Consider the following 72,089-nt stretch of genomic DNA (forward strand, 5'->3'; position numbering starts at 1 on the left):
GGAGAGAGTCTAATCTTTAAAAAAGCTCTTCATTTAGTTTTTATTTAACTGTCAAAAAAGACCTTCTGCGAAAGAGTGATTGTGGGAAAAAGAAATTAAATATCTAAAACAAAAGTAGACCACAAATAAAAGCGCGAACAAGCAAAAAGAAGCTGCTTACATACCACAACACACTCCAAATGGAGGAGACCCTCATTATTTCACAGTAAAGCTTACCCTGATCTCTAATTTTTGAGATCGCCAAATCTGTTGCCCATTTGCGTTGGAACGTCATGCAAGTTGTCCATCATTTTAATAACAGGCTTTCTCAGGCTGCAGTCCGCACACAGTCAGTGTCTGCAGAATTAACACCCCATCAGTGGCTTCTTGTCTGTCTCAGGCTTGTGAATCTTAGAGATGGCCATCATGGCTTTGCCAGATATAAAGTTACACAACCTGCATAAACATTTTATATATTCTCTGTGTTATTCTTTCTTCTGAGAGAGAAAGAAAGGGAGAGACACAGAGAGAGAGAGAGAGAAAGCAAGACTGGAGTTCAGTGAAGGATAGGAGAGCTCCTTTGCTTCTCTGACCACATCCACTGGGATTAGCCTTATCGCCCATTACCGGCACACTCAGGCCAGGCAAGCAATCCGGCAAAAAAACGGTCAGCCTCTGCGCTCTGCGATCACACTCGGGCTGTAGCGCATGACAAGATCATACAAGACAGCTTGTCGTCAACAAACCATTTCCCCGCTCGGGCGGATAATCTTTCCGTACAAAAACAAACAAATAAATAAAAAATCCGCAAGTCAGGCAGAAGAACCTTGAGAGTCAAACATGTTTTAACTCAGTGAATCGTGGCATACTTGTGTTAAAAATACAACGCAAAAGAAGGAAAGAAAAGAAAGGAAAAAAACTGATATTTCAGACTGATTCTGTTCACCATGACTTGGTATGGCTGAAAATTCCAGCTGTGTCAAATTAAGCAGGGAACTGGCTGGTAGAAAGCCCTGCGGTCTCATCTTGAAGCCTGGAGGATATCTTTAAGGGCATACAAAGGGGAGCTATCGAATCACGCTGGTTATTGAGGATACATCAGGATTCCAGGGGATAGTGCAGGCTATTACATCATTGATATAGGAGTAACATGACCTGAGAAGAACCATTTGCTCGATGTAGAGGTTTTTTCTACCCACAATATCACATAAATCATTGTCCTAATGTGCTATTATGTATAAAAACTTGCTTTGTTTGTCGAAGTCAAGGACAGGCAGTAAATTGTGTGGATTGAATGGCTACAACTTACTCCGTTTTCATGTGCACTTTCTTAGTGCGGGCTCTTATAAACACATTAAACTAGGCCAGCTCATTTAATCAAAACTTATGTATACCTTAAGCAGTGATATGTCATTTTCTTCACCAGGAGGATAATTCATAGTGACTATATATTACCTTTACAAGGAAAGCTGTCACCCACAGTTCTGTGCAGACCAATGAAACCCCCTGTTAAAATGCCGTCAAATTTACTTTGTCTCTTAAAAAAAAGTAAAAAAAAAAAAAAGGAAACTTTACCGTTTTAGGTCATTTAGTTTTAGCGGCACTGCATGCATTGTATTGCAATGGATTTTTTTTCCCACCCTTGTATGAAAGGAATCTTTTAAATCTACTTTCAGATCGAGTGAGGCACATTTTCACCTCTCCCAACTGGCAGCGCCAACAAAGATCCATTTCACAGTGTCACTACTGCCTCAATAAAAATGGATCCTACTGTTCACCCAACGTGGGGTATAATGGAATTAATAACATCAAGGGCGCATTGGGGGGAATTCCCATGTGTCTGCGATTTTTACAGTTCTACAGTGGAATATTAAGAGATGGAGTGAGATGATGGTCCATCTGTGGGGGGATTATAATGTTACCATTTTGAAGGGGTGAATGAATTTGCATTAGATGGCAAAACAGATGTAAGAATAAGAAATGTGTGTTTTTCATGTATATTGGTAGGCAGTGTGTACTTGCAGTTTGCAATTCAGCAATAAAGAAATCTACAGTGAACAAAAGTAACAGTGTACTCCTCACAGTCCCACAGGTACTGTACAGGCATTTTAAGGTTAAGGACAATTAAAGGTACCCAAATACAAATACATTAAATGCACAAACACTCACATGCACAGATACATGTCTATGATGTGTGTTCTCATTTTTACGTTGAATACACTTTTGCTGAATGAGAATTTAATGATAGATACTGTTTTTCACTCTCGAATGACTGCATTCTGTTTCCTCCAAATTTTGGCATGTATGTGACTTACAGCAGCTTTAATTACTCCAATGTTTATTATACTGTCTATAAAGAAATTTAGAGCATCATATTTCCTCAGTATTGCTGGGAACTAGCTGCAATTATAGGTACAGCTATCTGTTTACTTGATGAATTCTGTTTCTTCTGCCTAGTTTGATAAATAAGGAAAGAAGTCAAACCCTACTTTATATACGGTAATTAAAGTGAAAAATATAGTCACGATGCAAATCCTTAATTGGACTCCAAGAGAGATATTGAGAATTTCTCTTTAATAATAGGAGATGACTGGGGACAGAAAAACAAAGCGTGCTGAAATGTGGATTTAGAAGTTCAATTAATCATAAAACCGAAAACAACCAATTTAGCATGGCTCATTCAGGGAATCTCAAGGCCCAGGTAATGTTCTTTTAATCATCTAGCGGCAATATTAGCCTTCCTGCATCATAAGGTTGAGATAAAAAGAGACATCACACACTCTGAGGGTAATGCCTCTCGGAAATGTTGCAGAGTAGCGCTTTTAATAAGACAATATTAATGACATGCAGGTATATCAAACTCACCATTTTCAAAGGCTGCTTCATTAGTATAACTGTACATGCACATGCAAAGTGTGAACTGGGAGATGACACAATTATTTATGTACCAACAGACTGATTCGAAGGGATGAGAATAATTTACCAAAAAAAATCCTCACAGGCACAATTCATGGCTGTTTAACAAGAAAAAAAAACATTTTACTCTAAATCTTACCATCGTGTAAGGACAAATACAGATAATCGCACGTGTGAGTTAGATGCTGTGGTGTTTGCTTGAGCGCATACGTGGGCAATTGCTCTGCCTTCTCTGTCAAACATAAAAGTTTTCCAGTGTTGACTCACTCATTAAGCAAGATTCCACACCATCTGTGAAGTGGCGTGAACACACCTGCTTCATTTTAGGCCTGTAATGGCTTTTCACAATGTGCACAGGAGCTTGGAGATTTAAACTAGCAAAGGGAAGGGGGATGTAATCTACTTGTCAGTCAGAGGGGTTCATTAACTGAATATGCAGTACCCTCTCTCCCGTACGGATAATTATAGATAATGTTAAATGATAGAAGGTGGCAGCAAAATCCTCATACTGGCAAGAGAATGCATGGGGGTCACGATATCTTTACCTCTTAGTTTTTCTGACCACTTTGGTTCTGTTTGTTTTTGCATCACTCAGACCCAGAATGTGACTCTGCTTCAACAGTCCTGTGGTCAGTCAGAAGTGGCAAGCAGGCCTTGTCCTCTCCCAGACACGTCTGTTTCTTTGAGGGAGTGACAGCTTCGGCCGACATGTCCTGCTGAGGCCTTCTGAAACCAGAGACGCTTGAAGTGAAGCCTGTTACGTCAGATCCCCCCCCCCCCCCAAAAGCCCTTTCAGGTCTGAGATTCCAAACATCTCCTGTCGCATAAAGACATTTTGGACAGTCTGGTCAGAAGGCAGTCCACCCCCGGACCACCCCGGGACGGTCAGGGACCCCTGCATACACCTGCCATAAAACATAAAAGCTACAGTCCCATCTCCAGCTTTGAAGTGTTCAAAGCGAGGCTTGCTGACCTTTGGTGCAACTTCAGCGCAACACATGTTTGCACCATGTATAAACCGGCCTCTCTATGAACAACAAGGGATTGTTTACCTACATGTGTGAGATGTGAGGGGGCCGTGCATGGCTGCAGAGCAGAGTCCTACCATTCCCACCAATGAGACCATCCCCTTTGGTGGGAAAAGACAGAGGGGGCCGCCAGACATCTCTTTAAACCCAGAATCCCCTCTGACCCAAGTGCTGTCCACTTTAAGTCATCCACTCAACCACAGCCACCCTCTCTGAGATGCATGTTCTTTTTTTTTGCCTTCAAAAAAAAAAACCATCCAACAGGGACTGGAAGCATGCACATTGGACTTCCTTCTATCTGATCTGAGCTATTTGGATGTGATACAAAAAAAAAAAAATTATTTATACTGAAATTAAAGGGTATGCACACGTTGCAATAATGTGTAAAATTTTTTGAAGGTGCCTTAATGGTTATGCATAATTGTTTTGTGTGCAACATTAGATTACTTTGATTTGAGATGCCTTTGTTGTAAAGACCAGTTGTTTCAATTCTTTAAACAGTTTGTCATGACCCTGAGGAACATACTGATGAATCAACATATACCTATCCTTTGTAATCAAATGCAACTGTATGATTAGGATCATATTAATTTAGGAGACCCCAGCTAGAGTGTGCTGTTGGTTGCACCAGTACAATAATGTTTCAGAACATTAACTCCATCGGATGGCAATAACTGATTTATGACAAGTGAAATTATTAGGTAGTACTGATTGGGGGTATTTTTAGGTTTATAAAAGGAAACAGTAGGTTTTCCAGTATACTAAAGGGAAATACCGATGGACCTAATATGTTTTGTGTATTTTGTAGATAATAATCAAACTAAAAAGTATGAAAACAGAAAATGAGTATCGGGATAGAATACGTCATTGAACTGGGAATTTTCCATTTTTTGTTAGAACTTCAGACACTAAACATAGTCAAATGTTGTTGTAAGTGTGAGTTCATTATTTCTGTCAGGTTCAGTACAGTCAGCATCACAAAGGTGTCACTATTTACCAGATTAATGATTGTGACTATACAGTAAAATTGAAACAATGTGCTTATATAGAGACAGCTTTAGAGTGAATACTTTTCTTACTTTTCTTACAATGTTGCTTTTAATGGACATAAATGAAGGTTTTCACTGCATGAAATACTTGTTTTCACATTTGACCGTATGCGTACACTGTAGTACATAAGCACCAGGAAAAAAAGGATGGTTTTTAAAAAATATACAAATGTATACATTTATACCTTTATACATATTGTTTTGCTACTGTTGTCTCTGCTGACAGCTGGTTAAGTTGGCCTCATCTAACTTTAGAGTGGGAAAATGAGTATGTTCTACAGACTGAGATCAACTCAGGTCAATAGCCCAGACAAATGCTGACTGGGGAGAGACTGATAAAACGTAAGGTATCTGAACTCTGACATTTGGAGTATTCAATTGCACAATTCTGAAAGCATATGATTTCTCAGAGGATTCCATCAGTGCAATAATGCATTTAAGTACTCACCACAGTGCTTTTTGCCCATAACTTTGAGACATTGTCACAGTGTCTTGTACAAAAAATGAAATGCACACTGTCTTCTTGTACTTATCCAAAGTTAAGGAAAGAAAAGCATGTTGGCCAGATTGAATTGCCATAATTGATGTCCTCAATATCTGCTATCATGGTAGGTAGGCCTCTCAAATCCTGATGGACTTAATCAATCATGAGGATATCTAGGAACTACAGGGTCACATTCTTTCCAGTAACATGTAACTTTACATAAAACTTTTTACCATTGCCTGTTCCCTTAATTTTACATACACTGTATGGAACGGAACCTTGCAATTTATTTCATTAATTTATCTTTGCATTTTATGTAACATCTCGAAAACTTTTTTTTCTAATATGTTATTTCAAAATGGTTGGGGGGAAACTGTGACGAATATCAATGGAAAGCACAACAGGTAAATGCCTGGCGTCACTAAGGCTATTATTCACTCATAATGACTTCATTCATTCGTCTGTCTTAACGGAATTGATGACCTTAACAGAAGTAGTTCAAGAAATTTAAACCTGTAGGTCATTCAGTAACCATGTGCCTGAATATGGGATTAAGGACGTTATTGTATACTTGGCTGTCTTTCTTAAGTATTCATAAGAGGTGTTATTTTATATAATATGGTAATACTAGTAAGAATGTGAATAATCATAGCAAATTAAATATTGCATAACTCCTATACTATATAATAGACAGGGAAAATCTAGATGGTATTCGTTTTGTAAATTTACGCATTTCCAAAATATGCGACCGATTTATGCGATCGACCCGTTTGTTTTTGGGGGGCGTAGCCAAAGCCATTACTCAGGCAAAGTTCTAAGGTAAATTTATCGAACTTTGCCTGAGTAATGGCTTTGGCTACGCCCCCCAAAAACAAACGGGTGGACACAAGCATTTTCTGACATGTATTTACCACAAACACCGTTAAAATGTATTTTATTCATTCATCGTGGACGCTAAATAAGACATCAAATAACGTTAATATGACTCGCAGAACTCTACATGTAGTCTTGAGTTAACCATTTATTTATTTCCAAGTATCACAATGTAGGCGAAGGCTATGCAGTCTATTCTGTAACAGAATAACTCCAGTTTCCAGTTCCACTATTTTACTTCCTTTTTAATTGTTCTTGCACTCATTCTTACACTCTTTTTTATTATTTTAATTCTTTTCAGCTTCTTTTTGCAAAGCATGTGAAGGCAGCTCTGTGAATACGAGGGGAAAAAAATGTCCAGTCTGCTCCCTTTTCAGTGGAACGAAATAAAAAGGGGGAGGCTGTACCGGCAATGTTACCCACGCATGCAGAACGCCCCAATCTGTTTCTGTGCATTGGATTGGCGTGGGGGCAGCGGAGAGGTTGCGGTCAGTCTAATCCACTACAATAGGGGGCTGGACAGCTGCGCTGTCCCTACAAAACGTTCATTCGTCTGTCTTTTCTGTTTACTTACAGCTCTTCTGGTGCACTCATACGATACAGCCCGTCTATTTTCTACGTGTTCATCAAGCCTGCCCAATTAGCGTTTGGAGCACATGAAAGCAATGAGCACCTTATGGTTGTAGTAATGTTTTAATGTCTGTGTTTCTCTACCTAAACAATATATTAGCGATAGCAAAAGGGAAGGCCCACTTAAGTCAACACCTCTCGTTTGGAGACTATCATAAAATCATCCCGACCTTCATATAAGTCAAAAGTAAGATGTAAGAGTTAGTATAAAGCCCCCCCCCCCCCCCCCGCAAAAAAAAAAAAAACATGACACGCACCCATTCAGTAATGCTATATTTTTCCATTGAGAACATGTGCATGCAATTTTATTCTTTACTTTTTCAATTTTGTCACGTCTCCTGAAATAACACATTCTGACGCTTTTAACCCTGCATTATGGATTTCCTTGGAAACGGAATTGTGCTAACATATAAAATCTTGCCAAGTACTTAAAAGTCAGCATCGTCCATCTTTGATTCTCAGACGCAACTACGCTCCCAGGAGCGTAGCCTTTGATCTCTTTGATTTTTTTTTTTTACACCAGATCTGTTATGCACTAAAATTCCTTGGTTTTCCATAGAAACGTGGCCTTTCCTTTGGGATATTGATGTTTTCTACTTCGTAGGGGTTATGATATGGTAAATCAAAGTTGAAAAGACATGGACAATGCTAGTATTCATGGTTCGTTTTTGTGTTTTGTTTGGTTTTGTCTTGTTTTTCAAAAGCCTCATTTCTCAAATGAATGAAAATATTGTTTATTCTGTTGCTGTCCTCGCTCTAGTCAGTGGCCTCTCAACGTTTATACTCTTTGTTAAAGCAGCAGGTTGTGCTACCATGGCATTCTACTGTATGGTGCTCACCCGAAAACAATGAATCTGATGGCCTGAAAGCGGACCGTTTTTCCCTTTCTTACTGCCCCCCCCCCCCCCCCCCCCCCCCATCGACGCTCTCCCCTCCAACCCCACTACAATCCAACACACACACACTCAGTCACACATACATACTCTCAGTATCGTTCTCTCTCTCTCTCTCTCTCTCACAGACACACACACACATACACACACTCTCTCCCCCCCTTCTTTCAGTATGCTGACATTTCCGATGGACCATGCTTTTTCTGTATTGTGATCTTGTCACTTCAACAATATACATCTTCGCGTCGCCAATGTTGCAGGCCTTTGATCTAAGAATCAAAAGAACAAAGTTATGGAAAAGCGGCTTTGCGCATAATAGGCTTTTAGGTTTTGTCAAATATTGAGAAGTGTGAAAAGCTAGATAATTGATGATTAATATTAGTCTTTAGCAGGACCCATGGCAAATGCTGAGTTCCCAGCAAAGTTTTCTTTCTGTATTTGCATGTTTTATTGACACACACACACACTCACACACATTATTATATACATTATATATATAGGCTTTAACTTACATTAAAAGACACTGAAAAGGGCAAATTGATTCGTCATATTACACATTTTTATTTCTTCATTGGTATGTTCGAAATATAATTGCCTAACAATGTGATACTGAATGTGCTGTGATGACTCAAATATGAAAGCTAAACAAATGTTTTCACGTGTCTTAGTGTTCAGTGTTACTGACGCTATCAATGGGTTCTCTCTATTCCTCTTGCTCTCTCTCTCTCTCGTCCACTGTCTGGAACATTTCAGAGTGTATGTTATGAGACGAACATTGTCTACTAGCCGCAATGAAGTACACTTTGCTCTTCGAGCAAAGTAATTGACGGACAAAAAAAACCTATCACAGTGACTGTCCACGTCAGGGTAGCCTATATAGTTTCAGAAACGAAAAAAAAGTAACTTTTCAAAGCTCTTATGAAAATTAAGTGAAAACTGCGTTACTGTATTGAATTATGATTTCGGATAACTGTACATGTGATTTCGGATAGTCACTTATTTTGTTGAAATATATCTGATTGTAGAATTGAGCAATATATTAACATAGTAACGTGTTTGTAAAATATTAAAAGTTTGTTGGTTAACGGTTACCAAACCATGTCGCTAATAACAAATCACAAGTGGACAGGCCGTTTCAAGTTGGTCTTTCAAGCATGAAAATGAATTCATTCAACAACAAATTTGATGTATTAGACAAGTCTATGTCATTGCTGCATTGTTAAATTGAGAAGAAACTTGGAGTGAGGTGCTTACAAGCAACGAATGTACATCCAGATCATGATTTTAGCTGATTTTTTTTTTTGGTACATGAGGAAGATGGCTAGCTTGCCTGCGTGACTATATATGTTTTCAGTCTGAGATTGCTAGATTGCTTGAAATCTTTGAATTTGTACATATATTTTTATTAATAATAATAATAATAATAATAATAATTACATTGGTTGCAGTGGGTATAGATAGTACCAAGTTTTATGTTTTTTTTTCTTTTTTGACACGCTCGTAAAAGTATCCCTCAACAGTACAGAACAGCTTACTTGTTTTCCAAAACTTCAGTACATTGTAGTACTTTTCCTACTTGTAGCCTACCAATTTCATTTTTAATTCGTTCTTTTAAGGTGTTTATGAGAAGAACCTGTGGTTGGCGAAAGGTTTATTGAACATACAGCCTCCTCACGTGCCACTCCATAAACACAGCCGTTGGTTAACCACTGTCAATCTAATCTCACCGCCCATATACGGAAATACGTTTATAGAGTATGGCATAGTTCAGTCAGTCAGTGCTATACACTCTGTTCAAGAGTTCAAGATTTAGTAGAGTACAAAGTTTTGTCTGCCCTCAACTGTCTTCTAAAGTTGCGTTACTCCACGTTCATTCTTTTACATAGTAATTTTATCTTCTTAAGTTTTCATATATGTGCGAAAAGCTACAGCGAAGACAGAAAACTGTCATCAACCTCTAAATCCTCGTTTCAGATTGAGCATCGAAATAGAGAAGTCAATATTGCAGCGTGCCATTAGTGGAGGTGGACTTTCTTGGATGTGGTGTTTCTGACCTGTTACGCTCGATTGACGTTAAAAGTTCAACAACTACTGAAAGTAGTTCAGTGGCTTCAGAAGACAATTCATTCAGTCTCAAACACTACTTTATAGTAGTAACTTCATGCCCAATTATCTCTCTGTGCGGTTTCGAAATACTCAAGTGTTCCTCCTCATCAAAATTCACCAAAAGACTCACCTCCTCAATTGCTGTCTCATTCATTAGTTGAGATATACGTATAACAGCAGCAGTGATCTAAGCAGTAACAGTTGCAGTACGTGGTAAAAGACCAACTAAGCCATCTTTTATCTCTCCTACCTCCTCATTCGAAGTTATTTTGTTCGTATTCGAGTGCACTGTCTTAATATTTAATGAAAACAGCAAGCAGCCACACAAACATTTACAAACACCTATAAGCTATTCAAATCCTTAGCACTCTGTGTGACTCCGAACATCCATCTGTTGAATAGGAAGTGTCACACTGGTGCATGTCTCCTATAAAGGCCGATTGTGTTTTAGACAAACATTGGAGAAAACATAAAGGCAAAGGTCAAGTCCTTTTCAGTTCAAGTGTGTGCTGATTCACCTACTAGTTGACGGGGCAGTACTTTGTTAAGCGTAGCAGTGATACAGCCTCTGCTCTACATCACAAGATAATTTTACCGGAGACATTGCAAAGACATGAATTCGTGTTAAATGTGCTGTTTCTCGCAAAGGGGAAAGGTAGCAACACCGAATGAGTTCCAGCTCTATAAAGATGTGAAAAGTGCAAGGAAATTAAAACTCGCCATGTCGTTTTACTTCCTGTGGAAACCCCTTCAGCAGATTATGCTCGCTGGAGGAAGATAACATTTCCACAGCTAGCCCGTAATATTTTGACCGCTGCAAGGCACTTTTCTGATCCCCTACGATAGTTAATGAAATTTTAAACTGGAATAAAACCTACAATAACAGCTTGATAACAGTTATGCACAATTAATGTACAGGAACTGGGGGATTGTTGTTGTTGTTTTTATTTATTTATTTATAGCCATAGTTACTCCGTTAGCCTTCAGATCAATTATAATCGGGAAAGAGTGGCGGATGAGAAGAACAAGTAACATTAATTGCGCTGCAGGTATAACGAGCAGGTCTAATCTAGCTTCCTTCTCTTTCTGTTGGGTTTTTGTTGTCTTAATGAATGACAGGTACCGCTGTCTCAGGCTTTCTCAGTCACACGTGCAAAAATAGGCCTTTCACTGCTTGTAGCCTTTGGACCCTGACTGGGTCAGAGAAACAATTGATCTAAAGAATTGGTAATTGTGTTTAGAAATTAGTCCTGCATCTTGCAATGGAATCAGTGTAAATAAGTACTGAAACGTATGTAATCTCCGTATTCCACAAGAGCAACTCTGCAGACGACAATATACACAACTGTATAGTTGAACAATACATGCATAATATGTTAAAATGTGTAACTTACCATATTAGTGTTTCTTTCAGCAATGCATACGGAATCTTTTTCAGAATATCATTTTGTTTTGAAACAATTTAAAGAAATGCTCACATTTTAACCAACAGTTAACACTAAATCAGACTACATAAAAGAAAACAAATCCCAGACGTTTCCGCGTTCCTTGTCTGTTGAGTTTCCTCAGCTACACAAAAGAGTATCAGCCGCATTATGAAAAATAGCCTAAGCCTAAAGAATGTCACAGTGGTCGGCGTATTATTTTAGTCTTTCTTTATAAGAAGGAAAAAAAATCTTATTGAAACTTTCCTTTTGATGAATTAACTTGTGGACAACGGGGATAAGCCTTGGCAGAAATCAGTCAGCTTTCACAAAGACAGTCTGCAAATCAAAAATATGAAAGAGTAGTCGTCGAATATCATGCCCAAATGCTAGTTTTGTTCAAAAACCATTAATTATATAATATGACAAAGACAGGAATGTTTTAATAATGAAAACGTAGCACGAAATTAGTTTGAACTGTAGCATGCTGTGAGTTTTTTCAAAAATCTATCACCATCACACATGATAACACTTTGATATGTCATGATATGCGCCTACTCTCTTTTTTGGAGCAGTGATAAACTTAACCGTTGAAATATTTAGGATTTTTAGGTTTATAAAGACAGTCATAATGTAAGATAACACCAAAATCGGTTCACATTTATATTTAACCTTTAAGAGCACAAATCATTGTAGACGATTATCAGAGTATTAATACCAGCATGTCAACGAGGAAAAAGAAATAATGATGCCATTTTACGAGCCATTTTGAAATACAGCTTTGGGCACATATTTCGTTTATGTTTTGGAAACGGTTCGTGCATTACCGATCAACTATCTCATGACCTTGTAACTATGTACATTTTGCGTGTGGCAGAAATAAAACTTTGTGTATATAACAAACTTACAGTGACATGAGACGTAAGATGTAGAATAAAATATCCCCAAAAACGTTAGTTTCTTTGCATACCTATATGATGGTAAAAAGGAAAGTGTAAAAGGAGTTCTAGCATAATATACATCTTCATTTTTTGAGCGCTGCTGTCACGGGATCGTGCTGTTTGCACTTGCAATGGTATTAGACCAGAATGATTGACAAAAATAATAATCATGGTGTGGTTTTTTTCATTTGACTATTATGTATTTGCATGTGAAATTGGACATGAGGAGAATATCTTCTGTTTTTTAGGGATTTGGTAATCGATGCTTTCATTAGGACAGTAAACGCTACTTGAGGGTATTTTCAATCTACCCACAAAGCGAAAATAAATTGTATTAGTTGAAAAAAAATAACCTTTGACATAACGTATAGTTTTTTTTTTAAGATTTATTCAGGGTATGGAACTGTTAGGGGAAGTGATAATGCACGAGTCTTTAATTCTAAAAACTAAAAAGCTGTTGACTAAATACACAAATAATATTACACCTGCATATTCGTTATTGACTTTATAGATCTTCCCACTTCTGCTCTGTGGTTAGATTAAGGAGATTGGCTTGTTGGTCATCCTTTTCTGTATCTGCTGCTTCAAATAGTAACAGAAAACGCATCTACAGACGCAGATCAAAAATCTACCCGCTAAATAATCGTCCCACATTGAGGTTTCTGCGAAATGGCAATGTATGTGATTGAATATGAACATATAATTTATTGTTGTGTTTATCGTTCTTGAACAATATTATGCGTTTGGCAGGCAGTAAAGCTAACGAAAAATGTAGGGCAAGGAAGTGAAACCCTGACTAATTTACTCATATTGTTTATCCAAAATTTAGTACAGTCCGCAAAGCGACAAGACTGAATAGCGTTCAAAGCTTTCTGGAGCGGATGTGAACTCTTGTTCATTGGCGCTGTAGTCTCTGGTGATTAATGTTGTTCTCCCTCGCACACTGACACATCCCCTTAAGGTCCTTAACAGCAAGCAGGTGGCTTTTGACTTTTCAGTCACAGTCTAGCCTCGAAAAAAACTGGAGGCCATCCTATTACCCATAACATTCTACCATACATGTATAAAGAGATAATTCATAGGTTTACTGGACAGCAGGAATAAAATGTAATAAGAAAAATACGAACAAAAGGAAACATATAATAATAATAATAATAATAATAATAATAATAATAATAATAATACACGTAATCTATTGGGCTACTATACTGTATAGCATGCTATGCATGCGTCTTTTTAAGTTTCCAAGAGCTTCTAGAAAGCATTTCATTTATTTCAGAATGCATGGAGTGATTTATTTCAACGTGCACCTGTAGCAGGTGCCTTTGTATCTGTGCCAGACAAGTGACCGCAACAGTCGAGAACAAATCTAATGGAGCCTGATAGGCGGTGATAGAAAGACTGCCATTAAACTTAACAAAGACGCGTCTGAAGACAGGAAGAAGTCGATGTGTTCATTAATGTGATCTCTAAGGACCAGCGAACATTTCATTAATTTGTAATTCATGATTGTTTGACAAATATTGCGAAGTATGTAAATATGAGAGTCATAATGTCTTTTCTGCGGGAGATGGAGAAATGACCCAAAGTCTGTCTTGCTGCTAGACTGAACACACGAATTATATGTCCTATCAAACTGTGCTTTCGCGATGCACGACATATTTTGCAGATGACATGTGAAATAGTGCAGATAAACCAATGGCTTAAAACGTAATACTGGTGAAATGTATTTGCATTTTTGAACATTTTGCATCTCAGTATAATTTATGATGACAGATTGGAACATCTCTGTGTCATATGACATTTGCAAATATTCACATAATACATGAGGACTATATCGTTGTGCGGACAGGAACTATTTATTGGGTTGGCTATCATTCGTTCTCTTCAAAAAAGCTAAGGTGTTCATTGCACAGAGTAACTGTAGCCGTTTTAATAGCAAAAACGACACTCAGGGGCTTGATTTAAAAAAAAAAAAAAAAATTCTGATGCAATATGGCGGACTTTAGGGTGACCATATTCCTGGTGTAAGTAGCCATACTACTTCCAAGGCTACCGTTGTTGTTATCGGATAACACTAAACCTAGTGGGAGTTTGTTTGGACGAAACAAGCATCAAACACTTGTTACCTGCTTGTTAATCCCAGTCTAACATTTAGGTATTCATACCTATATGGGCTGTTTTGGGAAATATCACTCGCTGGCTTCAGTGATAAAATGCAACATAAATAAAGTACACATTTCAAATGGATTCAATTCCAGCCTATTTCTCTCTCTCTCTCTCTCTCTCTCTCTCTCTCTCCCTCTCTCTCTCTCTCTCTCACTGAGAAATCTGCTCAATCTTGGATGACATTTACCCTGTCATACTTTTATGTTCAACTAAGGGAATGAGCTACCCAATAAAGACTTATTGTCTGAAAACTCCATCACCAGACATATTAAATCTGATACTGAAGGAAAATGCATACATTGCACACGATCCAGAACCGATTTACTAGCCATCGGTTGTCTTGGGGTATCTTTGGAGACTTTTAAACTTTACTGGGGGAATACAGCGTGTTGTATTACTGCTGCTATATTGTTTGCGTGTTTGTTTACTGTGTAGTCGTATTTGTGGCCCACCTTCTCTCTCTCTCTCTCTCTCTCTCTCTCTCTCTCGATTTTTGTTTGTTTCTTACATATACACACAGGCTCTTTTTACAAGCTCGCCCTGTGGAGAGGCTATTGATCGCTCAGACTTGATGTCATGTCAGTTTTATACTACTTATATCACGAATTCCTTTTGTGTCTGAAGTCTGAGACCAACTTTTTTTTGTGGATATATAGCATTACACCCTGACCACGAGGCTATATAGCACCATTCCACGAGGCTACACTGTCAAGTTTATTGTAGCCCCCTATGAGGTCTCTGAGCTCTGAATGATTACACACATCTTTTGCAGCAATGCCTTACACTGTTGTTCATTCGGAAACATCCTTGCAATTACACAGATGCGATGAACTTCATGATGCCATCAGTGATTTTGAGACGAGCCCCCGGGAAATGCGGAATGATCCATAACTACATAGACTACATCAGATGGGCGTTATCTGACACGTGTACGAGTAAACATTTGAAAACAGTAATTTAATGTTAACTGTAACCGACAATTCATATGGTGGTCATGATTTTTGCTTGATTGTAAAGAGAAACCTGTGAACAAGACGAACAAAATTATTAGCAATATTGCAGACATATAAGAATCACTAATGAACAGTGCGTTCATTTTAATTTGTGTGACTGATGATGCCGAAAAATGTAGTGTTCCACGGTACTTCTTTTGCGGGAAATCATTGCTTTTTAAAAGATTAACGGAAACCATTTCTTATCTTAATGAAGTCTGAGAAATATTGCAGTTCTGGATGATTTCATTAGTTTTGTCTTGCCTTGGCTATTTTCTGAATTTTCACTTTTGGACGCCCACGGTTGAGGTTAAGTTAAAACATTGGTTTGAGTCTGATGATGCGGGACAGTTAATCGCCGTTTAAAGTAGGGATACAGGAGGTGCACGCGTCTTTATGTGTTTAGATATTGGCTATGGATAGTTTTTCTCTCATCCCTCTCACTGTATTGCTGAATGTTTCGTGCTTCTCTCAGTGTAGTTTTCTGAGGAGTAGAAACATTTCACGGCTTGGGTGCAAGTGCAATTTTTACACCTTTTATTCTGTCGGCGCCTATGCTGTCTGCTGTTTTGCTTAACAAAGCGTTAATTCAAGGTATAAATGGGGTCATGCAGTAACAATGCAGTAACATGGTTAGCGACACAACGAAGGAAAAACGGAGTCCTGGTGGTGGGTGACCAGGTGTATGATCCCTGGGCGATGCCCAACTCATTACATTATTGGCGTTTAGTAGACGCTCCTATCCAGAGCGACTTACATAGGTTACAACTCTTGTTCCTTTTCGGAAGGTTCTTATTATGAATTATGCCTGAAAATAAGTTATGCATTTAGAACTATGAGTGGTTTACCAACTATCCTGATTTTGTGCACAATATGACTCTCCTGTAGCATAGCTATAAAGTGTTTGGTAGCAACACGTTTGGCTGTCTTCCTTATGTCCACATAAAGTAAAAAATAAATAAATAATAAGGAGTTATAACTGAGACACACATTCAGTCAAACCATAGTGCACATTGTCCTTAATTCTGAGTCAGAGAATACTGGGGTCGTATTAGATAACGAAATGCGAGTTATCTCATTAGAAGCAGATCATGGGTGCGGACTGCGAAGTATTTTAGCATTTGTCAGAAATATCATTAAATAGACGTCGCCAACGGAGATGCACATCTGGATTTGTTCATATCCCTTCGGATGAACATTACAGCACTAAATAGAGGGTGCTTGTTGCAAACTATAGGAACAAATTAGGGAGGGAAATCTAAGATCAAAGGAAAGGAAAATTAGCACGGGTCTCCCGATTTATTCATGGAACTACTTTGAGATTCAAGGCCAACAAGCGTGTCTTGCATTCAACGGGAGCCTCTATTCAGACTGCAGGTGCGAAATCGTGTTGCACATTCTGCCACATGTGAAGGTTGTTAGAGATCACTGTTCAGCCTTACTGACTGAAGAGGCTGATTTTCATTGGAGAAAGCCCGTTCATCCATGAAAGGCAAATAATGTAACGAATGTAATTAATGTAATTGGATTTGGGAGTAATATCCTAGTACTTGAATAATGCAGTGTCTTTATCAAATTCAAAATAACGTTACGCATAGCATCCCTGCTCTTAGTTGCAAAGAAAACCGTGCAACGTGTGTGAACCTATATCCCAAATTGTTTTGTGTCATCTGCAGAAAACTTTTCATGGAATGCTGTCAAATGGTGGGCATTGTGTAAGCTAATTGGGATAATATCCGTCTGCTGCTTCTTCCTTCTCTTCCTGCTCGTCTTTTTCTTCTTCTTCTTCTAAGTTTTTTAAACATTTGTTTTTATGGCAAGAGTTTTCTTTTCAAGTCAGAAGTCTGACTACACCTGGCATTGAACTTCTAACAACCGATTTTCATCATTCAGGCTGATGCTTTTGTCATGTTTTTCTTTCTTTTTTTCGATCAGATGAAGCAATGGCTGCTGCTGGACTGTCCTGTGCACGCGGAAACGTACCATGCGGCCATTCTCATGTGACAGCTAGGTGCTATTTGACATATGACCATATTTTGTGCCTTTGGTGACTGAACACTGATTCGTTTTAGGGTTTCACAGCTTTCTTGTCCCCTCCTGAAATAGTTGTTGACGAGCGGACCCAGGGGTTAAATCACCACTGTGCTCCTGGCAGGCCCTGGGGATATCTATATGTTCACTGATCATAGCATGTAGAACTCACTGGCCTTGTAAGTAATCATAAGCAGACCATAGCTGTTTGCTAAAAGATTACCCATTGTTCTTAATAAATTACTCAACATTTTGTTCTATAAAATATGCTACTTGTTTCAAAATGTTGGCGAATACAGTTAACCAATTAAGGGCCGTATTCAGTCTAACGCCAAAGCTCTGTCGTCAACTTGCACATATAAGTAAATCACGTACGGTACATCTTGTCTTACAGTGGTCTGTGATCACGTGTTTAAAGTGTTGTAGAAATTAAACACACAAATATCGTCGCGGTCAGCAGAGGCCCCTTGGGGAAAGGCTATTGTGCGGACATGGGCTGGTTTCCTCTCTTTTTTCTGTTTTTACCAATCGCTAATTAATATATTTATGTGTTTGGAATAACACCTGTCCGGTGATTTTTGCATACTAATCCCAGCAACGTCGGGTCGTGTAATTATGACATAAAATGGAACCTTGAATAGTCTGTGGAAACGCTTTTCTTGGGGACCGCTAATCCCCTAATAAAAGGCCTTTCTAAACAATGCAAGACAGTCTCCGGAAGCAGGATTACCGAGTCCATTATTTGACGAAGAAATGATATTTCACACTCAAACGGGTCAGTGTTCCATAATAAGGCCGAAAGGGTCGCGATATGTTTCCAGGAACTAGAAATGGACAATGGGTTCATTTTGTGTTGTAGCATAACTACATTAATCCTTTTAGACTAATCTGTGTTTTAATGGGGAATATAGATATTTGAAGGGGAAATGACAACGTTCTAGTTTCATTTCTTTTGGATGCACACACTATAAACTTTTTTAAGCACTGTTAAAGTCCACAAAATGGTTTTCTGTCAAAAAAACTCTATGTCCTTCGTTATGAGGCTTTTTGGTACCTCTCTGAAAAACGGGAAATACTCATTCCGCAGCAATATTGATTGAGACACAGAAAACTGACAAGAGAGTGGTAAGAAGAGCCAGCCGCGCCATGGTGTGCATGCCTGATTACATTTTATTGCAAATCCAGATGCATCCATTATAAAAACAAGTTATAATATGGTAGTCAAATCAATGCAATCGACATACTCTGTCGTAATTATCTATTCATATGGTGCCAATATGCTATATACAAATTCGAATTGGGCGTGTAATCATGTAGTCTATATATGTGTGTCTGATATGATTAGGTGAAATCACAACATTTTCTCAACTAAGTTTAATGGAATTGATTCTAGTGAAAGAAATCTAGGGCTGAAGCTGGGCACAGAAGAGTCTGCATCTCAGATGTGAATTCGATTTCTGAATATGTACATCGGTGTTAACACGTGCATTTTTGTAATTTGGCATGCGCTCTCACAAATAGCGAGAACAAAGTACACAACTAGGCACAAAAAGGCACAACTAGCCACTTTCGAACATGCGTCAACCCTTTGTACTATGTAATGATTGTACTGTCAATCATTGTACTATAAGTGCGTACATGTACAGGTGTGTTCGACACAAATTTGAGCAAATCCTATACTGAAATACACAAATAAGGGAAGGTGAGTTAACATAAGTTTATTATGTCTATAGCAAGGGTGGGTATGCTTGCTGAAGCAATACACATGGAATTAAATACGATTACTGTATATTCATGCTTCTCTGGGAACATTTGTCTGACTAAACGTTTGCCTACTTTAAGAGCATACGTGGCCTACACGTGTGTGATGTCAGAATGCGGTTAACCACAGTTGTCATTGTTGAAGTTATAAAATGGAGGATGAGTGTTTATCCTCCATTGATTTCACCCCCAATCTAGGCCTACTCTTCAAAGTTTATTCATTTCTTCCTCTTGCCTCCCTGAACAGCTTGTCGTTTGGTATATGATAGTTCTCGTCCGCACTTTAGTGTCTTTGTCAGTAGTTCGTAAATGAATAGCTGTTAATTAATTCCCCCGTGAAGTGGTGATCTCATTGATGATAGGGAGCAACAGGGGATGATCCCACCAAACCGCTTTGTCTGAGACGGAGAAGAAAAGCTTGCTTCAGTAAAAAGCGCCACTAATGATGACCACACGCCTCTCGCTATGCTGTCCAAGAAGCCTTTCCTCGTTTCTGTTGACTTAGCCAACAATAACATCCTCATCGACCGAAAGTGAACAGTAGTCTTCCGGTTTGAGTGACCTGGGTACGGTATACCTTTATGCAAATATGTTTGTCTGGTGTTAATTGGTCTATTCACAGTGCCTCTCTGAAGCCCCTACCACTGTTTTGAGTGAATTTGCACGCGTAGTTCACATCTGGAAAGTGTCTAAACTTCAACACCCCACTGAGTTTATGCGGCACCACTGTTGTGGCGGCAGAAATTATAGTAGCTCTATGCCATTTATGGGACTGACACTAAAGAAAAATCAAATGATTGTCATCCAGACGTCAGTCATCACAAAACCTAAAACTAATATCGCGCCCGCTTTCTTTTTTTTCTTTTTTTTTTAAATTTCTACTCTTTTCTGGAAAAAAATGCTATTTTAGTAAAGGTCAAAAGTCAAAGTCCTCCCTCTCTATCTCTCTCTCTCTCACACAGACACACACACACACACACAAACAGAAGGGCAAACGACAATTATATTGAGAAGCTTTGTCTCCAGTATTCGAAATCAGAGCTGAAAACGTCATAGGCTCACACCTTAGGAGGTATTTGATTACTTCTGCAACTGCTGCAGCTTTTGGTTGATTAGCGTATTTTCCCTTCAAAGGCGTGTTTGTAATTTGTTTATTATTATTATTATTATTATTATTATTATTATTACGCGCCACTGATTTTTTATGGCGCAAGACCTTTCAACAAAGACAAGAAGTGGAAATAGGTAACAAAGAACGCTTTCCACGTCATCAGCTTGTAAGAATCCTTCTGACAAATCGCACTTCAGAAGTTCCTGCTGTCTCCTTCTCGTTCAGGAACGAGGGCTGGCGCTAAATGTGCATCAACTCTTTGGTCATTTTGTCGGCTTTATCCCCGCCTGTTCATATTGTACCTGGAGAGAGCAAACAACGCGCCAGCTACTTGAAGACAAAACACTAACATTGACCAAAAAGTGGGTATCCGCCCGCCACCTCAACAAATATCAGAGCCCATCGACACTGAAACTTGCTTTCCGTAGTGCAGTCGTTGCTGAACAAAAGTTAAGTCAGAGCTATTAGCTGTTTATCATACGATGGAATAAACATGTACGGTCATTTCTTAATTGTATGCGTGTTTATCGAGAATTCTCGTTAGAATTAGACTCAGAGAAATTCAGTTTCATTCTTATTGTACCCTACATAATATGCAGATGTGCAGATGCAAAACATTCATCACCACTATCTGTATCTCGTCTAAACATACATATCCAGACGAGTGCGCGCATGAAGTATGCGTATGTAAGTGAGTGCATTGAATCCAACTTTCTGAAATATTGCTCTCTATTACGATCCTCTGACGTGGAGCGATGAAACGTCATACGCACAGAGTACTTTTTAACTGTTTGAAAACGCCGACTTTAGCTCGACCCTTCTGCCTTTCTTTACATCGGAAAAAAAAGCCTTTCCCTGGCTTTACAAAGTTGCCATCAAGTCTAAATGCCTCCGCTGATCCCTGCAAAAAGCACAAACAAAAGTTACTGCCGCTTCAATTCAAGTGACTCTTTTGCGCAATTACAATGCATTATTATGCGGAACAAACGCGTATTTGCTTGAGGTTCTTTTGTTGTTCCCGTAGTCGTTGTGGAACGAAAATCATTTAGTATGCTCCGAAAAAAACACATATTTGCTTGAGTTACCCCATGGGTAGCAAATATTATATTTCTTTGGAAACGGCTTTTCCTCTCTTCAGTCTCAGGCCCTTATTATATGAGTTTGACTCGCCTATTGCCATAGAAATCCTAACTCACCATGAAGATTCACCGTTGTGAAGAAATGGCTCTTTGTGTAAAAGAAACTTTGAAGTCTTGGTGAGGATAGTCAGCCTTTTCGTCCACCGCTGCCTAGATTATCACGGGGCAAACCGGGAGTTCTATAAAGAGAAACATCACACTTTACAAATAAAATTGTCTTCGCAATTAGTGTACACAAAAAAGGATAACAAAAGCACTATGACAAAAACACTTACTACAGAAAGAGATATTAAATTCCAATTACCTTCATTCCGCTGATTTAGAAGAAGGAGAGAGAAAAGTTTGTTGTGTGGCCACATTTTTGTGTTCCACTGGAACAGTTAAATTTTTCAGTGTATGTAGCCTATACACTGCTAGTAGACGGTTAGAATGACAGCTGAAAAAAGCATTAACAACGTACAAACAGGACGAGAGTAGCATCTCTTCACAGAGATTACGTATTAATCGTTGGCTGGGTAGTCCAAAGTAGGGTCAAAGTAAGGTTATGTTCCTCCAAAAAAATATTTAAATATAAAAAAATCGTTGTTTATTGATGACTCCTGTTAGTCCTTTTCTCAGGACTCCAGTAGGCCTATGTGAAGCATACTGGAGCCATAGGGCTTCCTGGCTTGCAAAAATGTAATGGCAAGTACATTGCTATAATATTTTGAGTATGAAAAAGTGTCCATACATAAGCAGGTAAATCAATTATTGCACGAGTTCAATTTCAGGCATTTAAAACTGTGTACGTTGTATGCATTTTTTCGACTTTTCATTCTGTCCCCGTCTGAAACAATATTGCAAGAGAGCTTATGCGTTTGACAATACTATCATATACTATTTATTCAAAATACTGACAAAGTACAAGGCTATTTGGTACACTTTCCGGTCGTCTCAATATTCTGAATTCACATTGTCGTAAAAAATTGAATTCTTAACAAGTGTATTACAAAAGCACAAAAATCGCCCACATTAATTCAAAATAGCAGAAATCATGAATGTAATGCCAATAATATTAAATACTATTACAATGCTACCAAAATGGCGGTCTTCTCGACTGACAGCACACATGGAGGATTCTATCCTGTATGAAATTGTTTCAATTATTATTTTATCCAAGCCAGTAGTAAACGATACAAAATATTTCCCTCGACGACTTAACTTTACAAAATTGCTATTAACACCACACATGAAAACGTCACCATTTACAAATGTACAGCATCGTCTATTGAAACACTTTGGTTCGATAATACAAAAAAACGTTCATGTCAGTTTTAAAAATAAATTAATGAAATACTGAAAGCGAAAATACATTTCCATAAAATACAGCAACATGCTCATGATGAATGGGTACAAGATATCTCTGAAAATATCATTCAGAATATTAGTTCATTTTCGTAAAAAAAAAAAAATCAACAGTTTCAGTATTTGTACATGTGCCAGTGCATTACGTAACTAAGCAATCATTTGAAACAGAGCTGCTCGACGTATTGATTCTCATTAGGGCATTTTGGACATGAAGTATGGGTTTTTCTGGGGTCAACAGCCTTGTTAGTACCTGTCCCCGGACTCCGGGTCTCTGTACGGAGGCCCATCAGCGGGGTCAGGTGAAGACGAGTTGCTGGGAGGGGTCTGGGTGCCGCTGGCCCCCGAGCTGTGACAAACGTACCACTCGCTTAAATTGGCAGCTTGAGAGGACAGCGGCTCGGAGTGAGTGGAGGAAGCCGGGTCTCGACCCAAGTCCGAAGAGGGCGACACGAGGGAGGGAGTCGAAGATTCGTAGCCCGAGCTCGGAGGCGGGGATTTGCAGTGCACCTTCATGTGCTTTCTCAGGGAGCTCGGGTGCGTGTAGGATTTGTCACATCCCCTCACTTTGCAGTTGTAAGGCTTATCGCTGGTGTGCACGTGGGAGTGCTTCTTTCGGTCACTGCTGTTGGCGAAGCGTCTGTCGCAACCGTCAAACTCGCACTTAAAAGGTTTTTCACCTAAAATAAGAGGGGAGACAGGTGATTAAAAATGAAGTACTATCCACAGAGAGCTAAAACATAACTTAGCACGAATATATAAAACAGCATGCTCTGAAGCGTGTGTTTTCATGTTTTCAGTATTACTTAATCGCACTTTTCATTATTAATCGGCACGGTTTACAAAAACAGAAAGCTTAACCCTTCTTTTTCAGTAACAGGCAGTGCATTTTTAAATTATTCTCACTGGCCGTGATATGTAACTGCTGGCCAGTTATATTTTACTCTACCTCAAATAATTTCTTTACCGACATGTTGATCACAGTGTCTATCTTACATTATTTTTTATTGTTGTTTTAATATGCAGCCCTCAGCAGGCCTGCCTCTGATACAAGTATACTATCCATTTAGTGACTATAAGAAGTGTATTCTGTTAGATAAAGTCGTTGCTTCGTTTTCAAATGCTAATTATGTCTCTTCATATGGTTCCTTCTTAGAACAAGATACAGTTCAACATTACGGAAAAAACGTCATTCCAACTATTCCCTAAAATCGTATTTTAATTAACGATATTCACAGCACAAGGTGTCGAGTGTATTACTAAAGTTAATTGTAGTTTACCTGAAGACAAGCATGTGCCAAGCGCTTATGAAAAAAAAAAAAATTCAATCGCTGCTGTCTAATTACAGTTGCACGTCGAGGAACAATTTGACCTTCAGCTGTTGGGTTGAGACAGCCAATCAAGGACATTAGTGTACTACAAGCAAGCAGTAAGTAGGAGACCCTTGGGAGACCCTGCCCATAAACAGAGATTGCCCTGTGTTTTGAGTATGGTAACATACATAAAAATCAGTTTTCTGATTCTCAAGAGTTGAGAAAACACACCCGTTTAAAAAAAAGAAAACAAAAGAAAAATCTTTCAGAAAGTAATACTGCTTAGTTCTTTCCAGCTGAAGACTACTATTTTGTAAACCTGATTTGCGCCATTTTCCTAAAACTGATACACCTCAGTTCAATCACACACACATTTTCGTACACAGACCATACTTTCTGCGTCGTTATCTCATGCATGTAGGAATTAGCGTAATGCCATCAATTATGCACAGAGCAAGCGACATAGGATTTATTTTCACCAAATACTGTAGCTGCTCCATGTTGTCGTATATTTTTTTCTACTTGTTGCTTAAGCCTGTAATATCACGGTGATATACTAGTACTACAGTTGCAGCAGTAGTAGTATAACTTGCTGCCATGAAAACTGTACAAGTTTGTGGGTCTGTGGATTGCTGGTGGCATAACCTTTCTTATAAATGTGTCTTTCTGTAAAGCTATGTACTGTATATTATTTCTATAGCCCCAGTTTATACCAGCAGTCAAACCGGAACTCCTAGCGATAGTGACGCACGAAAGGCTATTCCTTCATCTTTGTAACGTTTATAAGAAACAACGATTAGTCACACATCGCTGCGATCCGATCCTCAGCAACTGGCTCCTCGCGGGCAAGGAAGACGATTTAGGAAACATAGGTCATTACCTTATAGCAATCGTTTGCACCAGTACAAGTGACAGTCATTGAAAAGAATGAGGCGAAATACCAAAGACAATAACTCGGCGCGTGTTTGGAATCCCTTTTCTAAGATTCTGAGTAACTATTTTCCCCAGGCCTCACTCTTGCACTGGTATTTAGACAGAGGCAATAAACTTATCCGTTACACTGTCACAACTCCAGGTTTGTTGAAATGAAGTGTCCATCATTTCAAAACTAATTTAATTACAGTTTGTTTTCTGGAAATTGAGGTGAAAGTAAGCAACAGTTTTCATTGCATATGCATTTGCATTGTTTCAGTTGTCTCGTGGCTGGCTTAAAGTAAAGCTAGGAGAAAGGTGACTGAAAATAAAATCCAGCGACATCATGTTAATAAAATAGCTAAAACGTATTTAATGAAGACAGAATTTTAGATATTTAAATATACCGCTTAGAAACGAGACTGGGCCTTGTAAACGCTGTTTATCACTCAGGTGCAATCCAATCGCATCAAGAGCAACCCAACATTTTTTATGAGCATTCGCATGCATACGTAGACACGCATATGCACATTCACACCACACACACACAGACACGCAAGCACACACTCGCAAACTCATCAGCAAATGTGAAAACACACAAGCAGAAATAATAAAATCACTGACCTGTGTGCGTCCTTTTGTGAATTTTAAGGTTTTCCGATCGAGCAAACACTTTGCCACAGCCCGGAAATGGGCACGGGAAGGGTTTCTCGCCGGTGTGTACTCTGATGTGATTTACAAGTTTGTACTTTGCTTTAAAAGGCTTTCCTTCCCGGGGACACTCTTCCCAAAAGCAGACATGATTTGCCTGCTCCGGTCCACCAACATGCTCCACTGTAACATGTGTAACCAGCTCGTGCATGGTGGTGTAAGTTTTAGAGCAGAGTTTTTTCGCCGCGAGCTCTGGCTCCAGCCACTTGCAGATAAGCTCTTGCTTTATCGGTTGCCTCATGTAACGGAAAAAAGCGCCGGCTCCGTGGTGGTGGGCGCTGAGATTCATGTTCAGATTCATGCCGCCGTAGCCGTGCAAAGGTGAGGCAGCGAACGGATCAGTCCTAGAGCCTGCCACTTGACTCAAGTGATCAGACCGAACGTACATTTCTCCAGGTATCCCTAACCGTATTTGTCCATTCAAGGCTTGGCCACCTGGAGCTCCGTTTGCTGCCTGCTCGTGATGGAGTCCAGGGAAGAGGGTATGGTTTCCAGCGTCGGGGTGATGACCATAGTGTCCGGGATAGCTACCTGTTGTTGAGACAAACATTCCGTGGTGAGAAGCTGTAGCAGGAGTCTGCTCGGTCAGCCCTGGCATGGCTTGAGCTGTCAGATCCCTTCGAATGAGGAAATCCCTACCTGCCGACAGCGCCTGGGCCGTGTGAGACATAGAGTATGGAACTGCCGTAGGCTGGAGCGGCCCAAAAGCTCCCGTTTGACTGGAGACCACTTCACTGTGGCCTGCCATATGATGATTGTGGTGGTGATGGTGGTGAGGATAATGATGGGCTGGGCTGATTTTGAGGGCCGCGGTGTGCCCCATGTGTTCTGGCCCGAATGGACTCGGCCCCAGGCGGGGTTCTGCAGTAATCTCCCCAGGGTGCGTGTGTGCCATTGAATGTGGATGGCTTCTGAACCCCGGGATGCCTGTCACGCTCTGAGGGGTATGGTGGTGATGATGGTGGTGGTGAGCCCCTGCCAAGTCAACTAATCTCAGCGCCGTGCTCCGTTTGGAAAACGCAGGGTCCATCATTGAGTTTCCCAAAGCATCCACGCTCATTACTCCTAATTTTGGAATAACTTGACAGCAGGCAAAATAATAATGATGATGACAAATATATTTTAATCGTAATGAAAAAAGTTAAAAAAAAAAAAAAAAAACTTTCTGAAGTTCAGAGTCTATCTCAGTGCCTACATGGAATCCCATTCGGCTGAGAGGCAGCAGCAGGACGCTTTGATACACTGAATAGAGATTCATGGTAGGCGCTGCAGCCCGTGGAGCTAAACAATCACCGAGCATTCTAATTGGTCGGAGCGAAATGATTGACGTCACTTGTGACAGGTTCCAATATAAAGAAAAATGTTTTAGCTAAAGCGAGCAGCCAGAGCGCCTGCGCCGAGCCTTAGACAATATAAATACATATATAATACAAATACAAATATGCGTACATACATATATATGCTCTTAACTTAAATGCCCCTTAATTGTTTTACCGTTCGAGCCTTTTTTGGTCACATTTTTGTTTGTTTGCTTTTAAAACGAGTATGGTATGGCGAGAACAAACTGAAAAATGCTTAGTGCATAAATGTTTGCCTTTAGTTGTGCATAATAATTAAGATTGTCTACATAACATTTTTTTAAAGTAAACCTCCGACACATTAACACTCTAGTTTTATAATTGAGATATGTCACGACTGAAATTAATTCGAATCATGTAATTCTGGGAAGGTGCAGTCGTTCCGTAGAGTGCAAATGTCAGCTTCTGCATATGCACACGAGGAGGGAATACGATAAAGCAGAAGATTCTATATGTCCTTCGCTCATCCCCAAAGTGGCCCCCTCCCCACCTTCCTCCTCTTCTTTCGCCACCCACCCCCCTCTCGACCCCTGCGTCTTTTACTTTGCCATGGGATCAGTTTCTCTATATTTGTGAATAGGCCGAAAGTCTTCTATTGTCCCGGGGAAAAAAAAGTAATGTAAGGGACCTGTTGTTATGATCCAGGGTAATTTTGTTCACGAGCTCTGTCAGATTCAGACCCAGAGTCGGAACGGATCAAGAGCACAGGAGGAGGTGTCTAATGAAGGAGTAACAACACGAGGAAGAGCGAAGTAAAATACCGGCGAAAATAAAACTGTAATATGTTACATACAATAACTACTACACAGAAAGATACAAATGGAATATACTGTAGCTGTATAAATAGAATATACCATCGTAGTATTTACTAAACCTTTTATTTTAAAACGTCGTATTTCTATGCGAACCTAAAAATGTCTTCACACAAAATAACACGCTACAATCTTAAAGCACGTCCTATATAACTGTACTTTTGAACTTACAGGGTAACATGACACTGGAGATACACTCAGTAGTCATAGAGATTACATTAAACATTTTATATAAAAATGCAAAAGTTTTATGTGTTGTAAAATATCTATTTGAATCAAAAATAAAGCCGCATTTCGCTTCTGTACAAACGTCTGTAAATGCTGGCAACTAAAACACTACATAAAAACACATATATCTGCTCTCTAAAAAAAAGTTAATTATTAGCAAAAGGATCACTACGCCTGCAACTGAACATCGATTGGTGAGCGCTACACTCCGTAATTATATAAATGCATGGAATTGCTAGGATTATTCAATAAACATATGTAGCCATGTAAATTGCTGTTTGAAAACACGTCTCCCCCAAGTTATGAAACTACATGACAAACTACATTTTTTCAGTGCAAAAAAGTCCGTTTTAGTAGATATCTTTGCGTGCATAGCAAAAAAAAAATGTAACCATTTAAGATAATACACTATCGCGATCTGATATTAACCTAAATTTAGTAACAAGTTTTTAATTATTATTATTAAACAGTAAGACACTAAATAATACTAAAATAATACTAAAACTATTGGGTTTGCGCACGTCCAATCAATTTTTTACTTTGCGAATATGCACAGGCCTAAAAATTTTGGCCACCTGTAAAAAAAACAAACAAGCAAAAAAAAAACAACAAAAAAAAAAAACACCAAGTTTATTTTGCACGAACTACGCTTTACAATACGTTAACGTATGGTACAGGAACCTCAAATGTATAATTTTACTGCATCTTAATAGTAAATACACTCCCGATTATCTTACAAATTGTGAGTGCTTTTGTTCTGCTATTGAATATTTAGTGAATGGAACTTTTATTGGTGTTACCATAATGCGATACTTGGAGGAACAATAACAATACGCATTAAGATAGCAATGTATTCATCAATAAACAATGCGCAATGCATTTCATTTGAATACTGAACATGAATAATATAGCCTTACCGTTATTTTAAATCCGTCGAGGTTTCATTTTAATCAAATGGCACGGAGACTAATAAGGATTGTAATGTTAACTGACCCAAAAGGAGGTCAAATAGTTACCATTAGATTCATGTCAAATATCACATATAAAATCTGCGAAGGCACTGGTCGGATTATACAAGTGCTCATAGTAGTCAATCACTGATTTGTTCGTCTCCAAGAACAATGCGTGGTGCGAGGGCAGTAAAACCCCAATCCCCTTTGAAAGAATGTCACGCCAATATTTTATTACCTGCCGGTCAATGCCACGCGGTGTAACACGCTCTTCAATTATAATATTCACTTCTATTCTGGTTCCATTATGATCATTCACTTTATCGATTCAATGTTCTTTTTTCGGGTCTGCTGAATAAATTACAGAGGGAAATGTTTAATTATAGAATTTTTGGATTTTTTTTATTGGACTCCTCCTATTTCCCTGTTCTGAGTGACAGTTTAATCACCTATATTTGAACAGGTTGTGGTTTTAGTCTTTTCTTTTTCAGATGCAGGTGCCAGTCCTACAGCTCCATTCTTACAAAGTTATCCAAATTTTTCCCTGGCACGTGTTAGATTTGACTGTTCTTTCGCACGGAGAGGAATATCTAGTGATTACGTATTTAGCAATGCGTATGATGTACAGAGTTTAATCCTTCGCACTACAAGCTGAAACCAAGAATCAAAAGTACAAGTGTTACGTGAAGCCGAATATATGTAGGTATATGTAGGTACACAAAAGAATGTTTCCTTAGGCGCCCCTACTTCTCTGAGCACATCCAATGGAAAGAATGAGTCGTCTTTGGTCCTTAATTTTGAACAAATCACCTCTGTGATCATTTTAACACAGTATTTATCTGAGCCACAGGTCTATTTCCTATGTGAACTTTGGATCACTGAATCATATTTTTGTAGAACCATAACATACCGGTGTAAGAAGTGTATGCATAAATGCAGTTGTACACTCGTTATTATTTCCTTCGGTGCAAAGGAAGAAAGGAAATGAGATGAATGAATTTTGATTATCTTGAGAATTTTAAACATAATTGATCTGTCAAAGGCCCTTGTTGACAACGCAATGTCAGGCATGCCATAAGTAAGCAAACATTGTTTGAATTATGACTGATCCTTAAGATGTTTATTAAACGTCACAGAGAGTATTCGGGTCGCAGCTGTACTTCGCAAAGGCATCTGTGGAATACAGGGCAAACTTTGGCTTCCCTGAGATGGGCTACTAGTTAAAACAAAAAACATCGTTCCACTTCTGTGAAAAGCTAATACAAACAAACTAACTTATATTAAATTGTATAGCTATCAAAATTTAATTAAATGGAATGTCAAATGACACTAACAGTTAAACAACAAAATTTTCCTATTTTTCGCCTCTTAGGGTCAAGGGTTGGCTTGGAAATTGAATCTAAATCCCTGTACCGACCGTAGGATTCTGCGGGGTTTACACAAATACAAAATACTTAGACTATGAACAAATCTGCAAAGTAAATCAAATTACAATTTGTACTTCGCAAAATTGGAGGTGTATTAGCACGTCATGGCACATATTTTTTCCGGCTATTCATGCATTAAGAAACCATCACAGATCGAAGTTAACATAATTACGCATTTCCACAACTGAAAGAAAAGAAAGAAATCATTAGGAAAAGCAACGTCTGTATTCTGGTGGTATTCTGTCTGATGAAAGCACCTGGAAAAAACAGAGGTCACAAATTCTGTAGTCACTTCAATACGCGTGCCTGCCTTACCGTTTTCCACCTGTTGAAGATGTCTTCCAGATTTTTAAAACGCTTTAAGCTCGCGTTAAATCTATGCAAAAGAAAGAAGACGACAATCCCCCTTCTCTTCTTTTTGGCCTTTCTGGAATGAGTTTAGGAATGTTTGAAGCGGGAACGACTAGTCAGGATGATATTTTAATGGCTTGTACAGCACATTGGTGCATGTGGCTTTGAACTCGAGCAGACTGTGGTTCCTGCAGAGAGCGCCGCAAATCCCACTTGATAACTTCTACAACCCACAACTTTTTTTATACTTGCAATTGCAATGCATTATAACTCGCCCCCAAAATAATAATGCAGCACAAACGACAGCTTCAAGCTATGTTCTCGCTCCCAAAAGCAAGAAGAGAGGAAAGTAAACTTGAGAGCATATCTCCAAAATGTGTAATTAATATCCATGGAGGGTGGCATGAAATATATGCTTAACTACAGCCACAAGCGCATGTATTTATATTAGTAGTGGATCAACTGTAGTAGCCATACATTCAGTGCCCTATGTGTTACTTATTACAACGTCGTGTCCTTAGGGTTACGTATAAACGTACATTTGTCGGCTTGCCATTTAAAATTAACTGCATTTGCATATAAATATTTGGGGGGCAACTGGTGTCATTATTTAGTAATTAATGTATGGCTACGAGTGCAACGCAGTGTTAAGATTGCTGCAAGGATAGCGGACATGTTGGCGAGCGCGTTGCAAATGAGGTGTTACGTATATACGTAGTGATGTGTACTTATCTCTGTCTGAATTGTGGCATACATTGTTTTGAAATGTAAGTGCGGCGCTAATCCCCCATATATTACTTGGTGAATGTGGCAGCCAGAAGTATTTGAATCAGTCAGGGCTTGACAGTGCGCAGGTTGTATGGATTTAACATAGCACACGGTAGGTTGTTGCAGACCGACATTTTTGGCAAAATAGGGCATTGGCCTATACATCATACGTGCTCTTCCATATTATTGCTCAAAGATGGCCTTGAAGTATAACCGGTTCATTGACATTTTTCAGTTGACGTTGAGTCATTTAGAGGAATAACTTGTTGATTACTTTGTTTCCACAATAATATATAAATGGGTATATTTGACTTTCGGTAACAATTTCCGTCAACAATGATAAAACTGTTGCGTCCTGCAGTTTTGCTTCTCACTGATAAAGAAGCAAGAATTTAAATTAACGCAAGTACCAAAATGTGATTTTAAAATTAACAATTGCATACTACTAGTCTTTTTGGAGAGGTAATTTATCATGCCATAAAAAGCCTTTGTACGACCAAAAAGTCAAGAAAGGGGGGTATTATTATGAAATTTGATTGTTTACCCCTCTAGGATATGATGCCGTACATCAAAAACTACAGCGACGGTTTGTCGTAAAGTTATCTACTTACTTTTATGCCGAAAATAGTCTTGTGTGTTCTGATTGTAGGCTACGGAATCAGAATGGTTACGCTTCATTGAAAGCAGACGAAAAAAAGACTAAACACGTAGCGCGCCAAAGATTATGCAAAATTAGGAGGTCATATGTCAAAATCCTTGTTTTAATATGCTTTACGTATGATCGCGGCACATTTCTTGACTTTTCTGCTGTTGTTCAGCCTACAAACCAAAATGACAGTCAGCAACCTTACAATACCTGGGACTCATGATGCAAACGGGCCAATCGGGCTGGAGCTCGAGCGCTGCGAACTGTTATTTGGTGCGTGTGTGTAAGCAGGGGGAGAAGGCGTTCTCGAATGAGCACCCAGCCAGGGGCTCACGTGACGCCTCCCCTACTTTCCCATTCATCAGGGGTGGACGGTGTTGTCTTTTCAATTCATTTATCTGCAGGAATGATTGCGACTATCAGTCTGGAGCTCACCGCCTGGCTGAGGAGGTGAAAGTTTCGCCACAGGAAGATAAACCGCAAAAGACAATATTGTACATGATTTGCGTTGAGGAGAGGGAGTGGGGAAAATTCCTTTCCGCTAAAAAATAAATAGAAATCCATGATCTGAGTTTGTCAAACTCGCATTGAGTAAAGTCACACAATTCTCCGAGCAGAAGCAGTGGTGAGAATATCTGTGCGTGCTTTTTGATTTTTCTCGCAGTCGTTTCAGTTGCAGACTGAAGATGCTCTTGGACGCAGGATCGCAGTATCCAGCCATAGGAGTGACTACGTTCGGCTCATCCAGACATCACTCAACCGGCGAAGTCACAGATAGAGAAGTGGCTTTGGGGATAAATCCCTTTGCTGATGGGATGGGCGCTTTTAAAATCAACCACAGCACCCACGACTTGGGCTCTGGACAAACAGCGTTTTCCTCCCAAGCGCCAGGCTATGCCGCTGCCCTGGGACACCACCACCACCCCACACATGTCAGTTCCTATTCCACGGCGGCGTTCAATTCCACCCGGGACTTTCTGTTCCGAAATCGGGGCTTCGGAGACGCCACGAGCGCGCAGCACAGTCTTTTCGCCTCCGCAGCGGGAAGTTTTGCAGGGCCACATGGACACTCGGATGCCACTGGGCACCTGCTTTTCCCGGGACTTCATGAGCAAGCGGCCACTCACGCGTCTTCCAATGTTGTAAATAGTCAGATGCGCCTGGGCTTTTCGGGGGACATGTACGGCAGAGCCGATCAGTACGGCCATGTAACCAGCCCCAGATCTGATCATTACGCCTCGACCCAGCTGCACGGCTATGGCCCCATGAACATGAATATGGCTGCGCACCATGGGGCAGGGGCCTTCTTTCGGTACATGAGGCAACCGATAAAGCAGGAACTTATCTGCAAATGGATCGAGCCGGAGCAATTGACGAACCCCAAAAAGTCCTGCAACAAAACTTTCAGTACCATGCACGAGCTGGTTACGCACCTCACAGTGGAGCATGTTGGTGGACCAGAACAATCGAATCATATCTGCTTTTGGGAAGAGTGTCCCCGGGAAGGAAAGCCGTTTAAAGCGAAGTACAAACTTGTAAATCACATCAGAGTACACACCGGCGAGAAACCCTTCCCGTGCCCATTTCCGGGCTGTGGCAAAGTGTTTGCTCGATCGGAAAACCTCAAAATCCACAAAAGAACACACACCGGTAAGAAGTGCCTATCTATCTATCTATCTATCTATCTATCTATCTATCTATCTATCTATCTATCTATCTATTTTTCCTATCTGTCTGTCTGCCCGACAGTTATTCAACAAGGCATATATGAAATATTTGGTAGTAGACACTACAAAAAATGTTAAATTTCTTTTCTGTAGCTGTTATATTTATGTAAATGTATTGTTCTGATTTTTTTTTTTTCGAAATGTAGCCCACATCAGTTTTTTTTTTCTGCTGTACACTTCCTGAAAAAAATCAGTAATATTGATTTAAGAGATAGCTTTAATATTGATGTAAGAGAGTATCTTTTATTCTTTATGCGTTATCAACATGCAACGCATAAATCAGCCGTTCAACGCAAGTGTTTACATACAAAATTCTTTAACTGCAACAACGAAATGTAAGCACGAATCTTAACAAAGTAGTATGATAGAACTATTATATAATTTTGATTTCCAGTGGTGAAAAATGGAAACAGCATGTTAGTGTAAAATGTAAATATGTACTGTTAATGCACCATTGTGGCATACATTTGGTATTAATCAGTTTATGTTCGATGTCTACGTGACTGTTTATAACTGCACGGTTTTTTTTGTTTGCTTACTTTTGTTTATTTTGTGTGTGTGGCAGGTGAAAAGCCGTTTAAGTGTGAGTTTGATGGCTGCGACAGGCGGTTTGCGAACAGCAGCGACCGCAAGAAACACATGCATGTCCACACGTCTGATAAACCGTATCTCTGCAAAATGTGCGACAAATCATACACCCATCCCAGCTCGCTCCGAAAACACATGAAGGTAATTTTTTATATGACATTTTCCTTATACCACACTGTTTGTTGATGCGAAAATATGTAAAATGATTTTTTTCTTTCTGTGAGATTTTTAGTTTTAATTCTACATTAGTTCTTACACGTGCTTCAACATATTTCCTTTTTATAAATAAACATGTATGGAAATGTATTTGTTTTTAGATACGTCTGTACTTGCACATGTTATTAATTACCTTTTTTTGTTTTAGAGTGCCGACGACTGTTCTATTAAATTGTGCGCGCTTTTAAAAATGCCTTTCAGATATGATTTGTTGACTTTTTTCATGAATATGTTCGTTACAGCTTGATGTATGCGCGGTGAATAGGAGTAAAATGAACCTCCTTTTTACAGAACTCGGAGCAGCATGATAGCTAACATATAGGATCCGTCAGAAGAGGATTTCAACTAAGTGTTTTCTTTATGTCCCAGGTTCACGAGTCGTCGTCGCAAGGATCACAACCGTCACCAGCCGCCAGCTCAGGGTACGAGTCATCCACGCCTCCAACAATCGTATCTCCGTCAACAGAGAACCAGAGCAGCAGCTCCATATCCCCGGCATCTTCAACAGTGCATCACACGACCAGTCACAGCACGCTCTCATCAAATTTTAATGAATGGTACGTGTAAAATATTTTTAAAAAAGACTGCAGAAATAGGACTGCTTGGAATAAAAGACTTAAAAAGCCAGCCTGTCAGTGCGGACCGAAAAAAACGAGGAAGTCTTTTTTTGGAGGGGGGTGGGGGGGTGATTTGGGGGGGGGGGGGAGCGGGGGGGTAAATGTGCTGTATAGCAACGAAGAGAAAGCAATGCATGGATGAGGTACAAGGCCGACTGGAAAGTTATTATTATTTTTTTTTTTTATTAAGATTGCTCACATCTCTAATTGCATGCTATCTGCGGGGCGCGGTGTTTTTTGTACATAAAGATTTACTAGTTTAAATATGTAATATTTTATTTTGTAAATAGTTATATCACAGTTTAAGGGAATTTGTGAAATGTGGTCCCTAGATTTATGGAAAATGAAATGGTTTTAAAGAATAATGCGATGAATAGTCTTGATTGAAAAGAGTGTTATAGTTAATGTGAACCAAATGTGAATTATTCAGTATTACTACACGTCGACCTAACCGACTATTAGTATTAATGTGCTTTTGTGTACAGTGCAAACATTTCGTCCCAAGTCCAGTCTGAGTAGCACAGTAAATTGTTGTTATTTAATGTCATGTCGATAAATCGTATAGTGAAAGCCTGAAACTCCGTGTCAATCTGTTTATGTACGAAGTGATAAAAGATAAATTTATCTGTCCATTGCCTTGGTAATTGCAAGAAATGAATATATGTATATAACTCAATTTTCCATATATATCCGCATGTAAAGGGCCGGTATCACATGTTAGAAATGATCGGTATTTATGGACAAAATGCGTTCGTATGTAAAATTTAGTTTACACACATGTTTGGTTACTTTTCGTACAGTATTAAAGACTTCAAAACAAAACAAAAAAGAATGGCATTCAGAATTTCTTCACAAACGCTTGCTCAAAGTGTGAACAACATGCTTCCAGACCGTGAGAGGAATGTCAAATCTCGACTGGTAGAATCCCTGCTAATACTGGTATGGTTTTTAGAGTTTTCACCAATTATAAATATAAGTCAAGGCTCCAATTTGAATGCATATATATATATATATGAATGTGTGTATGTGTGTAAAAACAAACGCCTGTATAGTTCGATTTTTTTCTGAGAAGAGTCAGTATTTTTGTCAGTGTTTGGATAGCTTTCGTGTTGGTCATGCATGCAATATTGGTGGTATCATTTACTTGGTGACATACTGCGGCGGTTGTTTTTGCTTTTCTTCTGCAACAACAGACAAAACATTTATGACTGCCGTTATTTGTTACATTTAATTTTACTTTATTTACACTTCCTGCTAAGCAATAGGATTCCAGTTTATTAGCAAAATCGTATTTAGTAAACCGAATAATTTCAGTGACCTAATTGTATTTCTGCTTATCTTTTATTTATCACAAATTACATCAAATTAATTGCCCTGTGTAATTTATGAACAAAAATGCGAAAAGAGGAAGGTTATGTAAATTAGATTACTTATGTCCACTAACTGGTAAATGTCTGCGTCTTGAAAACAAATTCGGTTTCACGTTGCTGGATTGGATAGGTTTGGAACAATACTGAGACTTCTAACTTAGCCACGGTTGGAGTAACCGTTCAGCTTTGTTCTTCGTTGCGGCTTGCTTGACCGCACCATTAGGCAGACATCACATCAACAGACCTCGGCGATCACGAGCTTGGTTAACACTGCTACTGTGGCGCAGAAGGAGCTGCCTTTTGAGCCATCAGGGCTGACTCATTTAACGTCTGTATTTGCAACGACCGAAATGTTCGAGCAGTTGCACCATGTTTTAAACAGACAAGCTCTTTATGTTTGTGTCCATTGCGTGCGCGCGTATATGCAACATGCAGTTTACACTTTCATACATCTTTCTGATTTCACAATAACACAGTCAGACAATTTCTTTATTAATCTCCAAAAATTTAAAGTCATACAGTGTAACGATTTCTGTCGCCTTTTCAAATGTGACGTTTGGAATTTATTAATTTATTTGGCCATTTGGCGCCACCTTGCTGGATTAAAAAAATCTCTTAGGCTTGGTCGCATTTTTTAAAAGCATTTACCTGCCTAGGACTTTAAAGCGTAAGGACTACTGATCTATGTTGTTAACTTTCGTTATTTATGTATAATTGCTATTTATTTTGTTCTGTTATTTTGCCACCACTTTGGTATGTAGTTCATGGCATAGTCGTGTGTGTGTGTGTTTCTGTGTGTGCGTGCGCGAGTGTGTTTGGAGCAGGGTGCCTGAGTGCGCATGTGTATATAACTATACATCAGAATGTATAAATATTGTCATGTATAAACAATAGACATATACAATTAGATATACATATACAACTACCTATATTATCCCCGAAGTGATTGCTTAAAATATGTTTCTATATTACTCTTCACGGATTATTACGTTTTGAAATATGTGAATGACGGCAATAAAATTGAATTGTTCTACTCTGTTGAACACAGTCCGAGATAACAAAAAAAGACCATTTTGCCGTTCTTGCACGTTTCATTTACGCACCATCCGAATTCCAGTTTGAAGTGTTATGTATTGATCGGTCCAATAGGATGCGCCGGTTTCCTTACGGTGGACGGAACTGAGCTTGTCTGAAAGTGCTTGTTATGATCATTTGCTGGTATTTTTAAGTATCAGAAATGCAGACTAGAATAAGAGCTGTTTCAATGTGTATTTATGTATTTATTTGGTCAAAACTGTTCTCTGCCCTGAGCCCATTGAAGCCTACTCACCAACCACCGATTGGCTTTTATTTATTTATTTATTTATTTATTTGCTTGCTTATTTATTTATTTATTTATTTATTTGTCAGATGCAGCTGTAGACAAAATGAACAATTCATTTTGCAAATATAAATGATAGCATAACATAAACAGACGCTATGCTAATTATTTAAAAAAATATACTAAGATGCCACTAGGAAGTGTTTAGGAAGAGGCGTAGACGGGATCACAGTCCAAAGCAACAGGGGTAAACCCTTACCATTTTACATATTTAAGAGACAGAGAGAAAGAAAGAAAGAGAAAGAAAAAGAAGAGAAACAAACTTTCCATCGCATTTGAATTTCCGGTCTACTTCATTTAAAAGATATATACTAAAGACTGTTCCCTTCGTGTCTTTATTCATTTCGGCTCTGCATCCGCCGTGCAAAGTATGGCACCTTTCAGTACACAAGCATACGTGTTATAGGAGTAAACCAGACGTGTCATGCACGGAGGTCTATGATCTGACTCAAAGAACGTGCAGATTCTTCATTGTGCTCGTTTCCTTTCTTCTTGTGGATACGCGCGTTTCAAAAGACACACGCGGTACTTGTTTCAACGAATTAAATAAAATTATTAGTTCGAAAATAATAGCTATGCTTCCCCTATTATGTAAACTGCAGATGCACTGTGGAATGTTAAGGGGAATGTTAAGTATATAACTTAACCAATTGAATTATAGTAGGCTAATAATAATAATAATAATAAGCGTGTTATTTTGTTGTGTGTGTGTGTCTGTGTGTGTGTGTGTGTGTTTGTGTCTGTGTGTGTTTGGGGGGGGGGGTTATATCCCCTTATGGTGAATACTAGGTTATGTGTCATTGACATTATTATGAAGAAACTGTAAAAGTCAAAGCTCTGCTCTTGTGCTATTTCAAATGAAGTCCACAAAGTTTGGCTAGTATTTTTGAATAAGTCAGACGGAGACGGAGCCAAGATAAAATAATTGTACAGCGCGGGCGTCTCTGAACACCCGGAGTCTCCGACAGGGCGACTGCTACGAGATGAATATTCATTTTACCGGTCCTGTTTCGCAAGTAAACCCAGCATGAAGAACACACACACACACACACACACACACACGCACGCGCACACACACACGTTTATAGTGTGTTTCAGCTATCAAAGATGTCTGTATATTCTTATGTTCAACTGGTAATGATTATTCTGAAACTAAAAGTAGCTTATATTACCTAAGGGTCGAGGACCTTCGATTTTATTTATTTGCTCGTTTGTTTGTTTTCTGGAAACTCCCTCTAGGACAGTTATAAAGTTACTAAGTTATTGAACGCTTTTGTATGAATGATGAAGAGTATGCGTGTATTGTATATTAGATTAGTTACAGCCGTCACTGGAAAATAATTTCTTAAATTTTCATTTCTGTCCGTATTGGGCCTTGATTTCTAACAATATGGAGGAGGGGGGGTCCAGTGAACATTCTAGCAGGGTGAATGCTGGATATAAATTATATTCGCATTATAACGCGTAAAAAAATAAAACAAGTGTAGATCCTAACCGTACTGTTGGACATCAGTCAAGTTTATTCTATCAGAGTGCAGGATTAAGAAATTTCTGATACAGTCGCACATGTGTTGACCCCAGTATTTGGCAACGACTGTAGAGTGTAACTCGAGACTGGGATAGCAAGCTCTACTATGACATATGACTTGAGTGTCCCATGTGTCTGCCTGCCCCACAGTCATCGCGTCTATCTGCTACGGCGATGTTATCTAAATTAATAAGAGAAACCTTTACTCTGAAAAAATGGTTTTCCACTTATTCTATTCGCCAGTTATTCTATTTACTTTACTATTAGTATTCTATTAGTAAGGCTTTCTGAATGATGACATGTACTACGAAATAAGAGGCCATTTAATGCAAGTGTATGGTGTACCATTTTACTCTGTGAAGAAAGCAAATTAAGGACTGGTCTGGTTGGTAGGTTATTTTACAGTTAATAATTTCAGTTGGATTTGTGCTATATTAGATGTTATTTCTGTGTGATTCACAGACGAAGAAAATAAACGAAGGCCCATATCAATCAGCAGCAGAGGGGTCTGTAACTATTCAATTCTAAATCAATAGTTTGATGCATTTCCTCTTGCCTTTTCCTAGTGTAGAAACGTGACTGGTATATTATGCTGTAACATTTCTGCGAAACTTGCCTAACAGTTAAAACTTTATTTCCCTTGTCTTAGGCCCATATTTGCTATGTACATAGATTTCATCTCCTTACTGAATCCCTACCCAGTTTTGAAGGAACACTGTCATTTTTTTTCCTGTCAGCCATTAAAGTGTGTGAACTCTGCGGTGAACTTCTGGCGTTGCTGTACAGCTGCTGTTTTGAGATGGATTTGTTGCAGGTCTCCTCAGATATAAAGGTAGCGAACATTTCTCTCTCGCCCTCTTTCACACTCACTCTTTCACTCTATCTCATATATACTTGACCTTTGGCTGACTTCGAGCCAGCTTGGTAGGGGCGTGCTGCAAGGGATGCCACAGGCTCTGACAGGTTAGCCGGACTTCACTCCATAACATCAAGGCTTGTGTGTCTAACTTTGAGAAGGCGTTCGCTCCTTTGTTTGCTGATAAATGATTACCTCTGAGAATATTGCGCACGGAGACGTTTGGTTTGGTGAAGTTGTATGTGCAGCGATTAATAACGTACTTCTAGATAACACGCCGTTAAATGCTACTTAAATTCAGTTGTGTCCGAGTGACTGTCAGTGTGTAAATACACGCACGAAGTCGCCATTGGAGGCTCCCATTATTCACTGTGAAACTTCCATTGTCGTCTGGTTTTTCTTCCTCAGATCATGAATGCTTAATCCATTACATTCATAAACGTGCTCGAGGGCTAGTTATTTGGTAGCACGGGAGTTTTATTTAGCGCAGGTTGGCCCGTTCTTGGTGTAGGCCATGTGTTCGTGAAGCTGTTTAGCTTGAAGAATGAAAATAGATTTTTCATACGTCACACACGATGTTCTAAGTGCTTCTGTAAACTAAAAATACTATACAGGTAACATAGGTCGTTAACACATAACGTCACCCCCCCCGCCCTTCCCCACCAAAAAGGGGTAGGCATGATGCAAATATTTTACTTACTTTATGCACACTTTAAAACGATGCCCTCTTTGCATCTTGTGCACTAGTTCGTTTAATAACAAATCCATATTAGGAACTCAGGTTTGTTCACAGCTGACAGATTTTTTTTGTATAAACTAAATGTACGATCATCTTACCGAGCACATGTGAGAAAATAATATCAAAGCAGAATGGTTTGAATTTTAATTAGGAGGACTTTGACAGAACGGTTATTATTATTAATGATACTTTATGTGTGATTCTGTCTTTATCGTGGACAGACGGTGATTCCCGCAGCTGAAAAAAGAGAGGCGTCATCAAATCAGTCTTTAGACTTTCCGTGACCTCACTTGCATTAGTTGTGGACACCCTGACATGCTATTAAGTTTAGACCACAGAAAGATTTGTGGAGGCGCTGACATCGTCTATGCGGCCGTGTTCCCTTGACGTGTTGCTAAATGGGGTCACACCAATTAGTTGTTTGCGACCGCGTAGACTTCTCACCGGGACATGTCACTGTTATGCCCATGTGGTTTTAAAGTGGAAAATGAGGAAGATGATTCCTGAAACAAGGCAGCTAGCATATATAAACCCAACAACAAACCTAGAGCTCATACCTCGCCCAAGAACAGAAATTCTTACGCCCCCCCCCCCCCCCCCCCCCCCGCCCCAGTCCACCCCTTTAAACGTTTAGGAAATCGTTCTGTTTTCACTGCCATTTGAACTCAACTTTTATAACATTTTGCGATATCACACGATATCTTTGGTAATAAAAGTAGATTTTGATAAAGTCTAGCAGCAATTATTTCCTTAAACTGTAAAACACCAACAATTTCAATTATTTTGACACTTTCTGCTCTTTGTGTATAGGCGAGAGGAGAGGGGAAAAAGCGTAGCTATTATTAGCTTGCCAGATTTAATCTTATTAAGTTTGGTAGTAGTTTATTTACATGTCACGGAAGAAGACAGCTTGCAGGCATCTGCTCATTTAATTGCGGCTCATCAGAATAATAAATGATAATATCGAGTTGTGAAGCAGTCGCTTGGAGCAACGTGTGAGGATGCTTTCTGTTTATACAGGTTGTAATGTATATTGCATATGTGTAGATTTTCATTACACAACCAATCGTCTGTTGCCACGTAGCTCATTTGTTTCGCGTTTTATGACGCACTGCCTGTGAAACTGAATGCAGATAACCTTGGAAGGCTTAAGTACTTGATTTTTGTGCGTTTTTGTATGTACTTGACCTTGGGAAAGCGCAACGAGACGCCACAGAAAAGTCAGCCTTGGTTCTTTTCAAAGCAATAATGTACGAAATTTAAGCCGTAAGAATATGTCATGTTCTCTTTTAAGATCTAGTTTTTCACGTAAAAATGTTTGGCCTACAGGAACACATGACTATCAACGTTTTGCATCGCAAAACATTTTATTGGCTGCAGAGCTGACGTATGACTTAAGCATAAGAACATGTTCCATATTAATTCTACAGGAGTTCACTGAAGGATAAATGGTTCTGCGTTATTTGAGCCACCGCATAATTAATATGCAGCATACAAAGTTGTCTTGCGCTCGATTCATATGAAATTTGAATACAACAAACTAATTAAAACAGGTTGTGGAAAAACCAATTTCCAATTAACATAATCATTGACCTCATTAATATTGTGCAATGAACCAGGAAAGAAAACTTTTCCCCCTTTTTTGTAATTAGATAATGAATGTATTTTTGCAATATGGATTTATTCTCTCGATATTACAGACTAATGTATAAACTGGTATATATCTATCTTTATGTTCAAACACTTTGTTTTTCTTGTGATTCCACATTTAGATAAATTGGTTGTATCTATATTAGAACATGAACGGTGTCTCTCCTCTTCTTTCTCTGTAGGTATGTAGATTATTATTATTATTATTATTATTATTATTATTGTTATTATTATTATTATTAGTATTGTTGTTGTAGTCATTGTTGCTTCCATCTGTATTTGTATGTATACATACATACAATGAAATCTGAAACACAGTGAAATCATGAATGTATGGATGTAGTTTCCTTCAGTCCACCTGTCTGGGTTCTCAAGTGAAATGAAGCTAGTCGGTGCATTAAGGTTTGATGACCCAGCAGTTGGAGGTCACTGAACACGTTTAGTGTTGGGCCATAGCTGATGTGAAAGTGTTGTAAAATAGCACGTGGGATTGTGGGGTACATACAAAGGGGCAATTACAGCTGTGTGAGGAGGCAACGAGAACCAAAACTTAGATTTTGGTGCTCAGTTTCTGTGTTTGTGTGTGTGTATGTATGTGTGTGTCTGCGTTTATTTATGTGTATGTGTGAGAAATTTACATAACTGCTAACTGTGTTGATTATCATCAGGTCAGAAATATCCAGCACCTTCGTGTTCTTTTCTTCATGGTGTCCAGAAAACATACTAGTTTAACCTAAACAATGCTACAATAGTACAATATTAGTGTCAAGGTAAATGTGTGATTTGACTAGAAATATCCACATTTGAATTGCACCACATAGTTTTCCAGAAGAAATACATGCACTTTTAAACTGGGGGAAAAAATTCCGAAGATGTTTACATTTTCTTCGGCTCAGATATCTGTTACAGGAGTATGAAATTTAAGATGCTCATAGTGAGGCTGTGAAATATACTCTGATGATATACATATGCTCTATGTGGTTGATCCAGAAAATGTAGAGCTTTGTCTGTTTTTCCTCCTTTTTTTCCCCTTGGCATTCCTGCTTTCCCAGAGTGTATTTGTGAAACTCAGTGGGAGGGGGGGTGTTGTGGGGGGTGAGGGAGGAGAGGAAAAGAATCATCATGAAATGCACTGATAACATGAAATGCACATCTAAACTTGCCATTTAAAAGTCATTCGATGGAGGAAATCACATACATGGCTTCAGGTATATGTTATATATACTGTATATATTTTTTTTTCCCCTAGCAAAGCTGCAAAGACAGCCGAAGACATGACATCCCAGCCTCATTTAATACGTGCACTTTCACTTCAGTAGAGCTGAGATACATGTAGATACGCATTCATGGTGCTTTATTGTGTCTCCAGATGTCTTTGATTTCTGTGAACTGGGTTATTGCACATAAAAAAGGTAAGTTTAAAAATGAAAAAAAAAAAACATATGAAATGTAAATATCGTGTAACAGTGATGACTGGGTTAATGTCTTATAAAGGTTTATTTTCAGATCTGGTGTGGTGTAATGGTGAGAAGCAGGGCTTTGTAATCCCAAAAGATGCCAGTTCAATTCCCAGGTGGGGCACTGCTGTTGTTCTTTTAGCATCGTGCTTAACATGAATTGCTTCAGTAAATATCCAAATGTAGAAGTGGATAGTATTTAAAATGTAACCTGTGTAAGTCACTTTGGGTGAGAGCACCTGTTAAACAAATAATGTAATGTAATGGACTTTCATGACTGTTGTGCTAACGTGTCTGAAGAGGTGTCTGTCTGCATTGTGAATGGTCACAGGAGCACCACCGTTGTTCCCAGAGAAAATAACAAACACCGAAAGCATTTGGCATGACCATCTGAAATGAAAACATTAACAGATTAATACATAAATAAAACTGTTTAGAGAAGTAATCCAGTTTTCCCATTAGTGCTTAATAACACACCACACGAAGCATACAGTAATCAATGGTAGATGTGATGATTTTGATTCAGAGAAGGATAACCGATTCATAATGCATTTTTTCCCTTTAGGTTTGATCTTTTTTTAGTGTTTAGTTATGTTATCTGATGGAGAATACTGTTTACTGTATTCAGTAGTAGCACTGTATTCCTAGCTCATTCCCCTCACCTTAGCACTGGGAAGTAAAACCAGCATGCATTTTAACTCTGTGTTTGCAATGCCTGCACCCTGTCAGATGTATTCACAAGCCACATTTTAGACTCACGGTGTGGAATTTGAACGCCATTTGCAGACAAAATGGTTTCTCTCCGCCTGTACCATGATCCACATGTTTCAGTTTCTTTTGGCACTACGCAACTCAGAATTCCCCAATTCATTGATATTGCTCTATGTCTGTCTATACACACACACACACACACACACACACACAGAGTGCAGCACGTGTTGTCTTATGTGCGCCTGAGGCTGTAGAAAAACCTTTATATTGTCCCAAAGACCCAAAAAGATGACTTTTTGTTCTTTGCCTCTTCCAAACGGTTGTCAGTTAAGTCATTTATTATTGTGGACAAACACTAGAGGCTCAGTTGGGCTAAAATATGTACTGGACTTTTTTTTTCCTGGCAGATTAGCTGCTGTCTTGGAAGCAGTTTCTTCTCATGCAAATAAAGCCATTCCTTGGGCACATATTCCACGAAGTGCAGTTGTAAATTTGGAGGGGGGGAAAAAAAAAGTCTTGGAGCATATGTTGACGGAGCTGCCATTTGTCATAATTATCAAAGCTGGTCAATGTTTAGCCTGATTGGGCACATCTGTTTTCTCTTCCTATAATGGCATAAAATGCTTAATATGAAAGTGTCAGTGTGGAATAGTAACAATGGGACACTGCTGTTGGATGCTGGAGGACAATGCTTGCTTCAGCACATATTCATATGTATAAATGGATAATTCAGATGTTATGTAATTCACCTTGGGTAAGTACACCCACTGAATGAGTTACACCTTGTAATGAAGTGAAAACATCCAAAATGAAAGAGGTGGGTGTGTGCATTTTAAATATATTTATTAACTAAAAAATATGACTTGCTGTTGACTGGTTAAAGATAAAAAGATGCAGTTGTACTGCTTTGAGTGAAAAGAAACAAAGGAAAAAAAGTTTATTGTATGACTTTTAATATAGTTGCTTTGATAACAAAAGCTGTATTTATACAGTATAGAATCACTCTACTAGAGACATTTCTGATGTGATTACATTTTTCATGTAACTGATAATCCAAACATATTGTAGCAGGCTGCAGCTGACCTTGGGAAATGGTTGAATGCATACACATTGTCAGTCCTTTTACATTAAATGCACAGTACCTTTTTGAAGCACCAGTTGTCTCATACTTTTTTCAGTATTGTGTGTATAATTTAATTCTTTTGGTATGATAAAGGTGCTCTGGGTCATTGCTGATAATTATGAAACTTCTACTTTCACTAGTAAAAGTGAAATTCTGTACACCATCCGGTCAATGATTGTACCTCTTGCATTCTGTCGTAGCCTTTGTTTTGTTGCAACCAAAACAATGTGGGATATTGATACCTGCATAAAATTGTGACATTGTTTCAGGTAAAATTGAATAATTACTATTTTATAGCATTGTAAATGAACCAATAATGTAATATTGAGGATGGGTTAGGACAGTTTGTGTCTTAGTGGTGACAATAAACACAAAATGCAATTCATATGACAATGAGAGTGGAAATTATGAACCAAAAAGCTGTAACAAAGAAGGTGGTACTGTTTTTAAAACGATTGCATTAGCTAGCTTGCCACTGTGCTATGGCTTATTTTAGATCATTCAGATGGAAATGTATATCATTATAATTATTTGCTACATGGTTTGTTAATTGTGATGGGCAATGAAATGGCAGTGTCTGCTCAAATGCCTTCCATTGTGTTTAAAACTGCATACCAGCAGAGTTGTATATATAGCATACAGTTTTGTTTTAAATTTTGTTAAAACTTTTTTTTCAATGTTGCCATGTTGGTGGTCTCTGCAATTGTGCTGAAATATGGTGTCTGAAAGTATAAAGGTAAGTCACAAATGCATTTTTTGTTGACAGAGATTGAGAGATGGAAGGATGTCATTTGCTGCAAATATTATGAAAATACAGCACAGCATTTAGTTAAGTGATACCAATCACATTAGTCTTAGCAGTGTTTCTGTCGTAATTTAAAACCTCTCCAGGCATTTTGAACTCCATTATAATGAGTTGTTAAAAATGAGTAAGATGTTTTTCCTAAATGAAATTATTTATAACAATGATTCAGACTGGTATTATTCATTGATTTGTTGATTTCTGTTTGATATTTGCTATTTTCATAGGTCTTTATAACTGACTTATATTTGACACATTTTTATTAAAATATCTGTCTCATTCTTTGAGGATCGCATTGATCTGATGTCAGATGTAGCATTAGGTCATTGTTTTATCATTACTATTTTATTTTTCTTCTTCGAGAATAGAAATGCTCTACTCATGATTGATCAAAGATGTAAGACTGTAATTCCTTGTCTAACCTAATTTCTTAAATAGTACCCTATATAAAGCACCTTTCATAAAATATATAAAATAATATTAGCCATTAAATTATATAATATTACATGTGACATATACATACATCTTACTCAGGAGAATGTATGTAGTGAACAGAGGCTCTTATCTTTCCCTCGGAATCAGAGATGCCCTACCAAGGCAAAGGCAGGTAACTGACGCACCAATGAAACAGAAAAAAAAAATGGCTGTTAAGTTTATTTGCCTTAGGTCTCAGTTGTATTTTTGAAAAGGTGAGCCCACTTTTCTGGTTAAGGGGTGAAGCTGCATCAGGAAACTCATTTACAACATAGATCAGGTTCCAGAGAAGCCATTCCAAGTGACACGTCAATTTTCACAAAAAATTGCAGTTACTCGTCATTGTCTTTTCTGGGCAGAGATCATGATCAATGAAATGCTATGTATGTCTTTATTGGTTTACTTGAACAATTCATGTTTTTTTTTTGTGCAAATATGTACCAAATGCGTTGTTGTGTTTATTGCCAAAGCTAATTAATGATACCCATCCTTAGATGTAGGCTGAAAATGTAGTATAAGGAGGTATTTAACATGACCGACTGATTAGGTTTAAAGTAGACCTATCCAGATCCAACAAGATCCATTTCATCATATAAGAAAAACAAATCAAACTAATGACTTAAACTGTTTCCCTTGGAAAATAAGTCTGTTATGAAAAATAAATATCTTAAATAAGTAATGAATTCAGATTATCACTAAGAGAATAATATTTTGTTGAATCTATCTGGACATTCTTGTGCATTATTTATGTATCACCATAAATTGTAAAAAAATGTAATTTTCTCTGATTGCCTGAGAAACAGGTGTGGTAAAATGTGGCCTGTATAGGATTAATTGTGTCAGTATGGAACATTGCCATTGCTTAGTAGTTCAAAACATCTTGGCATGATTGATAATTATTGGCCAAAATGCATTCCCTTAGTCCAGGTGGCTGCTATTTATTATGGTCCTTTCCTTTGCTCTAATTAATTACTAATTGTTTTTAGCACCTGCATTGGCAAACCAGGCCTTTTTTTACAAGATGTAAAAGAAAACAGCATTTAACACTAAAGGCTCCACTGAAAGCATGCACAAAGGAAAGCACAAAATTTAGAACCTTTACTTACCTCTTTACCAGATCCTAGGTCAGCATGTGCAAGTGAGGAATGTGCAGTTCTTACACTACATTGCTTACATTACATTACATGTCTTACATTACTTACAGAGGGTTCATCATGAAAGGCAGGTGACTAAATCGTGTACGTGAGGAATTTGAAAACAAATCACATTTTCGACATTGAAAAATATTAATCTTCCAAGTGTCTTGAGAAGGGAATTCATGTCTGTGTGTTTTTAAGTATCACTTTGTGGTTTTGGAAAAGGAACAAATCCTGACCTTTATGCAGAATGGCAGCCATACATACTGACTGAATTCCATCTCAGTGTGCTCTTGTAGGCTATTCTACCCTACTGCTGAACCAGTATGACAATATGTAAACGTGAAAGCACATTTTCAGTTTTTTCTTGTCTTGTGTGAAGGTTTGTTTTCCTTTAGTCTGGAGCAAAATATAACCAGATCAGCTGTGCTGTGCTGTGGTCTGCTTCCTGGTGGAATTTAAACTTTTGCCATCTGAAGTATCTACTTGTTTTCCTCACTTCAGGGGAAAGGAATGGAATGCAGGCTAACATAATGTGATGAAATATGACATCGGGGTGGCACGTTTTCATTGGTGTTATATTACAGCACTGCTGTTACAGATATTTTTCTGTACAATTATTACTTTAATGTATAAAAACAGATTAATCAGACTCATATGAGTTGTTTTGTTTTTTGTGGGGGTTTTTTTTGAGTTGGTGAAGTTTTTGCAGCTCTATACTACATAACAGGAGTTGGTTAAAGTCTGTCTTTAAGATGTAAAAACCTGTCCTTGGTGGTAAGTAACCAAGGTGGAAGTGGTAGCTGTCAAAGAGGTACCAACTGGCAGCAGCACAGTTTAGTCAGTGGCTGCCATTGTGGAGAATCTTACTATCCTCAGAACTCATAAAAGGAACCACACATCGACTGTTTTGTCCAGAATAATTAAGTACAGCAGGAGTTTCCTCTTCTAGTCCTGTGATGTGGAGCCTTGACCCAAGTCAAGATGAGGCCTATCCTCTTGACTAAGATACAAGGAAAAAAATAGCATTTTATGCTTAAATATGTAAAATATATTTATTGAAATGTTTATAGTTTTATTACCCTGAGTTTTTAATGTATAAAACAGCCAATACACTTGAATCAAAAGTGGGATAGAAAAAAAGCAACACTAGTAGATCTCTGTACACAATTTTAAAACATGGACAAACTAAGTTTTCAAGCAGTTTGTTCTTGCAAAGGTTTACGATACGTTGAACAACAGAAGGAGGGAGGTTTGGGAAGGATTTGTTCTTTTGATCCTGGAGCGTTTCGGAACAAAGCTTTGGTGCTGGGTTTAATTCCGGACAGTTTGCCCCAACGCGTGATGGGGAGAGGGTAATGCACTCTCCCCCGCTCACTAAATCCTGGGATTTTCAGAAGCAAAGACTTTGAACTGTGTCAGATTAGTGCCAACGCCGCTCAAGTTTATTTAAACCACTCACGTTCCACGTGGATTGGACCCCAGCCCTGCAGCGTTTCCACCTCTGGGCCCAACCCGTCAGATTTAGGATTGGACTCGCATCCAGAGCAAAAGCCAAAACTGGTTACAGAGCACCGCGCAGAAAAGCTAAGCTCCATTTCATCACATTCAAGTAAAATGACCTGGTTATGTTATTTAGTAATGTTGTAGGTCCTGTATTAAACTGCTCATCTTGTCTACAAATGTAAAATCTGTGCATTGGTTCATTATGTTAGAATCTGTCTAGAATGTCTATGATCCAGCCCGTCTTACTGTCTACACATTCACTTATCCCAGACATCTAGGCAGTGTGTCCTGGGAAACATTCCCTTTTTCTCAGTGGTCACTGACCATGTGTCTCCATGTCTGGAAGTATCAGAGATGTTTGGAAGCCAAGTGATGCTATTCAGACTGAATCCTGAGAGAGAAGGTAATATTTATAATGTGTCCTATTCTCCTAAGTTGTTTATAGGGCATCATATTTCTAAAGGCACAGATTTGTCACACGTTTTCTCCAGCCTTTTTCCCTCATGGCAGAAAAAAAAAAGGACACAGCAATAAAATGACCACTTATACGCGAGGAAACAAGTGAAGCCTAAATGTTGCAGGAGAGAATCCAAATCTGAGAGGATCCAATGTCTGTTTGGGCCACTTGAGAGCCAGGATGCAGTGCCAAAAGTGAATGTCTTCTTATTATGAAGTCACTGACTCATAAATAAAGTGAAAAGGGTATCATAAAGTTTATATGTGGCATGAAGCGTAAGCATTTGGACACAGTTCAGATGTAATCTTCTCTGGCCCAATGGGCATGTAGAGGGTTTGTGTAAAGAGAAGATGGTGGTTTTATGTTGTTATCCACTGCACAATGTGATGTAATTGACTAATTTAATAAAATGAATAAAAACGGAGTCATGTGCTTCAGTTAATTCAGTGAATTTGTGTTAGTATTATTTCTTGTCTGTTTAGTTCCAGCAATACGAATGAGTTGATTGTTTCTTAAAATAAAAGGACAAGGCACTTCATGTCATTAATTAGAGAGCAGACCAAGGAAGGAACATTTATGAGGATTTGAGCGATACTGGCTGACATGAAGCATGAAGTGATGTGCAAAAACAGGCAGGTTTACTGTCTAATTTCCCTAAAACAGCTATGTCTACAAAAGAGGCAAATATGAAAAAAATGTGAACCCACCATATCAAGAATAAAACTATTGCCTAATCACTAACCCACTGGGTCTCCTGAAACCTTTTATATTTTTAAGTCATGGAAATATCCTGTCAACATGTCTTGTTCAAGATGTGCAACCTTCCTGGACATGTCTCCTCATTAAATCTCAGCAGAAACCACCTTGTTAAACAAAGGACACATGAATTAAATGAGAAATCATCAGAATAAAAGTTTGCTAATTTTTGCGCATGACTATGTGACTGTAAACCATCAATCTTTGTCAGTCTGTGGGTTGTTTCACAGACAAGAATGGCTATTACGTGAAGACGGACTTCCCTTAAATTAAATAAAGGCAAGTGTACGGGCCTTCGTGAGCAAGCAGGCACCCTGGAGAGGATGTGGTGGGAATTCAATTATGCACGCCTCGCCAGATTGTATTATCTGCATTTTTATATATTTAACAGTTATATAAGCATGTAAAATGAAATTTCCATATATGCTGTCCAAATCAAATTTAAGTCCATCCCCCTGGAGTATACAACGTGAACTGTCTTAAAGGGGGTGGGTGAGATTGGATCCATCCGCAGTAAATATCCTGTTTAAATGTGCAGGGCAATGATATCATTTTCACATGGAAAAAAGTGAGGGAAAAACAGTGTTCAACTCATGGTCTGAGAATTTAAAAGGAAAAAAAGAGACAAGAATTCGTTAAAGATTTTTGTATTGATTTATGCTTTAAATATTTACATTGGAATTATGAACACGCTGGGATTCTCTGAGAGAGTAACAGATGATACCAAATTTGTCTTCCTCCTCTGGAGTGAAAACATAACCAGTAAGCCATATCTGTGCATCTGTTTTTACTCATTGAAAGTAATACCCACTAAAATATAATTTTCTCTCTCTAGCCCTTTTCTACTGCTTTTTAACTGCTTTGAAAGATAATAGTTTTGTGTTGTTGTGTGCAGGTATAAATTTCACTGATTGATTGAGGGCAATATAAGCTTGCAATCCTATAATTAAGGTCAATCATTCAATCCTCAAGTGTTGTTCTTTGGAAATGATTGTATCACTCATGCTAATGTGGCAGGAAGTGGTCAGTTCTTGTTCTGGTAAGTACAGCTTCATGACATTACAAATTCCTTTCTGCCAGGATATTGTTGGTTTTTTACATTACAAATGCATACATTTTGGGACAAAAAAGTAATTCTTTCTTGCATGGCTTCATCTGCCCTTACAAAATAACAAAATAAATACTACCTTCTTTCATTTTACCCCAGGAATAAAAAGTGAGCTTCTCTGACAGTCCTTCATTGCAGCTAAGCAAAGTGCATCTGCAAAACCATCCAGGTGTTGTTTTCTTTTGATAAACTTGGGCCAAAACTGTGAGGATTTCTCTGTTAAACACATTCACTGGACACAGTTCTCAATTCTTAGTTCCTTTCAGTATTGCTGCTTCACAAAACACAAGAAAAGAGAAACAAGCTGTCTTGGCTATGTATGAATACTGGGAATAAATCCCCCCCAAGAGGCATCCATCAGTTGCTTTTTTAAGTTTCTTTATGTATTTATTTATTTTGCTAATAATAAAAAACACATGGAAAAAGTAATGATGGCTTAAAATGATAATGCTAAAAGTAATAGTCATGATGTTGAAGTAATATGACAAAGATATCTGTAGTGAAATTGTATGTATAGCATACAGCCTTACATGTACATAATGTGATTTACAGAATATTGAAATCATTTAAAACATTTGGAAGAAATTACTCAAGCTAAATAATACTCAAATAAGAGTGTTGATAATGATATTATTGCTATTACAGAGTATGATTTATTTATTTATTTATTTATTTACTTGTGAAGGTAAAATATAGAAATCCCTTCAGCAGCTGTGACTGATGTAGGCATTGATAAGGCTGTAAACATAACATCTTAAGACAAATGCCAGGCTGTCTTCAAAAGGTCTGTAGAGGGATATCCAGTGTCAGATAGTTTTCACTTGCCCTTGTCCTGTTAGAGGGACCTGCAGGAGGCTGTAGTAAATCTTTCCTCATGCAGAAAAGTTTCACAGTTGTATGTTCACAATGAATGATGCTGATTATTATATGATAGTATAATAACTATATGCATTCAAATATATAAATAAAAATATAATGTTGAATGCATACTGAACACTGAATAGGAAGTGCATATACACCTAGACACCATCATATTAACACTGTTTTGTGATTTGTTTGTATCAATCCTCTAGTATTATACTGAAATTGCAGTTGGATGGTATATAGCAGTCATTATTTTATGAAAAATAAAAAGTACACTCAGTTTTATTCATGCATAAATTATTAATTTTACCAAAGACATGATTTTCAAGACCAGAAAAAATTCAAACTGGAAATTGGATGAACACATAACTACTTGTCAAATTGATGTAACAATATTGACATGTTTATTCTGTCAAAACATCAAAGAGTACAAGTACATATACTTAAACGAAAAAACGAAACTATTATTCATACGTAGAGAAAACAGACACAGCATGCAACTGGAAGACGTTCTCCATCACAGGCCAATGTCTCACAACTCATTCTGAGTCTTTTTTTTTCCCCTCCAAATATGATATAAGCAAATCCATTCAGACGTCTCTGGGAGTCGGCGTGTGTCCCATCAATGAAGCTCCTACAGCTGAGACACTTTCCAGTATTTTTAATAACACATTACACTTTAAGGTCTTGCCAAAGTAATAATTAACTCTAAATGCTAATTATGCTCAAGTAATTAATGCACATCTGTAAACATTCAAGCAATTAGCGATAACTCTGCCATGTTTTCCAGTGTGGTTTTTAACATCAATTACTTCGCAGCAGCTGACCTCACTCCAGCAAACTGCAGTCACACAGGCCTTGGTGGAGGAGCTGTGGAATGTGCTCTTCCCCACATCGTCTTCAAGGGAAACAAAAACCTCATCATCCTCCTCCTCACCATCATTGTCGTCATCATCATCATCATCATCTTCCCAGAGGTTCACCCCTTTTTCTTCTTTTTTTTTTTTAAGAGACGAGTGAAAGTATCAGCTGTAATAAATCAATTGGAGTTGCATGCCAAAGAGAAGAAAGCAGATCGGGTTAAGAGCCTATTTATCTCCATGAAACTGTGGCTGAATTTCTGTGGGATGGGTGCAGGAGGGGAACTCCAAATTCAGGTAAGCAGTACACCAGGTATTCATGTTCGCTTTTCAGATTTTTGATAGGACCACCCAGGAAATGCGCTCTAAGGTCAGCATGGACAGTAACTTGCATGCCTTGGTAACCCAGCCTTGTGTAAAATCTCCACTTCTGCCAAATAATGGCCTTAGCACCAGTGATAACAGGGCTGCTTCACACAAATCATGATTTGACTGTTTCAAACAGGATTCCAGCGCTCAGCCCATCCCAAACACAAACCACATTTCCACTCCGTCCCTAGAATAGAAGAGTGTGTGCGGTTGTGTGTGTGTGTGTGTGTGTGTGTGTGTGTGCATATGTTTCTTTGTTTCTGAGTTGTAAACCACTAACAGTGTTGGTCTACCCAACAACAACTGTGGTAAACACGAATTGTGAAAACCCAATTAGCACTTACACAAACAAACCATAAAAGAAGTGTTAACAGGTGGCAAAGTTGGAAGATTAATTCCCCTAAAATGCCAATCTCAATTTTAACTAACCCGTTATCCCCACCCCCTAATCCCAGTCTTTTTTTCCCTCATCTTTTGATTGGCTCGATTCCATGCCCATTAGCATCGATCATTATCCCAGCAATATTCAGGGGGAATGTTTCCAGTTGCTGCCGTTCCAATTATCATAATTGACAACATGGTTTATGACTTTGGGGTTCTTGAAGTGCTTCACTCAAGGTCCTCTGTCACATGTGTGCTGCGGATATTTCAAGGGCATCTGGTCCACCCAGCCAAGAAGACAGAGAGAATGGGGGGGGGGGGGGGGGGGGGAGATAGAGATAGAGAGAGAGAGAGAGGGAGAGAGAGAGAGAGAGGGAGGCAAAGGGAGTGAGAGGGGGAGGCCCGATAGAGCCAACTGGAAGGATCCACCCAGAGTTTGTTGAATCAAATTCTTGCACCTGGATATAATTGTCATGCTGCTGTGCTGGGACTTTCTTCAGCTGCTAGAACAGCAAATTAGTTCAATGGAAAAAAGGCGTCCAGTGGAGAAGAAGCACCTCACCTGGTGTTATATTTTATAAAGTAACACAAGAATTAGGGAGCTAAATGCCAGGAGTATCCTGTAGTGACTTTTACACTGGCTGACTTTCCAGTGTTCGGAAAAATCTGATTAAATACAGCGCTCTACATACATATTAAAATGTATGCGTTGCGATGTTATATTACACTGTTATACAGCAGTGCCTGCATTAAAGTTTTTCAGGTAATAATTTCATTTCACAAGTTAAACCCCGCAGAGAAAGACTTGTAGAACTTTTAGTTTAGTTTTGCACAGATGGAAAAGTAAAAGAAAGTTCACGTGTTCCTGAAGTAGGTGAAAAGAACAAGCCATTGTGCCTATGCTGATATACAGCTATATAGCCATTAAACATGTCTTCATACCAAAGGCACTTACCAACACATTGCATCTCCCACATGGTGCTGACTCTTTGACTGTGAACAATGGAGGCAGATGTGTGTGATGGGGATGTATGGAAAATTCTACATCTCTTGTGATTATTTCAGACAAAACCATTCATATCTTTGTATCTGAAGACATCTGCGAACTAGGATTGTTAGGTGCTACGGAAGTAGTTTACAACATCATTCATTCAACCTAGGGAAAAAAAGAAAGAAGCAAAAATGGCAAGATTCCAGCATGACAGTTTAAATCGTGTCTCATCAAGGTGAGAACATGGCCACATGCAAGCTTGTTAACTGCTTCATAAGAATTTACTGTATTTAATTCAGTTTGAACAGCGTCTATAAACACAGGCCATAAGTTACTTGTACATGCCATACTCAGAGGTATAATCTATAATTTAGGCCACACAACAGAAAGGGGTCAGTTGTATTTTCATCAAGCACATCAAGTTCATTCTTGGATTAGGTGTATCAAAGTTAGCAACAATGTTTATCACACATCCATTCAGAAAGCAATTTAAAATGCAAAATAGAACTGATTTAGCAGTTTTAGCAAAAGCAGCTTCGCCATCATTTCCATCTTAAAAGCATTCAAATATATGCATGCATCTATAAACTTTGGAGTAAGCAGATGCCGACTGACAGATAGCACACCTGTTTATTGCGCGGCTGACACTGGAACAATACCACCGGTACCAGTATACTGTCGCGCTGCCAGTACCTTGCTGACAGACATCAACGTGCTGACATAATGTCATCGCAACAATCAGAGCAGCTGTGCCGTGTTCGGAGCTTTCATAATCCCTCGCTGCTGAGGAGAGACAGCACAAAGGCAATAATTCAATAAATGAACTTTCCTCTGACTGATGCATTGCCACAAACTCCAGGAAAGTGTTCTAAGATTACGCTTTTAAGGAACGCAGTTGGCAATATGCACGTGATGGTTAATTTGTCAAACGCTACTCAAATGAATGAATATTAAACTGGAGTCACAGTGACATTATTGGGCCTTGCGATTACCATTCTTCCCCATGTCACACAGCAACATCATGTGCATTCCAACAAAATATTCATAATCACATGTCCATGCCAGTGATATTAATCAGTAAAACAGAACCATGTGAATGTGAACCATATAGGCATGCACCATATAGAACAATTCTCAGCTTTGCGCAGTGACAGTGACTTCTTCTCAACAGCGTTTCAGCTGCCGCAGATCCATTACCTCTGGCGCTTACGCAGTGAAAGCGCCGCAGAAGGGCTTGAACCGAGGCGTAGACCTAAGGGAAGCGTATCCATATCTGCCAAAGCGCCGGTGCACCTGCAGAGGCACCCACACGCGCAGGTTTGTGGGACACTGTCGCCCGGACTGGCGTGCGGAGATTGTCTGGGAAGCGCGCTCCTCTGGGCATGCAGGCAGGTTCTGAGCCACTTTATCAGATTCTGTTTTTAGAAAGTTCCGCGCGCGCCATCCCTCTCTTCTGACTTCGTTCTGAAGGCACTAAAGTCTCGACCGACAGCTATTGGAAGAACTCAGCGCTTGTCACTGTGAAATCTACTCTTCTCCAGTCCTGGATAGTATGCATTAGGGTGTGCCTGCAGGTGCAGATGTGCTTCAGAGTCATGGTTATATGCTTAGATACAGTGCAAAATAAAAAAAAAACCCACTGAAACACAGCATGTGTCTACATGTACATTGTTTTGGTCTGCCTCCATTCTGGCGCGCAAGACACATTTATCAATATTTCCCAGGGAATCAGACATGTGGGCATTCCGAGGGCATCCCTGACCACCTCGTATTCTCTTAACCAATTAATGTATGCGCGCGTGTGAGCGGTACAGAATACATATGCATAGCCAATTACTCTGGAAGTGACACATGAATACGGGAGATTGAGCAGCAATTGGTGGGAATTAGATCCCCGGCAAAGCAGCTCTCTAATCTCCCCTGTGAGTAAAAAAAAAAATCAAGCTGGGCATTTCATTGCCGTTTTATTAATCTATAACTTAAACATGCTAAGCCGTCACGCGCAAAAAATCACGTTGATAGAGGACGCGTCTTCCTCCTTTCCCGCCTCGGCTACAAACGGCCCTGCATGTTGGAGGCAGACTTGGTGTCTGCTTACCTAACTAACACAGTTTACCAGGATGACAAAGAAAACAGATTAGAGCCCGGGGGAGGCCCGGGGAACACAGACCTGCAAACATCAATGGAGATAATACGAAACAACATGATTCTGCATAAAGGCCCCCGTGTTTACTCAGCGCATCTCACAATATGTCATCAGGTGCTCGGCGAGCCAATTACACTCCACGCTTTCAAACATGCATATTTTAATTGTGCTGTAATTGTACAGAATCGATGAACAGAGAGATTTTTTTTTACACTTTGATTTATTTAATTTTTTTAAAAGCCACAAACAATTATGATCTGCAAATTTTTGTTCCCTCTGTGGTATTCAGTGTGTGAAGAAATGTGCCCTAGATAAATGCTAGGCTGTCTACAAATAGATAGCTCAATAGAACAATATGGGACATAGCAGGTCTCTAACCTTTAGCCAACCCACTGAGCATGACACATAAGCAGTCAAAGATATGCCAGTATAAGCCTTTTATCCCCACTAAAAAGACAAAAAATTGCAAGTTACTGTAGTAAGCTGCTCCATAATCATTTAATAATAGCGTTCATTTTCCAGAGGTTGCATTGACATAAACTGCCATTCATCCACAGAGAGCCTGAATTCACAAAACATGGGGACAAAAAAGATATAACAAAGGAATAAAATGTGAAAATATTGGCATTCTTGTGCAGCAAACCATGGAGACTTCAGAGCGCTCACAAATATGACACTTACAAAATCTCACTGCGTTTTTTTTTTGCTCAGCAGTACTGTATTTGTGGAACAATGGTAATTTTGTGGAACATATCTGAGTCCTCAGATATGTATTATGTAAACCTGAGTGGACCTTGAGGGCTTGCGCACTGGCCTCCTGTTTCACCCATGAGGGTAGAGAGCCGGTTTCTGATCACGGGCATGGCTGTGAGAGGGGTCTGCTGGGAAGGGTCTGCACTGTCTCTGCGCGAGTAAGAGGCTTTGGCACTGCGTTAGGCCTCTTGGGATGCCGCTCAGTGGGGGACGGATTAGCCCCCGGTGTACTGCAGCACGCGTTCCTCAGCGGATTGCAAACTGGTCCCGCTCCTCTGGTCCTCCCTTATTGGAAAGGCTTCTGGGACTGACGGCTCCACCTTCATTTCTTTTTTAACCACTTCGCTGCACACACTCGTCTTATTGACTCCCACTCTAGTCTGCAGTAAAAATAAAGGTTGAACTCCAAGCGAGCGTTAGTCTCAGATTACTTGGTTTAGAGTAATGGCAGGGCAAATGAGGAAGAAGGAGAGAGAGAGAGGGAGAGGGAGATCAGAGCACGCCTGTAACCAGCTATGAGGTCACCAAGGTCCGGACCTCGGTAATTTTTTTAGAGCTAAAAATAAAATTTGAAGCTAAATACAACTGGATAAAAAAAAAATCAGTGGTTGAGAACTTCTCCTCGACACGAGTACATGCTTAATTCAGTTTAGAATCGTTATTTAGTGTCCGCTGTGTGTGAAAGTTGTGAGAGAGGGTGCGAGCGCAGCCCCTTGCATCATCAGCACTTCCACTGACAGCAGCAATTGGAATTTAAGCACGCTGGCAGCAGCAGGTGGCTTGTGTGTGAACTGGCAGCATACCATTCGGTAAGACAAAGCAATGATCGTTATTCCATTCTCTGTAAGAAACATTCAAAACCATAACCTGGTTCAGTGTCTGGAGTAAGGGCAATTGTATGAAACATGTTAAATATGTGTACTCTAGCCATGATGAAGGCTAGGCTATTTCTTTCATATTAGTAGGCTAGCTAACGTTTCACACAACACCACTGATGAAAAAACAGCTTATGTAGATGACGGTAGGCCTACGAAACATTTCAAAGCCAAATTTGGAAACGGATATAAGTGTATAATGACGTTAGTTTGTAATGGTCTTACTCTCAAGCATTTTTCTTTTATTTTTATAGCTAGCTAAGGTTACAAATAATCTTTGCTTAAATATCATGCTTCATACCGTACACCTATGTATTTTGATGCTCTAGATAATGTTCTTACAATTTATCATTCATTCAGCAATGCTTATTAATATGAAAGGCACGGGGGGAGGGGGGGGGGGGGGGGGTTGTGGGGATGGGAATCCGCAGATACAGAACCCACATGAGAGGTTATTCAGTACAATCCAGTTTAGATGGTGTACCTTACAATTAAAACACAAATAAAATTTGCTTCTTGTAAATAGCAACAGGTCTCTTTCTATGTATGTAATGTTTATATGTGTAATTTTGACAAAACCTAACCGCCCCCCGGGCAACAACATTTTTCAAACCCTAAACAAAAACACCCCCCACCCCCCCTCCCCCCGGATCTCACCATTTTTCAAACCCTGGTTACAGCCATGGATCATAGTGTAATGATGGTGGATATTTTGGTGCTATTGTAGCCTTCATGGTTGGAGTAAGATTAAATCTCGCAAAAGGCATAAGACACTGAGAGCCCTTCTTAGTTCTTTAATAAACCATTGACTCCAGGTGCATTCCATATCTTGCAGCCAAACACTGAGGCCCGAGTCAGAAATTATAAGAACAACCATATGTACGTTCGATTTTTGAGTACTTTCTGGCTCATGCCAAACCAGTTTCAGCCAGACTAAGATGACCTCACAGAAGGTGGAGGCTAAAATCGTTCAACTCATGCTGATAGGAGCTCCTTGTGTACCACTCTGTCTGATGCAATTCATTGTTTGTCCCACCTGCTTCCTATGCATCCCGTGTGAGAAGGAAACTACTGGTTTATGTATGCGATCAGGAAGGAAGCAATGGTCCTCCAACAGAATTAAGGGGATGGTGATTTCACAGGGACAGTCTATATCATTCCCAGACAGGCAAAAGTTATTGCACCGTCCCGAAAGGAAACTTGCTGTGTGCCCAGTTTTAATAAATACCTTTGAAATCACTGTTGCTTTTAACTTGTAGAGAAAAGAGTCATGGGAAAAAGACAGACTGGTACTGAATAAAAAAGGGAAAGTAAGGAAAGGACAGAGTCTAAGTCTACTGATAACTACAGTGTTTGAGTTCCATCCTGATCTGAACAAAAGCTTATACTCTTGTACAAAGGGCAATGATTTTGGTCATTTTTTGGTGGTGGGTGGTGGGAGAGAGCAAGTGTAATAATTATGTCTAATGATAATGATTACTTCATTCCAGCACATTTCTGAATTCGGCAGAGACAGAACGCCTGTTTCTACCTGCATATTATTTCTTAAATGTAATCTAAAGAACGGTAATCAGGCCAAAAAATTACAACAGGGAGTAATAATGCTGATTTACTCACTCGTCTGGATTGTTCATTATGTTCTTTATAATTGAACACTAATCTTAAAAACTCCAATACACATATTCTTCAAAAGACATTAAAAAAATGCTCCCCACCTTAAATCTACAGTCTCACTCAACAATGTTAGCCCTGTGGTACTGGCATCGGGGGGGGGGGGGGGGGGGGGGGGGGGTACTTTGAATTTTTCTATTTTAATTAGTGGAAGTAGTTGTTCAACAATATATCCTGACATTGCTGGATACAAAGCACTGTGCAAGTGTATATAACAAGTAGCTATGTACAAAAAAATGCAATACATGTTACAAAATGATTTAGACAGTCACTCCTCTAAATACTTTTAATCATAGACGCAATCAACATGAGAGAAGAAAAAGAAACAAAAAATTTCACACAAAGAAACAATTATTCTTCCTCTGGGCATGAATTCTCCCTGAAAGCAACTCCCCTTATCAACAAGTCCCAGAGCGGAATTAACCTACGTTTGTTTTATAACCCCCATCCTATTAGCTTAATCCGCCTAATTAATTCCATTGTATCAGCCTCTGGCACTCCTAACTACTTGTAATTCTCGGAACCTGATGTTTCTACTGTAAAATGAATCAATTACTATATGGCGTGTGTACGTGTGTGTGTGCGTGTGTGTGTATGTGTGTGTGAGGTGGGGGTGATGGCACAAGAGATCCCGTTCTTTCTCTATATCGGTCTACCAGCTCCCCTGCTGGGATTGGACAAGGGACCCAATGCTTCTGTCATACGGGATAGACAGCCAGTCTCTCTGGCCCACCTCCGATTGGCTGGCCCTCACCATCAGAGACGCTTCTGCCAGCACTGCTCTCATCTGTCAGCAGATGACTGGCGAGTTCCAGAGGCCCTAAGAGAATTCCATGCCGGGGTGGCTGCGTTCAGCAGCAGTTAGGATTTCAGAGGGTTGCGAGTTCAAATGGCTGGCTAGAGCTGGTCACTTGGAAAAGGCACTTAAGCCGAATGTCTTCAGTTAACATCCAGCCATATAAATTGGTACTGTGAAATCAGTGACACTATTAGAGTTGCTGTAGAAATGAGTGAAGTACAGAGCTGCAGCTCATGGTCACGTTGCACAATATCACAGCTCATACGCACACCACAGTGTAGCGCGGCTGATAAGCACACCGCACTTTATCACGGCCCTTACGCTTTCGCGCTCAAGGTGTCGGGGGGGATCTAACGCTGCGATGTTTTTCTTTTGACGGTTATCTCCATCTGGCAGGTCTCTTACCACCTCGGAATCTTCTCTGTGTCACTGTCTCTCATCACTGTGACACATTGACAGGAAACTCGTCCCCGCGGATGATTTGTTCAGATTTTGTTTAACATGTCCTGTGTGATGCGGCCTGTTTAATTAGACCCGTGGCCTGCTTCCCTGCCCCACCCCCTTGCTCCTGGACTCAGTGCCTCTCCCATGCCTTTGGATGTGGCGGTGAGGCCACAGACTCAGAGTCTAGGTGCTTACCGGCTGACTGTGGGGTTTGTTTTTCTGCTGTTACGTCAACAGTGTCAATCTCTGAAACTGCCTCTGTGTTGTGTTACTGGGAGCTTCTCTGCACCTCACTCTTTCTGTAGCTTACAGTAACAATTATTTATATGCATACACACCTATACACGTATTTAAATACCTGTACATATACTCAAACAGAAACATACACATTGCACTCATGCTCACACACACTTGCACACATGCATAAACACACACACACACACACATACAGACTCACACATCACATTCACAAACACATAGTCGCACATACACACACAGTCTCACACATGTCCAAACAAAAACTCGCATGCATTCACAAACACATGATTGGAAGCACACACGCACACACACACACACACACACACACACACTCAAGCAGGCAGCGTATTTTCACCAGGCCCCTTTGGGTGACGGAGTGTGACCCGGCCACAGCCTACGCGCAGCACTCTGTCACCATTGCAGGCCCCAGCCCGGTCACCCTCTCCTGTTGTAGCCGGTCCGCTCGGCCCAGGGCCCCGGCGACGGCAGTGATTTGATTTGTCAATGGGAGCGCGAGGAGGGCAGAGAGGGGGCCTGCACTAATAGGGCCAAGACAATAGGCCATCACTAATCAGGGACCTGAAGGTTGCAGTGGGGTTAATTGTAATGCAGGTGGCACTTGTGGGGGTGGGGGGGGGGGGGCGTGTGGGGGGGGGGGGGGGGGGGGGGGGGGAAGAGTTGACTGCTTTACTGCCTCGGCGGGCATTGTGTTTGAACATCAAGCCCCCAGGCCAGGATTCGCCCACCCACTTTTTCACCCACTCTCCCCTGTGTCCCCTTCACCTTTTAATCTCCTCCGGCCCACCGCGGGTTAAAGAAAAACCTTTGGTGGAGAGTTTAAAAAAAAAAAAAGGAAATGTAAATACTGAGGCTGTCCTGCCTTGCCGTGGCTTTTGTGATGCGTAGCAAACGATTTAGCGCCTGCTGGTGTTTCATCACTGTCTTTTCTATTCTTTCAGAGGTGCTCCTTTCTGTCCCTGTTGTTTGTTTGAACTGTGAGGGACGGGGGAATTTACCAGTCATTGTACGTCACAGAAAGGGCATCTCTGCATTGGAATGTGGGCTTGATGACTAAGTGAATTCTTTTAGTTTATCTGTTCCACACATTGCACTGTTTTTATTTTTACTTTACTTAAATATTATTTATACATGTAACAGAAAAACTGTATTTTTCAAATATGTTTCAGTGCTGAATTGTTTTTGAAATGTATTGTGTGTGAGACTGTACAGTGTGACTTGTAACTGCTGAAAAAGAAATTTCCCAACTTGGTCAATGAAAGGGATAGATCGATTGATAGATTTGCTTAACAGTGCCGTAATGTCTCTAAGTCCAAAAAAAGAAATTTTTATGTCATCAAGTAAACTTTAGTTTCACACACACACAAAGAGGGCAAAAATAGTTTGATTCGAAATTATTTTCCTGCACCAGCTTCCTCTGTACTTTCATTCAAGAGATTATTTAATTCAATTCACTTGGGATAAAATCCCAAAGGAAGACAAAAATTTGAATTCAGCACAATTTTAGACCACCTCTGTATTTGTCACTTATTGTTCATTGAACTATTATTGTTAACTTGTTAACTATTATTAAGAAAAATAAGAATACTAGTAACGCAACTTGCAGCTCTCCCTTTGCCTGATGGCCTTCGGCCTTCTCCTTTGGTTTGGTCAGTAAATTTTCTGAATGAGTCAGGGGTTTATAGGGGCTCTTTCATGTTTTGCATATTCCTTAGTGTTAGTCCAGTCACAGCCTCTTCAGACCAGGGGAAATCTGGCCGTCTGTCTTGAGGTTGTAAGTTGGTCTAGTCTCTTCATTTCAGGGTTCGAGGGGCTCACCCCCAAAAGACAAACATCTCTGTGTCTGCCAGGCGGACCGGGCAACTGGCCACTGTGTTTATTCAGCCAGGACTTGGCAGAGAGCCAGGGCATCACTGTCACAGTGCCCCCCCCCCCCTTCACAGCATATGTGAGGGAAATACTTAGAAGTTTGCATTTGATACATGACAAATGAGATGGCTTGGAGCTGCAGGGCTGGGAGGTGCCACTTTTTGGGCCAAGTTCCTTTCCAGTCGGGGCTCTGCTTTGAGAGGGACATTTCAAGATTCCTGTCACTGCCGGCTCTTTCATAACCCTGTTGTGGGAGAGAGCCATTCTGCTACCAGTCCACTCCCCTCTGCAGGTGGGGCAGAGCTCCAGCGCCTTCTCGAATGGCAATGGGGGGGGGTGCTGTTCGGCACGTCAACACTAGGCATGTTCGCGCATTCTCGGGCCTGGTCGGCCTTCGGGCACCGCGGTGCCTGGGTCCTCATTACGGGTCCATGACTGGTTTCACTTGGATTTGCCATCTCTCTTACCTCTCTCTTACTCTTGCTTTGCCTCTCAGCTCCCATCGGACTGTCAACAGGTTTAAAGGACCATTGAAAATGAGACGTCAGTGCGACCTGTTTCATCTACTGTGTTTGTCTTGCCGATGTCACCTGTGTGGAAAATGCTTATTAGATTCAAAGCTCCTTCTTTTCTGGGTAGACCGCTTTAAAGTATCGCATGCAAAAATATGCAGGTTTTTTTTTTTTTTTTTACATTGCGGCTTTATTTTAATCCAAGAGTTTTAAAGTTACACCATCCAAAATGGTATTAACATAATGACTCTACTCTGGCTTTGAATTCACAGATATGATATAGCTTTCATCTTTCACCCACTTTATATGACCAAGACCTTGGTCTGACAAAAAGCGATAAAGTGGCATTATTTTAACCATCCTATCATGTTTTCCATATTCATCCAGATATGTGTCACGGAAAGGGACAAGCAGAACAACCAGTGTGATTAAGTCAGTAACATCACCTGTGACTCCCAGGCATCTGCAACCTCTCGGCATATGCTAAGGTATGTGTGTATGTGTGTGGGTGTGCGTGTGTGGGTGTGGGTGTGTGTGTGTGTGTGTGTGTGTGGTTGGGGAGGGGAATTAAGCAGACTATCTTGTAATGTGCTTCCTAAAGTGCTGGTCATGGATGTAGACTTAGAATTCTCCTTTGAAGAAAATAAAATGATGTCCGATTTTTCAGTTTGAAAGCAGCTTCAGTCAAAACCCTTCAACCGCTCTGAATGATCAGATGTTGTTCATATCTGTGCCAGGTATGTGTTCACCTTAATAGCGCCAGTATTGTGCAAACACGCTCTTTCAACTTCAAACGCGCCGCATATAGCACCGGCGTTCCATGCGGAGGGTGCATACGCAGTTATTAATATAGACACTTAATGTGAATATAGTTCCTCAGGAAACCAGCTTAATGAGCTGCTGTTTAAGGAGTGAGACTGTAATGTAATGACACCTTCACACAGCACCGTCTCTTCTTAGATATGTCACCTGCTGTTGACAAGTGTAGACCGCTTCGCGTCGGGGTGTGAAATCCTGACGCATGTGAAGACGGAAAATGTGTCTGGCATTTGATTCCGCCCAATCACATCTTGCCTGCCTGAGATCCCTCAGGGTCTCTGTAATAAAGTGCAGTAGATGTTAACCACCAGACAAGACCTAATGTCCTTAACCTGTTCGTAACACCCCCCATCAACCAGATCATACCTAAATTTTTTTTGACTCCACAGAGGAAACAGACAAATGGTACAGAGTAACATTGGCGTGATTTAGAAAAGATGGAGAGTGCGGTCCAGAGGCAAGGCCACTGATCTAAGGAATTTTAAGTCCCAGGTCCCAGACCATGGTCAGGCACTGCTGATGGATAAGTGACCTTGATCACAGTCCAGTTGTATGGAGTGTAGATGACATGAGATCATACACTTTGTCGTTTAGTCCCTGATGACAGCACGTGTCATGCAAAGACGTAATGGAGTTAAACTCTCTGACATACACTTTCCAGAGCTGAGAGTGAAAAGACAGAACTGATTCCCCACACATGGGGACAACTAAATGAATGGTAAATGAAACATAGAAATATACTTTTTATGGCATGGTTGCCTTGCCTGTGGTCCCGTGATAAGGAAAGGTGTACAGAACTAATGGTTTTGGAGTCAGGGAAAGAGAGGGGCTCTCTCTGCCATTCCTAAGGAGAGGCCCAGGCTTTCTTACCTTCTCCAGAAACCCCCCAGCTGAGCTGAATTTTATGCTACAATATGATTTGTATTTTTTACATTTACTTTACATATGATTATGTTATTTAATATGTTCAGTTTGCAATCAGAATCAGCCTGCATTACAGGGAGGGTTAGGTGTAATCCTAAAGTAATACAAATTCAGCACAAGACTAATGATATTCATGAGCTTCACCATCCCACAATGCCAGCAGCCTGGTGCCAAGTGTTAAGCCTCCTATCTGGTGCTGATGTGCTGGGTTACAGATGAAAAAAAAGAATTAATCTGTGCCACAGTATCGCTTATCAATACACATTAGAGATGACCTTTTTTTTAAATGCTTCATTATTTAGGCATGCGTTGTAATATATTGACATTACAAATTGTACATTTTACCCTGTATCTTCCCTTCCCTGTCCTTACCCTTCATCATCACAATCCTCATCCTCCTCCTCATCATCATCACTGTTTCAGATATGATGATGTCCATGATAAGTCTTTTTTAGATACCCATGATGTCATACTTTTCATGTTTTTTTTTTTTATTTAAAATTTTATCAGATATAATTATGTTATAAATAAGGAGAAAATGTTTAACAAAAAAAATATTTATCAGATTTCCAAGAGGAGTCCTTTATTGGTAGAGACACAAGCCTAATGAAAATGTTTTGAACTGTTTCCTCTTGTGAAGTTCTTTCTCCTCTTATGGAACTGAGAATGAAACAGCTGCAAATTCTGTTGCAGGACAAGCGAGTCTTTCACACTTGGCTCAGATCACGTGATCTACGCTGTCACAGTCCGTGTAAACTGTTAATTCGCTCGCGGTAGACAAAAGCATTGATGCTGATGCCCATATGATGCTGCTCTTGGGTCAGAAGAGTTGTGTGGCACAGTGCAAATAATGTGCCTTTTTTGTTGTTTCCCCCAAACAAACATTGCCGTTGAATGTCATGCCTGTTCACCTTGCAGAAAAGTTCAGCTCAGCCATATATTTCCCTGAAAAATGGGCCAATCAGAGCCACAGACAGACAGATGAATCCAGGGATTCTGTAGCACCATAGTGACACTGTTACTCCAGCACTGCACGCCTGTTTGCTTTGATTGATCAGGAAAAAAAACGACCAAAAAAAAAAAAAACATTCAACAAGCTGAAGAGGTACGGCCTCTCTGTCATTATCAGAGGTTTTTGCATGGGGCATAAAACTAGGACTGCCTTTCCCTTTGTCACGGCCACTCAGCTACAGAGAATGGACTCCTTAGCTCTGAAAATAAGTCTCGGCCTCAGTTTCATTAAGCAAACTGCCTGGATAATTAGTCGTGCACCATAAATCAAGGCTTGCGAGTCTACTCCGGGCTTCCTAATTGAAAGCGATTGTTTTATTTTCGCAATCTACTCGGGTACGTGGCGAAACATTTGATTGTGATAGATGCAGACGCCAGCGCAAACAGTTTGAGAGAGTCAGTGTGTGATTGATCAGGGCCCTGGGGGATACGGCAGTGAGTCTTCCTCCTTGAGGCTGTGGATTAAAGTGTTAATGACTTTGAAACCTTGTTCTACCTTTTCCATTTCCTTTTTTATTTGAGCTGGGGGGGGGGGGGGGCTATTTTTCCCATAATATTTTGCATTACATTTACTAGTGATTTTTTAGAATAACAATTTCTTTGCAAATTTTTTGTATGTGTAAATTTGGACTACCCAGACCCAAATAAAAATACTCATTGAAAAAACCTACTTGCGATAAAATGTGGATTCTATAAGATTTTCAGCTGTTCATTACTGCATTCTTATAAGGAGTCAGCAGTGGCCATAGTGACTCTACAATGGTGTACTGTAAACCAACATCAAAGCCCTGCAACACAGACTCACTCACACACACACCCATATGCACAAATACATACACACACGCATACACACAGATATACACATGTACACTGAAGCACATGCAAACGCACAAACACACACACAAACACATATCAGTAACATCACTGGGCATGAAACCAAAGGTGGGCCAGTTGAGATTGTTTTGTCCCCCCCCCCCCCCCCCCCCCCCCCCCCCCCCATGTTCATTTCACCATTCTACCCTTAGAATTAGATCAGAGCCAAGATTTACTCTCTACAGTAATTGAGGGGAAAAAGAAAGGCGGTGTTTGAGACCCAGGTTTGGCGTGTGATATTTGAATGCGGTCGGTGTGATTGTCACAGGGGCGATGGATGTGACTCTGGGAGCTGAAGCATGTCGGCGGAGATCACTCGGCATCTGGCACCGCTTTCTTGTCTGGGAGTGACCCGTCTGCAGAGTCGCCATGAAGGCCACAGTGGGGGGGCTGACTGAAAAGAAACATAAATTTCAGAGCGGGAATCAATAGAGAGAGTAAGCTGCAAGAGACACAGAGGTTTGGGCACTTCGCCGACAATTACTGCTCTGGGAAAAGAGAGGGAAAGTCTGCGCGCGCACACACACACACACACACACACAAACACACGCACACACGCATACACACACATACACACACACACACACACATCCCACGCGCACATGCATGCACGCACGCACACACTCACACACACACACACAGACACACACACACAGAAAAGCACACAGATACATAAACACATACAGATAAGGGCTTATTGTAGCATATGCACATGAACACACACACACACACACACACACACTGACATACACAAGCAAATACAAATACAAAAACATTCTCTGGGTAGTCATGGAGACATTTGATCTTCTATTCTTGGGGATCATGAATTGATTCATCTATTCCTTTACATTTTGAGATGGATAAAAAAAGAACAGCATGTAATTGTTTTTTAAATCAAACTATTTGTAATACACATGGTTATACACATTTCTCCTGCATGTCTACACTGTACACATTATTACTTCTGTTGGATATACGAATATGTGGTATTTTTACGTAAGATAATCGTAAGAAGTCACCCAAGAACCAAATCGTACTATTCCCAAAGAAAAAAAGAGAAACTTTCTCACATAGGAGGTAAAAATAACCCCATTTGTGCTTCTCTGTGTCCAACTTAGGACACTCAGTGGGGTGTAAACTTCAAAGCGACCAGAAACATCTGAAAAAAACAACTGTTCGTGATTTGAAGTCAATGCTCTCTTTGATTTTGATTTAGCTTTTTCAGTGGTATGTTCCCGCCCACCTTTTTCTCAGATTCTTTTAAATAGCTTTGTTTCCCTTAGTTTTGACATTCTATAACTGTTTTTATTATACTATTATATAAAATTAATATAGTATATTATTGTTATTTTTTATTAAATTATATGACCAAGTATGTAATTTTAAACCATTTATTGTTTGGTAGATAAAATATGAAACCTGTAGTAGAATTTTATTCCATTACCAATGAAAAATGAAATATTTCAAATGTGTCTCCAAAGCAAAAAGGCTGAAAAAAGGTTCAGTCAGTTCAGTACATACAGAAGTGAAACACAACAGTCAACAACAGCAACAGTCTCACCTGACATCTTTGCTTACAGGGTAAAATTTGTGATGCAGTGATGTTTTGTCAGTGACAGTCTCTGAGAATTTCCAGTGTGCATCGTGGTGACCGGAGCCCCTGTGTGTGTGTGTGTGTGTGTGGGGGGGGGGGGGGGGGTTGGGGTAGATGGGTGTGCAGTTGTGTCCCTGTCAGCACATTCATGGGCCCACTAAAAAAAGCCGGAAGAGTCGCACTCCCTTTGGAAAATCAGTCTATTTTGCCTAACAGTTGGTGGGAAATGAAAATGACCTGGGAGGACAGGATGGGTCAAAGGCTGGCAAAAATGTCAAGCGTTTTCAAGGATAAATTTCAAGGGCGGGGGGGGGGGGGGTGGTTGGGGGGGGCAGTGGGTCGTGTGTGTATGTGTGTGTGTGTCAGTGTGGGTGTGGGGGGGGGGGTGGGGGGTTGGCTTAGAAAATCAGATTTCCTTCAATATCCCATGAAGAAAAAGATAATACAGTACTGCTGCGGATGCCAGGAGAGCGTGGCATTGTCTGGTTGTTCCACTTCGCCTGCAGTGCATTGTGGGTAGACTGGCTCTCGAAGGCCACAGCAGGGTCCTGGCTGCTCTGCCCAGTCCTCAGGTGCTGTCACTCTCTTCTTAGCCATATTAATTACTAGATAAAGAGACTAATCCCCTGCCTTTGAAGCACCAGGCCAGTTTTTGCTGCTGTACTTTGGAACATTGTGTATGTGTGTGTGTGTATATATATATATATATATATATATATATATATATATATATATATATATATATATTAGGGTTAGGATACACACACACATACACGATGTTCCAAAGAGAGAGAATCCCTGGAATTAAAAAAAAGCCACCACCTTTTGTGTCCCAGCCCCTGGTCCACTGCCCCCCTCAGCTGTGAAGAGACCCGATTTAAATTGTTTACATAGATGAAGGTGATCGCTGGATGACTGGATGTCTAGCTGCTTTGCACAAACTCTATGGATTACGGTCCCAAAACATGCCTTTCTTTTTTTGGAACGGTGAACCCATATGCAATGTCATCCACAGATTTGTGCTCATAGGCTTTTGCTTTTGGCATTCACCTTCATAAAACATTTTTTTTTTTTTTGCTGTGAATAAAGCAATCTGGAATAAATGTAGACATTTGACTTTGTTTTACTGTCAGTGTGTTCCCTCCATTTTGACAGGGACAGAAATGATTCCCAGCTGAGATGTTTGCTTGGAATGCCAAATCTTGAAGCGTTTCACAAATTTTTTCCAGGGAGAATCTATCAAATAAACTCTCTGGCAACGCTTTCTTCTCATCACTCCTGTGTACAGAATTTTGTTTATGTTTTGGAAGGGCAATTACTTTGGCCTTTCTTACAACAGAATTTGCCAAGCATAATAGATTTAGAAGGGAGGAGAAGGGTGTTTTTTTGGCCGAATCGAATCGGGGGGGGACCCTGCTGTAGTGTTTTAGGAGATTGTCACTCCTCATATGTCTCATTTTCCCCAAGATTTCTCCTGTAACATGAGCCATTGTTTTATGACGGGCGATCG

The 72,089-nt window shown here is 39.7% G+C and overlaps 2 protein-coding genes across 3 annotated transcripts; one reads left to right on the forward strand and one right to left on the reverse strand.

Moving 5' to 3' along the window:
* Positions 1-22,140: 22,140 nt before the first annotated feature.
* zic4 (zic family member 4) lies at positions 22,141-26,955 on the reverse strand. Of its 2 annotated transcripts, XM_036516563.1 has the most exons (3): positions 26,446-26,955; positions 25,720-26,337; positions 22,141-23,550 (listed from the first exon to the last, which is right to left on the reverse strand). In XM_036516563.1, exons 1-3 carry the CDS (start codon positions 26,864-26,866, stop codon positions 23,117-23,119), a joined length of 1,473 nt encoding a protein of 490 aa, XP_036372456.1. In that variant the 5' UTR covers positions 26,867-26,955; the 3' UTR covers positions 22,141-23,116. The 2 variants fall into 2 exon arrangements, with proteins under 2 accessions (XP_036372456.1, XP_036372448.1); XM_036516555.1 differs by having other exon boundaries at positions 25,720-26,955.
* A 5,790-nt stretch (positions 26,956-32,745) lies between these two features.
* On the forward strand, positions 32,746-35,546 carry zic1 (zic family member 1 (odd-paired homolog, Drosophila)). Its single transcript, XM_036516574.1, has 3 exons — positions 32,746-33,996; positions 34,639-34,802; positions 35,247-35,546. Exons 1-3 carry the CDS (start codon positions 33,033-33,035, stop codon positions 35,442-35,444), a joined length of 1,326 nt encoding a protein of 441 aa, XP_036372467.1. The 5' UTR covers positions 32,746-33,032; the 3' UTR covers positions 35,445-35,546.
* The last annotated feature ends 36,543 nt before the right edge of the window (positions 35,547-72,089 follow it).

The sequence above is a fragment of the Megalops cyprinoides genome, chromosome 2 (assembly GCF_013368585.1).
Source record: "Megalops cyprinoides isolate fMegCyp1 chromosome 2, fMegCyp1.pri, whole genome shotgun sequence".
In the NCBI taxonomy this organism is placed as follows: Eukaryota; Metazoa; Chordata; class Actinopteri; order Elopiformes; family Megalopidae; genus Megalops; species Megalops cyprinoides.

Coding starts and splice junctions, on each gene's coding strand:
- zic4 (XM_036516555.1), bottom strand. CDS start 26,866: ATGAGCGTGGATGCTTTGGGAAACTCAATGATGGACCCTGCGTTTTCC. Junction 23,551..25,719: donor TCACAAAAGGACGCACACAG/GTCAGTGATTTT, acceptor CTCTTATTTTAG/GTGAAAAACCTTTTAAGTGC.
- zic1 (XM_036516574.1), top strand. CDS start 33,033: ATGCTCTTGGACGCAGGATCGCAGTATCCAGCCATAGGAGTGACTACG. Junction 33,997..34,638: donor CCACAAAAGAACACACACCG/GTAAGAAGTGCC, acceptor TGTGTGTGGCAG/GTGAAAAGCCGTTTAAGTGT. Junction 34,803..35,246: donor CGCTCCGAAAACACATGAAG/GTAATTTTTTAT, acceptor TTTATGTCCCAG/GTTCACGAGTCGTCGTCGCA.